Source organism: Rhincodon typus, chromosome 32 (assembly GCF_021869965.1).
Source record: "Rhincodon typus isolate 14 chromosome 32, sRhiTyp1.1, whole genome shotgun sequence".
NCBI classification, from domain to species: Eukaryota; Metazoa; Chordata; class Chondrichthyes; order Orectolobiformes; family Rhincodontidae; genus Rhincodon; species Rhincodon typus.
This window is the reverse complement of record NC_063363.1, coordinates 29,350,156-29,422,244: the sequence shown is the minus strand read 5'-3', so window position 1 is coordinate 29,422,244 and position 72,089 is coordinate 29,350,156. Positions and strand designations below refer to the sequence as shown.

General features: G+C 40.3%; 2 protein-coding genes and 1 pseudogene across 5 annotated transcripts in view; 1 reads left to right on the top strand and 2 right to left on the bottom strand.

The window, feature by feature from the left end:
- The window catches only part of pde9ab (phosphodiesterase 9ab), a 48,753-nt gene extending 47,345 nt beyond the window's left edge, over positions 1-1,408 (top strand). Inside the window, exon 17 of the mRNA XM_048615516.1 lies at positions 678-1,408. The gene's annotated coding sequence lies outside the window, so the exon portion shown is untranslated. The remainder of the gene's footprint in view (positions 1-677) is intronic.
- A 36,319-nt stretch (positions 1,409-37,727) lies between these two features.
- On the bottom strand, positions 37,728-54,858 carry tmem218 (transmembrane protein 218). Of its 4 annotated transcripts, none has more exons than XM_048615689.1 (4): positions 54,805-54,858; positions 49,971-50,091; positions 47,929-48,034; positions 37,728-38,616 (listed from the first exon to the last, which is right to left on the bottom strand). In XM_048615689.1, the coding sequence occupies exons 2-4, from the start codon at positions 50,078-50,080 to the stop codon at positions 38,485-38,487; spliced, it is 348 nt and encodes a 115-aa protein (XP_048471646.1). In that variant the 5' UTR covers positions 50,081-50,091; positions 54,805-54,858; the 3' UTR covers positions 37,728-38,484. The 4 variants fall into 4 exon arrangements, with proteins under 4 accessions (XP_048471646.1, XP_048471647.1, XP_048471645.1 ...); XM_048615690.1 differs by having other exon boundaries at positions 54,787-54,833; XM_048615688.1 differs by having other exon boundaries at positions 54,730-54,831.
- Positions 54,859-69,795: 14,937 nt separating this feature from the next.
- LOC109936437 overlaps positions 69,796-72,089 on the bottom strand; it is a 21,179-nt pseudogene continuing 18,885 nt past the window's right edge.

Sequence of the window (72,089 nt, the reverse complement as noted above, 5' to 3'; positions counted from 1 at the left end):
ACACTGTGTTATCTCAGACTCCAGCATTGGCAGTTCTTACTATCTGTGAGTGAGATAATCCTCAGACAGTTTGTTATTAAGAACTATTCAATTAGTTTCATTCTCATGCTCCTTTCTCATAACATTATACATTGTCCCTTTTCCTGTATATACTGAATTCCCTTTTGGAAGTTAGTACAGATACCTAAGGCTCATGAGTTTCAATACAGTAAGGACATGCATTCCCAAATAATGGCTCAGTTACCAAATATGCTAGTGGTGTCAGTCTGAGTCATGCAGCTGGAATTTCCTGATATAATTCTCTGATATGTTGTCCAGTTACTTAACCTTAAGCCAGTTGTCCTCTGTGCCTCTGTGCTTGCAAGAGAAATAAATCATTGAGTTCCTTATCGTGTGTGTCCTGCAAGACATATTGACTTTCTACAGATGTGGATCATCTGAAGAATGCCCCCAAGGTTGAGTAGCCCGTTGCACTTGCTGTACAGGATCTCATGTGTAAAATGAATATCAGGTAAACCTCCAGGGTTGGACAGTGCTCAAGGAACTATACTCCAGCAAAAATTCACGATTCTTCCCATGGGAGGATGAAGTGGGGGTCAAAATAGTGGAAGTACCAAGCGGCTTACTTGTATCCAAAGAAAGGTATTGGTTGATTTAAAAATATATTTTCATTACAGGATTACAAACTACACTTACAGCTCTGGGTCTTACAACCGACTTGAAGAAAATGTTGGATAATGATATAACAACTATCAAATTGAGTGAATTCACGTCAATTTATCCTTTAACTTCAGCGAATAGACAAAGATAAACCATAGAATCACAGTTAAATCCAAGCAAAACATGAAGCATAAATCAACATTTTCCCACTGAATATTTTGGAAATTGGTTGAATCAGATTAGGACATTTTTGTTTTGAAAAAGTTTTGCAATATAGGGAAAAACAAAAATCAGTCAGTCTCAGAATTTAGGGAGTTTATACTAATTTGACAAGAAGAATTCATCGTTTTTAATTAGAAGCCATAGGAAAAGTTGTATTTGCCTCTGAAGTGGATTCTCCAATGTCCGGGGAACATTGGTATTCAGAACTGTAATAAGTAAACTTCCTTCCCCCCTACCATTCCGTCACCCTAATAAACACGATCGCAATTAACCAAAACTCTGGAACATTCTTGCATTGTGCCAAGAGACATTCATTGTCATAGAATCCCTACAGTGTAGAAACAGGCCAGACGGCCCATCAAGTCTGCACCAACCCTCCAAAGAGCATCCCATCCAGACCCACTCTCCACCATATCCCTGTATTAACCATAGCTAATCCCCCTAGCTTACACATCTTTGGACACTATGGGCAATTTAGCACAGCCAATCAATTTAACCTGCACATCCTTGGACCATGGGAGGAAACCTGAGCACTCAGAGGAAACCCACGTAGACACAGGGAGAATGTGCAAACTCCACACAGGCAGTTGCCCAGAGAGAGGAATTGAACCTATGTCCCTGGTAACGTGAAGCAGCAGTGCTAACCACTGAGCCATCATGTGACCCAATTGTGGTAAAGCTGCTCAATGTCCCCACAGTGTTGTCTTTCCTGTTCCTGAGACTGACAGGATAACTAGATTAACTACAAACAGAGTAAATGAGATATTTTCCGAACCAGCTACATTTGAAAAGTCATTTTATAAAATCAACAGTTTAACAACTAAAAATCACAACCAATAATACACCACCTAAAGCAATAGTTTACTCACTGATATGTCTTACTGTTTGTAGATTTATCGGCACATCAAAATAGATGTAATTAATTTTGCAAGACTAGTTTGGTTTCAATTTAAATGTGATTGTCATGTATTTACAGGAACATTACATCAAATAAGGTATCATTCAATAAAATTGTGGATGTTGTAAATCAAAAAAGTGTCTTGTGCTGAACACTGCTCTCATTATTGCTCATACTGCAAACCATTTGAAATTACTGCAGAAATGGTAATCAGCTGATCAGTTTGAAACTTGTTTTTTTATTTAAACTGAGAGCTTTATTAAGTTAATTATACAAGTTAAGTAGTTTTTGTTATGATCTTTGTGAAGACTGATAATGTTCAAGAAGAAATGTGAAACTCTGGTTAACAGCTGAAAAAGCAGCAATAAGGTTTTTTTAAAAACCTTTAGTGTAACAAATGATTTAAACTCTATTGATTAAATACTTTTTTGGTAAGTAACATATACTCTAAACTGAAGAGAGGAATATTCTCATAATTATCACGTCACATTTTCCACAGAATTACAGTTGTTATAATTAACATTCTGTAGTTTTCCCCCGGTTTCCTAATGAGTTCTCATATACCTGCTTTACTGAGTGGTAACTTTTCTTAAGCATCTCAAGATCCTTTCCTCAGTTCATAATAAGTTTCTTAAATCAACCACTGGCTGTAAATTTGTTCTGGTGCCTCTTCTTCCCTCTGGCCATGACAGAAAAATATCTTCCTGAATCTGTGATGGCTTTAGGTTCTTTGCCTAGAGAGGATTCCCTTCTCGTATCCAGGTGTGGTAGCTTACAAACCCTAGCAGCCTATTCTCTCTACTGCCTATACAGAGCTATTTCTGTATATCTGCAATACTCATTGGTTTATAGGGAAGCTCAAAATGGCTTCCGCTGTCCCTTTTCCTGAATGTGCAATGCATTGCTCTTACATACATGTAGAAATGCTAATTAGCTACCTCCTTTCATCTTAGAAGTAAATGAATCCCTCCCAACACAACTTATAGTCCAATATCAATCGCATCTTTGTAGGCATTTGGAAGACTCAGAGTCTACTCCTTGCGCAGTCAGATATTTTCTAATCAATCTGTTCAGAGATGTTACTACACACTATTGGAGCTGGTGGGGTCCTGAACTTGGGCCTCCCGGCTCAGAAGTAGGGACACTACAGTGTGCCACAAGAACCATCGTTGCACATTCATATATTTTCTAATCAACCTGTTCAGAAATGTTGTGACACACCTCTGGATCAGGTGGGATTTGAACCCAGGTCTCCTTGCGCAAAGGTAGGGACACTACCTTTATGCCACAAGAGCCCATTGGACATTCAGAATCTCCAAGCATAAATATTTTGCACCTGCTTCTCAGTAAAACAATCTAGAATTTCCTTTGATCTCTAACAATCAACCCACCCAGGTTTACTGTCTGGCAGAATACACATGACATCCTTCATTTACGCGTGTGTGTGTGTGTGTGGAGGAGTGGGCTCTTGGACATGACTACAGTGTCCTCTCTCTATCACCCCTGCTCCATTATTAAGAAATTCACTGCTTACGGGATTACAAATGTCACTTTAGTGAGGCATCATCCACGGAAACAAGCCCCTCATAAGCACGAGCATCTTCAGGAAAGATGGCAAATAAAGGGTGCATTGAATGAGAATGATTTGGTGATGGGGAGAACAAAATTCTTGATTTATCTTTTGCTGCATCAGAGGAAACCCTGTGTTAATATCTGCACAGGAATAATGGCATGGCTCCAAAAGAGCAGAACTGCTTCTAGCACTTAGTCTTGCCTGATAAAACCAATCTCTAATCTGGGGTTATTAAGAGAACAGAAGATCGGGCACCATGTCTAATATTCTGAACTGCACCATAATCCACTAGGCTGTTTAATGAGTAGAATTTTATAATCTTGCAGTTCTTTCTTTATTTCTCCTGTGATCTTTTACCACATTAAAAAACAACAATGTTTTATTGTCAACAGAGCCTTTGGAATCCTTCTTCAGACAGAAGGACCTAGGTCACAATCCCCTTGTTTCCAGGGTAATACACAGTAGCTGCTGAGATTGTTCCCTGTTACCAGGGAGACAGGAACATTGTATCCTAGCAACAGCCAAACCAGAATTTCAGACTTAAATCACACTGTGGGAAATTGCAGAACAGCTACCCAAAGGAATGAAGACCCAACCTTTAAAAATTCCAGACAACAAGGTGCAGGGCTGTATGAACACAGCAGGCCAAGCAGCATCATAGGAGCAGAGAGGCTGACGTTTCGGGCCTAGACCCTTCATCAGAAAAAAAAATTCCAAATCCTTTTTTGCTGTGTTTAAGGGCTGGTCCAGTGCGGGTTCATTCCCCCTTTCTATTGCAGCCCTGTGGATTCTTGCTGATCAGAAATTAGCAAATAGGTTTTGAAAGAAACAGCATTTTGTTTGTTGAGACCTTGTTAAAAGTTTGCCATAATCAATTTCTGAACAGACAGGGAATTAGTAGCACAGCCATAAACAGAAAAGCATATTGAAGCGCAAGTAGGACCTGTTGTAAATTAAGTTTAAAAAATAGAAAAATTTCAGAGCACCCTCACAGTAGTGGAAGAACTAGATGCTGTCAAAACAAAAAAAAACTGCGCTCCCCTGTTTATTGATATTTATAGGCCACAATTCAAAGACAACTTTTGGTTTTAGACTGTGGACTTAAAGATACAGCTTTAAGTCACAGCACTGTGGAAGAACATGTTGCAGTTTTAAAAATGATGTTGTCTTATTCAGGCAGTGGGGGAGAATGCTACACACCTCAGGTAGGTGCTCAGGGCAGTTTTGTCCAATAACGGACTTTTTGTTGGTTTTTCAGTAACATCCTAGTAAATCTTTTCTGAACTCTCTCCGATTTAATAATATCCTTCCTGTAACAGGGCGACCAGAACCATACACAATACTCCAAAAGTGGCCTCACCAACGTCCTGTACAGCCACAACATGATGTCACAATTTCCATACTCAATTGTCTGAGCAAAGAAGGCAAGTGTACCAAATGTCTTCTTAACCACCCTGTCTACTTGTGACGCCACTTTCAAAGAACTATGTACCTGAACCGTTAGATCTCCCTGCTCAATAGCACCAACTAAGACCCTACCATTAACTGAATAAGTCCTGCCCTTGTTTGTTTTACCAAAATGCAATACCTCGCATTTATCCAAATTAAACGCTGTCTGCCACTCCTCAGCCCATTGGCCAATTGATCAGGATTCCTTTGTAATCGTAAATAACCTCCTTCACTGTTGACTGTACCACCAATTTTGGTGTCATCCACAAACTTGCTAACGATGCATCCTAAATTCTCATCCATATCCTTTATATAAAATTACAACAAAAGTGGACCCAGCACCAATCCCTGTGGAACACCACTGGTCACAGGCCTCCAGTCCAAAAAACAACCCTCCTCTACAATCCTCTGTCTTTTACCATAAAGTAAATTTTTATCCAGTTGCCAAGCTCTACCTGAATCCCATGTGATCTAACATTACTGATTAGTCTACAATGCAGAACTTTGTCAAAGGCTTTACTAAAGTCCATGTAGACAACGTCTACTGCTCTGCCCTCATCAATCTTTCTCGTTACATCCTCAAAATATTCAATCATGTTTGCCAGGCACAATTTCCCATGCACAAAGCCATGCTTATTCCTAATTAGTTGTTGCCTCTCCAAATGCATGTAAATCTAATTACTAGAGGGATATGGGCCAGACGCAGGTAAGTGGGACTAGTCTCAGTTTGGGAAACTTGGTCAGTCTGGACGAGTTGGACCAAAGAGACAGTTGCCATGCTGTATGACTCTATGAATCTCCAACCAGGACCAGTTGTGAGTTCATGAGCATTCAACATAGTAACAGTTTCTTGATTGGTGCCTGGGCAAACGACCTCAACTTTGTGTTTGGCAAAAACGTTCAATCTGTGAAGGGGAAAACATTTCTTTCTCTTTTTCCCGTGGAGAAGTAAAAGAAATCCCAAGCAGCTGGCTTCTTTCTCTGAAAACCCTTTTCTTGAAATAAGAGAAAAAAACTTTCAGAGACTCTGAAAGGGTAAATCCTCAAGTGGTGAATAATAGGTTGGCAGTTGATGTACCCTACACCTTCTATCCTCATCAAAGTGTTGGAATGAACTGGAAGGGAACTAAAGGAAAACAGCTCATCATCAGCCATAATCTGGACAGGGTCCAGAACCTCACTTCAGACATTTTTGTTCCTTCCCAAGCCATAATATTTGCTTCTTGCTTTGTCTCTTTGTATGTGTTTGTGATTGTTTTTAAGAAGGTATAGAGTTATAGAGAGTTATAAATTGGTCATTCATGTTCTGCCATCATTTAAATTTTTCTGTTTGCAATAATTAGCTATTTTCTTGCTGAATATGAGAAATCTGGTTTATTTTAACCTGAGTTTGGCAATTCAGGTAAATTGGCGACTCTGGATAGTTTGATTAAATCTTTTCACATTTGTAACACCGCCAGGAATAGTGGGACTTGGTTTCCAGTGCACCACCCACAGTTCTAACACATGCAACAATCTTGTGGTTTCCCTGTCCACCAATCTCTTTACTCCCTTCTTCTTCAACCACCTATTTAACCTATTCTTAAGTTTTGATTTGGTCTCTGTCTCAATATCTCATACTTTCTGCAAGTTCACGAACCTCCAGGTAAAAGTCAAATTCCCCTGCTTCATGTCAAATTTCTTGCAGATAAGCTTCTACAGTAATTTGAAACAATTTCTACCTATCCCATTCTTTCATAATTTAAAACACTTTTATCAAATCACTCCATAATCCCTTTGATTCTAAGTAATAGGCTAAATTTTGACATCTTTCTTTGTATTTCTTCTTAGAAGACAGCAAACACAATTATTAGATTAGATCTTGATGGAGTTCAAAGTCTTCAGGTTATAGAGTGGATAATAATTTGGTTAGTAAATTAGTTGTCAGATTATCTTATAATTTTTTACGATGGGCAATATTTTGTTAAAATAATTGAATAAATCATATTTTTTCAAATGGTGAGATTCTACTTAATTTGAAGGGAGAAGCTAAAAGTCAATTGATAACTTTTTTGGAAAGTTATGCTTGGAAGAAAATTTCTTGTTATCAATCTATTTTGATAACAAAAAAATTGCAATCTGTTCTCTCATCCTTTTTATCCTTTCATAACATTAACAAGGCAGGCACCTCTTTTGTGTTTCAATTTGCATTAATACTTCTAAAGGAACAAGGCACGTTGAGGCATGGAAACATTTGATTTTGTTTAGACAGGGGCTGTGTGCTCACTTGTGATACCTTTTTAACAAACTGAAAGGATTCATGTGTAGCTGGAGGGTTTCTGGGATAAAACAATACTTTCTAGGTTATTAGTACATTTCGCAGGAGGATCGACGATCTGTTCATTTTCTGTTTGAGATAATTAGTTTGTTTGCAGCTCCAGGAATACAAAAGAAGCAATATTACAAATGTCTGTGACAACCTTTCCTGGCAACTGTTAATTGGCCCTAAGAAACCATTTGCAACCACTGTTTTAATGAATTATAAACAAACGCATGGATACTAGCCCCTCTGAACAAAGAGAAACATTTTACTTTAGACTTTTTTTATCACAGTATAAATATCCATAATTCTTTTACACTAGTTACAGGCAGTAACAAAGAATGTGTTAGGAGGGTGACACAGTGGTCAGCACTGCTGCCTCAAAGCAGCAGAGACCCAGGTTTGATTCCAGCCTCAGGCAATTGTCTGTGTGGAGTTTGCGCATTGTCCCTGTGTCTGTGTGGGTTACCACCAGGTGCTCTGGTTTCCACCCACAGTCCAAAAATGTGCAGGTTGAGTGGATTGGCCATGCTAAATTGCCCCATAGTGTCCAGGAATGGGTGGATTAGCCATGGGAAATGCAGGATTACATGGAGGGATGCTCTTCAGAGGATAATTGTGGATTTCATGGACCGAATGGTCTGCTCACATGCTGTAGGAATTCTAATGTAACACAGTGTGGAGCTGAAGGAACACAGCAGGCCAGGCAGCATCAGAGGAACAGGAAAGCTGATGTTTCGGGTTGGGACCCTTCTTCATCCCAACTTGAAACGTCAACTTTCCTGCTCCTCTGATGCTGCCCGGCCTGCTGTGTTCCTTCAACTCCACACTGTGTTATCTCAGACTTCAGCATTGGCAGTTCTTACTATCTCTGAGGGATTCTAATGTGCTTGTTTTACAGAAAAAGAATTTCAATTATAGTCCTGATCTGGAATTATGATTATAAAATCGCAATACGGTCTAAAAAACATTATATATTATAAAATTAAAATACACTTATTAAAAGCCTCTCATCTTCTGTTAGAGATAGTAAGAACTGCAGATGCTAGAGTCAGAGACAACAAAGTGTGGAGCTGGACGAACACAGCAGGCCAGGCAGCATTAGAGGAGAAGGAAAGTTGACATTTTGGGTTGGGACCCTTCTTCAGAAATGGGGAGGGGGAAGGGAGCTCAGAAATAAATAGAGGAGGGGTGCGGGTGGAGAAGGTAGTTGAGTGGTGATAGTTGAGTGCAGGTTAGGGAGTGGTGGGGATTGGTCAGTGAGGTGGGACGGGTGGATAGGTGGGAGAAAAGATGGACAGGTTGTGTCAGGTCAAGGAGGCAGGGATGAGAGGGAGGGTTGGTCATGGGATGAGGCCGGGAGTGGGATGATTTTGAAACTGGTAAAATCCACGTTTAGGCCATTGGGCTGTAGGCTCCCGAGGCAGAATATGAGGTGCTGCTCCTCCAGTTTGCGGGTGGCGTCATTGTGACACTGGAGGAGGCCCAGGATGGACATGTCACCCAGGGAGTGGGAGGGGGAGTTAAAATGGTTCGCGACTGGAAGGTGTTGTCATTTGTCGTGAACAGAATACAGATGCTCTATAAAATACTCTCCGAGCCACTGCTTGGTCTCACCGATGTAGAGGAGACCAAATCGGGAGTAGCAGATGCAGTAGACCATGTTGACGGATGTACAGGTGAACCCCTGTCTAATGTGAAAGGTTTGTTTGGTGCCTTGGATGGAGGTGAGGGGGGAGGTGTAGGGGCAGGTGCAGCACTTCCTGCGGTTGCAGGGAAAGGTGCCGGGGGTGGTGGGGCTGGTGGGGAGTTTGGAGCGGATAAGGGAGTTGTGGAGAGAGCAGTCACTACGAAAGGCAGACAGGGGTGGGGAGGGAAATATATCTTTGGTTGTGGGGTTGGATTCAGAAGATTGAGGGGGGATCTTATAGAAACATATAAAATTATGAAGGGAATAGATAAGATAGAAGTAGAGAGGATGTTTCCACTGGCAGGTGAAGCCAGGACAAGAGGGCATAGCCTCAAGATTAGAGGGAGCAGAGTTAGGACTGAATTGAGAAGGAACTTCTTCACCCAGAGGGTTGTTAATCTATGGAATTCCTTGCCCAGTGAAGTAGTTGAAGCTACTTCAGTAAATGTTTTTAAAGATAAGGTAGATATGTTTTTGAACAATAAAGGAATTAAGGGATACAGTGAGAACGTGGGTAAGTGGATCTGAGTCCACAAAAAGATCAACCATGATCTTATTGAATAGCGGAGCAGGCTTGAAGAGCCGGACGGCCTACTCCTGCTCCTAGTTATTATGTTCTTATGGATTGTAGGTGACAGAAGTGGTGGAGAATGATACGTTGGATGTGGAAGTTGGTGGGGTGATATGTGAGGACACAGGAGATTCTGGCTTTATTTTAGTTGGGGGGAGGGTATGTGAGGGCAGAGGTGCGGAAAATGCAAGAGATGTGGTTGAGGGTATTTTTGATCACTAAAGGGTTTTAAGTTATGGTCCTTGAAATAGGAGGACATCTGGGATGTTCGGGAGCGTAATGCCCCACCTTGGGAGCAGACGTGGTGGAGGTGGAGGATTTGGGAGCAAGGGATCGCATTCTTGCAGGAAGGTGGGTGAGAGGAGGTGTAGTCTAGGTAGCTGTGGGAGTCAATGGGTTTGAAATAGATGTCGGTATAGAGGTGGTTATCAGAGATGGAGATGGAGAAGTCCAAGAAGGAGAGGGAGGTATCGGAGATGGTCCTGGTGAATTTGAGGTTGGGGTCAAAGGTGTTAGTAAAGTTGATGAACTGTTCAAGCTCCTCGTAGCAGCACAAGGCAGCACTGACACAGTCATCATTGTAGCGGAGGAAGAGGTGGGGTACAGTGCTAGTGTAGCAGCGGAAGAGGGATTGTTGCACGTATCCTACGAAGAGGCAGGCACAGCTTGGGCCCATGCGGGTGCCCATGGCCACCCCCTTAGTCTGTAGGAAGTGGGAGGAGTTAAAGGAGAAGTTGTTAAGGGTAAGGACAAGTTTGGTTAAGCAGATGCAGTAGACCACGTTGACGGATGTGCTAATCCAAAGTGTGTTACAAGTCATTGCACTATGAGGGTGTTGTTGCAATTTTAGGAAACAGAGCACTAATTTTCAAATAGATAGATAGCACGAACTGTAGATGCTGGAGTCAGAGATAACAAAGTGTGGAGCTGGAGGAACACATCAGGCCAGACAGCGTCAGAGGAGCAGGAAAGCTGACGTTTCAGGTCAGGACCCTTCTTCTTCTTCTGAAGATCAAGGGCCCCAACCTGAAACGTTCATCTTTTCTGTTCCTGTGATACTGCTGGCCTGCTGTGTTCCTCCAGCTCCACACTTTGTTATCACTAATTTTCAATTGACAAGATTCAACTATCAGAAATATGGTAATAAATGATCAAATAGGCAGTTTTACTAGTACTGCCTCAGGGAAAATGTTGTCAGGAAACCAGTCTATTTATGTAATGCAATAGGATCTTCTCTAACCACTTGAGAAGGCAGATAGGGCTTCATTTCAACATTCCAACAACATCTATTCATGTAATAAAATGTCAGAAGACTTGTGACAGAAATGAAAATAAAATATGATACTGAACCACTGAAGGAGATATTAGGTCAGAAAACCAAAAAATGTGATAAAACCGTTGATTTTTTAAGGAGCATCTTAGAGGATGAGAGACAAGCAATGAGACGGAGAAATATTGGAAGAGAATTCCAGAGCTGAAATCCTAGGCAGCCGAAGGCAGGGTAATTAGGCACCAATACACCATCATTAAAGAAGAAAAAAACAACGTTGAGGATTGTGGCATTGGAGGAGATTACAGATAATGGGGATGTGTGTGAGGTCATGAGGACTTTTAGAACAAGGATAAGAATTTTAGATGAAGGTATGATAAACCAGAAACTATAGTGTGGCAAAGACAGGAATGATGGATGAACAAAACCTAATGTGAGCTAGGATATGGACTGCAGAGTTTTGAGAGATCTCAGGTGTGATCTTCTTGAGTTGTTTTCCTTGACACAGAATTACTGCTCTCATTCTGGATTGGTAGGTAGTGTAGGTTCAATTTACTTGAAAATCTCCAACAAGTTTACTTAACAAACTGATTACTTGCAGTTATACTCTAGTATATTGGAATCCTTATGCTGACTGGTCATGTGGTATCATCCTGGTCATCAGCATATTTGACTCTTAATGCAGTAACACAACAGATGTGTGACCAAAGTGCACTAGAATAGCCAAGAAGTAATAAAAACATGACTGATGGTTTCATCAATAAATGGGCAGAGGTAAGTGTGAAGTTAGCCGCTGTCTCAGAGGTGGTCTTAGAGATAGTGCCTTATCTGGTTTGAATCTCATCCTGGAGACAAGTATGGTACCATTGTAGCATTCCCTAGGTAATGCAGAGGAGAGTCTTCCAGGATAATATGCTGAAATCTCTGAAATAAGGTTTGGATCCAATGAACTTGTGACTCAGATCAGAAAGCAACTGAGGAGCCGTGGCTGCTAAGTGGTAACTAATCACTTGCTCAGACGCTGAATTAATTGCTCAAATACTCTCCCAGAAATATTAATTTGCTTCCTTTCTATTAACCCACTTAGCCAGTAATCAATGCACTAATAATCACATTTTTGCCCAATAGTTCAATCCCTTTCCAATATCTCAGTCAACCAATCAATCTTTCATCCACCAAGCATCATTCCTTGCCCGATTTCATCACCAAGCAACACAATCTATCAGGCGCTCACCCACCAATTACTTATTTAATCACCTACTTAACCACTTGCAGTATGACTCACCCATGATGCTTATCAACCACAGAATTACTTAATCAAGCAAATGTTTGCAATAATCATCTTGCTTGATTTTTCTCCTTTGTAAACTTTCTCTCCTTCCCTCATCTGTAAGTGCTGACTGCTTGCTCAAGTATAGATCATAGGTACTGCCCATCTCCATTAACTGGGCACCATTCAGGTCTTGACCTTACTTTGTATTCAAACCTTAATGGCAAGTGTTGGCAGGCTATTGGACTACTGAGGAATCACAACCGAGCAAAGTGCTGTCATCACCAACACCCACATGGATACAGTTTACAGGAGCCACTGATTTCCAATTTGGCACTGAAATCTCTTCCAACTCAGAGGTGCTGAGAGAGGCATGATGCGCTAATTGTTCCCTCTATTCCATTCATGTTGTAATATTTCCTTTAAGGTTGCAAGAAACATGCATGCTATAACCCCAATCATGTTGTTTTAAAATTACTGGCATCCGGGAGCAATTTGCCTATTTTCCACAGTAATATCAGTAAAACACTTAATGATGTGCATGGAACATTACTGGGACATCTGTGGTGAATTACAGAGTTATAGTTTCACTGGTCTTTTTCCGTGGTACTTCATTCATAATGTGAAATGTCTTTGTGGGTCTAATAACGCAGCAAAAATAATGGAATCGGAAATAAAATAATGGAAGTGTTACTCCGTACACTATCCAGAGCTTAATTTGGCTGGGAGTGGGAGGTTTTTGCTAATGTTGACATCGGAGTGGGTTAGATACTGAGATTTGTCATTCATCTGCTGTATGAATAAGATCAGACCCTAGATGACTGACAGATTCAATAAGTTTTCTAATATTAAAAAAAACCTTTGCTTGGAAACGTGCTTTTGCATTACTTGTTAGATTCATGTTTCAAACTTTGCCTTTGAATTTAAATGCTCTGTAAATGTATTTTACAAATTGCCTTTCAGCTTTGGGACTGGCCTCCAGCATAGTGAAGTTTTTTTTTTAAATGTGTTTTACTTCCATGGTCAGTAATGGCATCAAATTTTCCATTTAACAATTGCAATCTAGAGCACTGCATTGAATGGGCTGAACCATTCTGGATGGTGAAGTCATGGTTTTGTGAGACTCCCTCGTCCAGCCGGTCGGAAAATCTGATTACATAGTTCAAATTACTATCGGGTAATTAAAGTAAACCATGCTGTGCGCGTTGATGATGAGACAGCAACCTCCCTTTGGCTGGGAGTTGCACATCTCTCTATAGAGTTTAGGGAAAATGGTAGCTTGAATTTGTCACAGACCAGTCCAGTAGTAAGTTCAGTGCTTCTATGCCAAGGCACTCATTTTGAAGTTACATATTGGGTCTTTTATAGCAGGCAAAAAAATACTATCCACTTAACTACCATCATTAAATGCTTGTTAATCTGTGTGTTATACCTCAGCAGCTTCTCTCTATTCAAACACAAGGACAGCCTGACTGATAACATCTGCCCCTTTGCTGCAGGCACTTACTTAAAAGTCCAGCTGTCTTGGACAGAATATATCTCTAATACAGTACATTTAACCATAGTCTAGAGTTTAATTTAAACTGTGTTTATTGTTCCCTTCCTCTGACATCTTCTTTTACTGCACAATAAAAAGAACCCAACTGACTTAAGAGAAAGCTGAATAATAATAGTTGTTAAATTAGCGAGAGTTCACTTGACTGATTCCTGGTGTGGGGGAGGGGAGGGTTATCTTTTGAAGAAAGGTTGGACAGGTTGGGCCTGTAACCATTGGGTCTTAGAAGAATGAGAGGTGATCTTATTGAAATGTAGAAAATCTTGAGGAGACTTAACAGAGTAGATGCTGAAAGGATGTTTTCTCTTATGGGAGGGACTAGAATTAGGGAATGTAGTTTAAAAAAAATGAGGCATTTCCCATTTATGACAGAGATGAGGAAAATGTTTTCTTTTCTCAGAGAGTCAGGGGTCTTGGGAACACTCTTCCCCTGAAAGCGGTGGAGGCAATGTCATTGAATATTTTCAAGGCAGAAGTGGATGGATTCCTGACTAAAAAGGGAGTTAATGGTTATCAGGGTAGTCAGAATGTAGAGCTGTGGCGACAATCAGACCAGCTATGCCCTTGCTGAATGGCAGAGCAGGAAGTGCCAAATAGCCTTTTCCTCCCCCTACTTTGTATGTTTATATGAACAGTTGTATGAATCCTGCAATAATTTGGCAAATCCTTTCCTTTTGTTTTAAGTATGCCTCATTGGCCTAAATCTGACCTGTAGCATATCTCAGTATGGGAAGAAATATTGGATACTTGTTATTGGAGGCAATAATCACTGGTGATTTTGTTTTACATATAAACTAGAAACATCAACTGGCGGCGGTAGCCTGGATGAAGTGTCCATAGGACACATTCAAGATAATTTCATTATTTATTGATCTCATTACAGCCTCAGTTAAAACATAGAGAAAACAATTGAATTCCAGAGGTGAAGTGAGAGTGACAGCCCTCGACATCAAAGCCACATTCAGCCAAGTGTGGCATCAAGGAGCCCGAGCAAAACTGGAATCAATGGATATCAGGGGACAAACTTGTCACTGGTTAAAGTCTTACCTGGCACATAGGATGATGGTTGTGGTTGTTGGAGGTCAGTCTTCCCAGCGCCAGAACATCTCTGCAGGAGTTCATCAAGGTAGTGTCCTAGGTCCAACCATCTTCAGCTTCTTCATCAATGATCTTCCCTCTATCATAAGGTCAGAAGTGGAGACATTCGCAAGTTATTGCACAATATTCAGCACCACTTCAACTCCTCTGATACTGAAGCAGTCCATGTTCAAAGATCTGGACAATATCCAGGCTTGGGCTGATAAGTGGCAAGTAATGTTCACATCACACAGGTGCCGGGCAATGACCATCTCCAATAAGAGACAATCTAATCACTGCCTGTGACATTCTATGGTGTTACGATCACTGAATTCCCCAATATAAACATTCCTCTGGTTACCATTGACCAGGAACACAATTAGACTCATCACGTAATAACAGTGGCTACAAGAACAGGTCAGAGGTTAGGAATACTGTGGTGAGTAACTCACCTCCTGACTCCCAAAGCCTGTCCACCATCTACAAGGCACAAGTCAGGAGTGTGATGGAATACTCCCCACTTGGTGCAGCCCCAGCAACACTCTAGAAGCTTGACACCATCCAGGATAAAGTAGGCTTCTTCACTGGAACCACATCCACAAGCATTCATTCCCTCCACCAATGATGTTCAGTAGCAGCAGTGTGTACAATCTACAAGATGCACTGCAGAAATTCACAAAAATCTTCAGCATCTTCCAAACCCCTGGCCACTTCCATCTAAGACAAGGGCAGCAGATACATGGGAATACCACTAGCAATAAGTTCCCCTCCAACCCACTTACCATCCTGACTTGTGAATATATTGTCGTTCCTTCACTGTCACTGTCTCAAAATCCTAGAATTCCCTCCATAAGGGCATTGTGGTTCAATCTACATCACATGGACTGTAGCGGTTCAAGAAGGCAGCTCACCACCACCTGCCAGCAATGTACATGTCCCATGAGTGAATAAAAAATGTGCAAAACCTGGTTGCGATGTGAGCTGTGAAGAGGTTTCAAGTGGATTAATACAGGCTGAGTGAGTGGGCAAGAATATGGCAGATGGAATATGATGTGAGGTTTTTATTTATTTAATTGATATGGGTGTCACTGGCTAGGCCAGCATTTACTACCTCTCCCTTGTTAACCAGAGAGCATGTTACTGAATTCACATATAGGCCACACCAAGTAAGGATAACAGACTTCCTTCCCTAAACTGCATTAGTGAACCACAGGATTACTTACACCATTAAACTAGCTTTTAATTCCATTTTATTTTAGTTTTAACTATCTGAAATAATGGGATTCAAACTCCCAGCCTCAGCATTTACCTTGTGGTTCTGAATTCCTAGACCAGTGACATTACCACTACGTCAATACCTCCCTCCCCTCCTTGATGTTAGCTTTTATCGTAAAAGGATTTAAGTAGAGGAGGATAGAAATCTGCTTCAATAATACAGGACCCTGGTGAGACCACCCCTGGAGTGTTGCATGCAGTTCTAGTCCCGTTGCCTAAGGAAGGATATATCTGCCATGGAGAGAGAGCAGTGAAGGTTCACCAGATTCCTGGGATTGAGGGACTGTCTTATGAGGAGAGATTGAGGAGTCTGAGTTGGTATTCCCTGGAGTTCAGAAAGTTGAGAGACAATCTGAAAACAACTTACAAAATTCTTAAAAGGGATAGATGTCAGAAGAATCTCTCCCCTGACAGTGGGGACCTAGGACCAAGAACACAGTCTCGGAATAAAAGGCAAACCATTTAGGACTGAGGTGAGAATGAATTTATTCACTGAAGGTGGTGAATCTTTGGAATTGTCTACTCCTAGGGGCTGTGTCCACTTTGGCAGGAAGAATGAAAAAGCAAACAGTTACTTAAATACAAAACAACTGCAGAGTTCCAAGGCGCAGAAGGATAAAGTATTCTAGTACATGAGTCACAAAAAACTAGTATGTAGGTACATCAAGTAATCACTAAGTTTAATTGAATGCTATCCTTTGTTACAGAAGGGATTGCACATAAAAGTAAGGATGTTATGCTTCATTTAAACAGGGCATTGGTGAGACAGATAGATGCCAGGGATACAGCAAGTCTTCAGTACTATTCAGCTCAGTGTCTCCAACTGTTTCTTGATATGATGAGGAGTGGCTGAAGACTGGCATCTGTGCTGGTGGAGACCCCTGGAGGAGGCCAAGATGGGTCATCCACTTGGTGCTTCTGGTTGAAGATTGCTGCAAGATTGCTTCAGCCTTATCTTCTGCAATGATGTGCTGTCCACCAGTTTTCTTCACAGATGCTGCCACACCTGCTGAGCATTTCCAGCAACTTCTGTTTTTGTTCCATGTTGATGGAGCATCCTTCTCCAACTAATTGTTTATTGTCCACCACCACTCACAACTGATGTGGCAGGACTGCACAGCTTAGTTTTGACCCATTCATAGTAGAGTTGCTGAGGTCTGTCTATCATTTGCTGCTAAGCTCTATGGTGCACATAAGTCCTGCACTGTAGTTTCACGAGGTTGACACAGTATCTTTCACAATACCTTATATTTATCTAGGTTACCCTTAATATTACATTGAATGTCACATTATATGGTGTTTCTCAAACATCTCAAAGTCACAACATACAATTAATTAGCTTGAAATGTAGTGAGAATTGTTGTGTAGGCTTTTCATTTGGCTTTATTGGATAATTCATTGCTGTACTGACCTTTTCTGAAAAGTGACTCTGAAGGTACAGCTAGGGCACTTTATAACTCTAGCAGTTTATTCTAGTTTACAACCCCGTAGTTGCATGAGGGGTGGTCCTACAATCAAGTTATTTATGCAATAATAACAACAGCATGGATTACTGGAAATTATTTACGCTTATACTGCATCTTTCATGACCTCAGCATGTCTCAGTTATAGCCAATGAGGTACTTTTGAAATGTAGCAATGGGGTAATGTAGAGAAAGCCAGCCGCCAGTGGAAATATGTCACAGAGCAAGAGGATGTAGCAAAACTGGCTCATGTGACCGACTACGCTGTTAAATAGAAACTTTTACTTTCTAAGTGTTTTGGAGGAATGGAAATAAAAAGCAAAGCAAATTGACCTGGAGAGTGGAGGTGTGGGGGAAAGCTCCAAAGGTGCAGCGTGTTGCACTGAAATGTCATTCTCTGACAGCAGAGTTGGTGGAATGACAAGTGGGTAGAATTTGATCATTAATTGCACACATCCATCAAAGATAAACCATTTACAGCAAAAGCAGATTTCCTAAGGTGCTCTGCTAAACAATGGTGTGGTATTTCTAATAAGAAGAGATTTCCATTATCAAATAATAAATCAGAACAAACATATACCTGGAAACCTCTCGAAATATCTCCACGGAGGCCAGTATCCTGTCACCAAGTCACCCTTCTTTTTTTTTTAATTCATTCACAGGATGAGGGCGTCTCTGGCTAGGCAGCATTTATTGCCCATCCCTAATTGCTCAGAGGGCAGTTTAGAGTCAGCCACTTTGCTGAGAGTCTGGAGTCACATATAGGCCAGACCAGGTAAGGATGGCAGTTTCCTTCCCTAAAGAACATTAGTGAACAAAATGAGTGTTTCTGACAGTCAACAATGGATTCACTCACGGTCATCATTAAATTCTTAATTCCAGATATTTATTGAATTCAAATTCCACCATCAAACCTGGATCCCCAGAATATTATCTGGGTCTCTGGATTAACAGTCCAGCGATAATACCACTGGGCCATTGCCTCCCTCTGTGTACATCTGGAAGGTCCTTGACACTCATCCAGCTCCCTCAGAGCCAACTCTCAGAGCGAACAGACCTTCAACACACTTGCTTATGTCTGTCAGCCCGGGCTCTCTGCTTGGACCAGATTACCAGCCCCAATCAGGGAGCTCATATTCTATGAGGTCCACCTGTCTGACCTTATTACAATCATTAAAGCCCTCCCTTCTGAGTTCGAGGACATAGGCCAGTTCTTTTTCCAGTAGCACCTCCTGGGGCATTTTGGCAATGGGCCAGGTTCCTCCGACTCTGCCTTGGATATGGGCAGTGTGTAGCACACAGTAGCTTGCCTTTTGCACTCAGGGGGTCTCAGTAGAACTTCATTCTTTTCTTCAGGTGGTAAAGGCATCAAGGTGGCAACATCCGCTGTGTGCATCTTAGATTCTGAGGTTTCTTCAACGCTTGATGGAGAGGGGGACCCCACAGGTTCTGCCAGCCTTTCTGACTGTTCTGAGGGGCTGGGTACATTTTGCTCCCGCACTGTTTGTGAGTTTGCAGCTTTCATATGGTCCATGTGCTTGTCCAAGACTGTTGCACCTACCTGAACTTTGTATGTCACTGGACTTGACCTCATATCAACAATGCCTCCTACCCATGCAGGGCCATTCTCGTGGTTTCTGCACCAAACCTCATCCCCTGAAGTAAACTGTCTCTCACACTTAGCAGAGTCTTGGGTCCAGTGTTCCTGGTGCCATTTCACCCTGCCACCCCAGATATGGGAAGATCAGATTTAAACTGGTGTGGAGTCTTCTCCCCGTTAGCAACTCTGCTGGAGCTATCCCTGTAATTGCATGACAGGTGGTCCTATAATCAAATAGTAACTGGGACAGTTTGGTATCTAGTGAAGCTAGATTCCCTGCTGGTAAACAATAGCCCATTATCTGTGACCAACATTTCTGGGAGTCTATGTATTGCAAAAGATGCGTGCAGTTTTTCTATCGTTGTCCCCGTGTTTGATTAATGAACTGTATGCACGTTCAACCATATTGAGCGGGCATCCACAATGACTAAGAACATTGAGTCCATGAAAGGACTTGCATAATGGGTGGCACGGCGGCTCAGTGGTTAGCACTGCTGCTTCACAATGCCAGGGACCCCAGGTTCAATTCCAGCCTCAGGCAACTGTCTGTATGGAGTTTGCACATTCTCCCCGTGCCTGCGTGGGTTTCCTCTGGGTGCTCTGGTTTACTCTCACAGTCCAAAGATGTGCAGGTTAGGTGAATTGGCCATGTTAAATTGCCCATAATGTCTAGGATGGGAGATGCAGGAATAGGGTAAGGAGTGGGTCTGGGTGTGATGCTTGCTCCTCAGAAGGTCAGTGTGAACTCAATGAGCTTTCACACTGTAAGGATTCATGATTCCATAATTAACATGTAACTGAGTTCAGGGTTTACCTGGCCATTCCCATGAATGTGGGGGAACTGCTGGCAATAATGTTTGCCCTTGTTGGCACTCTGGGCACTGCCAACACAGCTATGTCTGCATCCAATCTTGGCCACCAGACATAATGTCTTGCCAATATCTCAATTTTAGAAACCCCTGGGTGACCCTGGTGGAGTTCAGCCAGTATCTGGTGGTGACCTTTGTTCGGGACAATCACTCTCGCTCCCTATAATAATACACTGTTCCCTGCTGTGACCTGATCTCTCTGCGTCCAAAAATGTTTCACCTCTGGTTGTGACAGCTCTTTGGTTTCCCCCATCACCACCAACTACCTCAGTTTTACCAGGACTGGATATTTCTGCCTCCAAAGTCTGATACTATCAACTGTGACTGAAAGTGTGTCCAGAAATAAACCATTATGGACTCATCCAGTGGTGGTACCACTGGTAGTGTATCTGCCAGCGGAAGGCAGTTCAATGCATCTGCATGCAGCTTCCATGACAGTGTTCCAACTTGTAATTTTACGCACTGAGTGTGAGATCCCACTGCTGAATTCAGCCTGAAGCTACGGGCAACATTGCCTTTTAGTAGACCTAGCAAGGGTTCGTGGTCCATTATTATTACAAACTTATGTCCGTAAAGGCATTGATGAAACTTCCTGACTCCAAATATGACTGCCAAACCTTCTTTCTCTATCTGGATGTACTTATGCTCTTCATTAACCAAAGTCCTGGATGCAGATGCTATTGGGGATTCTTCTCCACTATGCCATCTTTGAGCTAACACTACCCTGATGCCATATGGGGAGGTATGGCATGTCAATACCAGATCTCACTTGGGATCATAGTATGCCAATGCCTTAGAGGGTGATAGCTGCATCATCACTTCCCAGAAGGCTATGGCTTGGCCATGCAGCTATTTCCAAGTTTGACCCTTTTCTAGGAGTTGATGCAAAGGTGCCAGAATGAAGGCCAGCTTATGTATGAACTTTCCATATTAGTTCACCAGCCCAAGGAAAGACCTGAGCTCCGGTACATCCCTGGGAGTCATGGCACCTTTGATTGCCTTCATTTTATCTTTCAACAGTCTTGTCGACTCTGTAGCCCAAGTAGGTCACTTGGGATGCTTGGAACATGCATTTTTCCCTGTCCGTCTTCTCTCCCACCTATCTGCTCCTCCCACCTCACTGACCAATCCCCACCACTGCCTATCTGCATTCACTTATCACCATCCCACCTACCTTCCCAGCCCCACCCCTCCTCTCTCTATTTATTTCAGTGCTCCCTTCCCCCTCCCCCATTTCTGAGGAAGGGCCCCGACCCGAAACATCAACTTTCCTGCTCCTCTGATGCTGCCTGGCCTCCTGTGCTCCTCCAGCTTCACACTGTATTATCTTAGTACAAACCCTTATAGGTTTCAATTGGAGCATACCTCCAGGAGTCCTCATCTACCTACAACTGCAAGTACGTATTGCTCATGTCCAGCTTTGTGAAGGACAGCTGCCCTGTGAGTTTTGCTTATAAATCCTCGATGTGAGGGATTGGATATTTATCCAGCTGCGAAAAGCACTTTACCATTTGTTTAAGATCCCTGCAAAGGCAAACTGACCCATCAGGCTTCACAATCGGTACGACTGGTGCCACCCATTTCGCAAACTGGACTGGTTTAATGATTCCTTCACTTTCTGGCCTTCTGATTTCTGCCTCACCTTTCCAAGATGTGCACGCTCCTGGATACCGGCCTATGAGTTCTCTTACTTAATTTCGATTTAATGGGACTCTTTTGCTGTCTCGAGTCCACATACCAGCTGCAACCACAATAACGTACTGGAACGGATCCTGAAGAAAATTTTAACCATTTGGCCAAAGCTTGGCTGTGGGCTTTCTGCTTAGGATATGTCCTGAGTGAGGCTATGCAATTGCCTTCACTCAAGTGGTGTTCCCCAAGCTCATTCTGACAGGCGAGGGTGACTGCTTCCATCAACATAGCCTGCAACTCATATGCTCTACTTGGCACATTTCCCATTGATAAAGCCAGTAGCAGTGCCTGTTTGAAGTCCAGTTGGGCTTCAGCTAGTAGGTGTTTCTGCATGGTTACATCATTAATCATACAACCCAGAGGATCTCTCAGTGTCTCATTAAGGGTTAAACCAAAGTCACATGTCTCTGCTGGTTGTTTTGACCTGGTCAAAAATCCTAATATGGATTCCCCTGGTTGTTGAATTGCTAAGCTAAACCTATAGCGTCTATGAATTAGAGGAGGCTTGGAGTTGTAATGTTCCTTAACTAAATCCATCAACTCTTCTAAGTTTTTAGTATCTGGTGCCTCAGGGAGAGATAGACTCGTAATAACCAAAAAGGCTACAGATCCACAGGCTGTCAGCAGAATTACATGTTGCTTTTCATCTGCCCCAACGTCATTTGCTTAAAAAAAAAACACATTCTTTACACATACTGGGTTTAGTCTTTGATGGCAGGATTGAAGGGGTCAAGCTTCCTAAATAATGGCATGATGCTAGAAATGCTTACCTCAACTCAAAGATGACTGTTGCGAGCGAATTTCTTCAGGAGCGTGCTTTGCTCTGTCGCCACTGAAATAGCTACACAGAGGCCTGTATCTGCTTACTAAATCACCCTTTATTTACAGGTGGAAAGTCCTTGACACTGATCTAGCTCACTCAGAGCAAACTCTGAGTGTCAGGATGTCTGACACTCCTGTTTATATCTGTCAGCCAGGGCTCCCTGATTGGATCAGATTAACAGCCCCAATCGGGGAACTCATATTCTATGAGGTCTACCTGGCTAATCTTGTTGCAATCACTACACCTCCCCACAATTTAGTGGCAATCTTTGAGTTGCATGCACCTTATGTAACATGTTGCATTCCCTATTAAAGAACAAAAATGATTTTGAACAAATCTGAGAAAGAAGATTAGCATTTGCTACTCCTCAGCTTAATCCAGGACACAATAGGATATTTTTCTGTATGTCAGACTGCCAATGTTGTAAGTGCAGTTGCTTGTCTTGAAGTTTATAAAACTGGGAAAGAGAGACAGGATGGCTTGCAAAAACAATCTTGGCCTTTAGTTCAATTTTATCCAAATTACAATGCCAGATTTTTAGCTTTAGTGCCTTTAATCCAGAAAATTATCCAAAATACTTCCTTTGTATTCATTAACAGGACGAGGTAGCATTTGTTGCCCATTCCTAATTGCCCAGAGGGCAGTTCTTAATTCTAGATATTTATTAAATTCAAATTCCATCATTTGCCATGGTGGGATTCAAACCCAGGTCCCCAGAACATTGTCTAGGTCTCTAGATTAACAGTCCAGCGATAACACCACTAGGCCATTACCTCCCCACTTCACAGAAGGCAAAAGTGAATAGAGAACATGAGTGGGGAGTTACTAAAGTTGCTGAAGACAGGCCTGAATAGGAAGATTCTGAGACAGTAATTAAAAACTGGAAGTGAGGAAGTTGAGTGGTGCGTGTGGGAATGGATTTTCAGGAAGTAAAGTTTAGGTATCTAAAGCTCTGTCATTGATTCTGGAAAAAAAGAGAATGGGAGGTGATTGGGAAGCCAGCATTAGAGAGACAAAGGAGATTAACAGGGGAAGTCACAGAGGTGGGCTGTCAAGTGATCCTTAAAAAAAAAATAAAAGCGTTTAAAATTTTGCTCGTGGGGATTGGTAAACCAACACCTTATGAGAGTTAAAATGATGAGCAAGTAGTAAAAGACAAGGCAAATGAGGTTTCTCAGGGAGGAACTTCACTTGTGATCCAATGATTAAGGTGCTGGAGGCATCATTTATCTCCAGTGCCTCTTCCATTTTATCACTTCTAGAATGTTCACTGGCCTTGCACTGTTGCAGGCCCTCCTCTAACTTTCTGTGTACTCCTTCTCTATAAAGTGGGTAGGTTAGCCCTAAGAGTACTTTCTGCTTCTTAAAGAAAGGGATACAGTGTAATTGAGAACCAGGCAGATATAAAAATAATTTAGATGGCACGTGTTTTAGGAAAATGGTTATAGGCATTCTTAGCAGGTTTGCTAAGACTGGGTGCAGGTCAAGCAGATCAATTGAAACATTATTAGCAGTTATGAAAGGATGGTCAAAAATGGTATGGAGTGAAAAGTTTGTTTCTGTCGCACTTTCTGTCATTTTCAATTTGAAATTTTTTCCCTGTGGCTGTAAGTCATCGATGGACCATACATGGAAAATATGAAGAGCATTACTACACAACTGAGGTATTCAAGAGTGGGAAATGCTTTGTGGATTTGAGTTCAATTTTCATGCACTTTATGCAATTTTGAATTTCAGATGTTTTTAAATGTACTTTTACAAATGTTATGAATAGTATATATTTTTGGAAGAAAAAGTAAAATTAGAAACAGGGTAGATCCAAAAAAGATTTTGAGGTCCATGTGAATAGTTCATTAAAATGCTGCTGAATTGCTACCCAAAGTAATCAAACAGCATAATGGAATGCTGGCCTTTATATCTAGAAGACTGGAATACAAGGGGGTAGAAGTCATGCTACATTTCTACAAGGCCCTGGCTAGAAAACAACTGCAATATTGTGAACAGGCCTGGGCGCCACATGGTTGGAAAGCTATATTAGCCTGGAAAAAGTGGCAATGTAAATTTACTAGGATGATACCAGGACATCAAGGGTTAAATTACAGGGCACGATGACACAAATCATACCTCAAGGCACTGGAGCAGTACCACCAATGCTGCCTACAAAACATCCTGTGGATCGACTGGGAAGACAGATACACCAATATCAGTGATCTCAACCAGGCCAACACTGAGGCACTGACCACACTTGATTGGATGCGATGGGCAGGGCACATTGTCCACATGAACGACACGAGACTTCCCAAACAGTTGCTCTGCTCCCAGCTTTGAAACAGCAGGCCATACCCAGGTGGACTGAGGAAGCGCTTCAGTGATACCCTCAAGACCTCATTGGCAAAGTGCGGCATTTCCACACCAGGGAATCACTGGCCCAAGACCGTCCAAAATGGAGGAGGAACTCCCAGGAAGGCATTGAACACCTTGAGACCTGCTGTCAGAAAAAGGCGGATAGAAGAACATAGAACATAGAACAGTATAGCACAGTACAGGCCCTTCGGCCCACGATGTCGTACCGACATATTATCCTACTAAAATCAAACTACACTGCATACCCTACATTATACTATCATCCACGTGCCTATCCAAGAGTTGCTTAAATGTCTCTAATGTATCTGACAAATGCCAGATGAAAACAGCGGAAGAATTGCACTGCCACAGCAATACTCTATTAACACCTTCCCGTGATACCATCTGCCCCAAGTGTGACAAAGCCTGTGGTAGCTGTATTGGTCTGTACAGCCATCTGCAGACTCACCCTGAGATTGGAAGAGAGTCATCCTCATCTGTGAGGCACTGCCAATGATGATGATGATGATGATTAATTTAAAAGGTTCAGTCATGATTTGTTTTCAAGACAATAAGGGAAACTGATAGAGTAGAAGGAGTAAAATAATTTCTACAATGGGTGGTGATGGTGTGACCGGGCTGGTAATCTCAAGGTCCAGCCTAATGCTTTGGGGACATGGGTTCAAACCCCACCATGGCAGAAGATGAAATGCACTAATAGTAATTCAATTCATAAGAATTTGGAAATAAAATTAACTGAATGGTGACTATATAACCATTGTCAATTGCTCTAAAACCCATCTGGTTAACAAGTATCTGTCAGGGAAAGAGACCAGCTTTCTTCACCTGGTCTGGCCTATCTGTGACTCATATCTGGAGTACAGTGTACAGTATTGGTCTCCTTATTTAGGAAGGGATATAAATGCATTAGAAGCAGTTCAGAGAATGTTCAAGAGATTAAAACCTGGAACAATGGACTTCAGTAAGGCCTTCGACAAGTTTCCTCATGGTAAACTGGCTAGCAAAGTTAGATCACATGGAATACAGGGAGAACTAGCCATTTGGATACGGAACTGGCTCGAAGGTAGAAGATAGAGGGTGTTTAGTGGAGAGTTGTTTTCAGACTGGAGGCCTGTGACCAGCTGTGTGTCACAAGGATTGGTGCTGGGTCCACTGCTTTTGTCATTTACACAAATGGTTTGGATGTGAACATAGCAGGTATGAACATAGAATAGAACATAGAACAGTACAGTACAGCACAGTACAGGCCCTTCAGCCCACGATGTTGTGCCGACCTATTATCCTACGAAGATCAATCTACCCTGTATACCCTACATTTTAATATCCTCCATGTGCCTATCCAAGAGTCGCTTAAAACTCTCTAAAGTATCTGACTCCACTACCACTGCTGGCAGCACATTCCACACGACCATCATTCTCTGTGTGAAGAACCTACCTCTGACATCTCCCCTATACTTTCCTCCAATCACCTTAACATTATGCCCCCTTGTAATAGTCATTTCCGCCCTGGGAAAAAGTCTCTGACTATCCACTCTATCTATGCTTCTCATCATCGATGGTTGGTCAGTTTGCAGAGACACCAAAATTGGAGGTGTAGTGGAGCGCAAACGTTACCACAGAGTACGGCAGGACCTTGACCAGATGGGCCAATGGGTTGAGGAGTGGCAGATGGAGATTAATTTAGATAAATGTGAGGTCCTGCATCTTGGAAAGGCAAATCAGGGCAGGACTTATACACTTAATGGTAAGTTCCTGGGGAATGTTGCTGAACAAAGAGACCTTGGAGTGCAGGTTCATAGTTCCTTGAAATTTGAGTCGCAGGTAGACAGGATGGTGAAGAAAGCGTTTGGTATGCTTGCCTTTATTGGTCAGTGCATTGAGTCTAGGAGTCAGGAGGTCATGTTGTGGCTGTATAGGACATTGGTTAGGCCACTTTTGGAATACTGCATTCAGCTTTGGTCTTCCTGCCAAAGGAAATGTGTTGTGAAACTTGAAAGGGTTCAGAAAAGATTTGCAAGGATGTTACCTGGGTTGGAGGGTTTTTTCCTATAGGGAGAGGCTAAATAGGTTGGGGCTATTTTCCCTGGAGAGTCGGAGGCTGAAGGGTAACCTTGTAGAGGTTTATAAAATCCTGAGGGGCATGAATAGGGTGAATAGCTAAAGTCTTTTCCCCAGGGTGGTGGACTCCAAAACTAGAGGGCATAGGTTTAAGGTGAGGGGGAAAGATTTAAAACAGACCTTAGGGGCAACTTTTTCATGCAGAGATGGTACGTGTATGGAATGAGCTGCCAGAAGAAGTGGTAGAGGATGGTGCAATTACAACATTTAAGGGACATCTGGATGGGTATATGAATAGGAGAGGTTTAGTGGGATAGGGGCTAAATGCTGACAAATGGGACTAGATTAATTTAGGATATCTGGTTGGCATGGACACGTTGGACCGAAGGGTCTGTTTCCCTGCAGCATATCTCTACGACTCTAAGAGGTTTGCTTTGTGAGGAACAGTTGCATAAGCCAGGCTTGAATCTGCTGGAACTCAGAAGGGTAAGAAGGTGATTTGGGAGAATTTAAAACTGGGGGTCACGTTTAAAAGTAACTGGTTGCCAATTGAGACAGAGAGAGAGAGAGATGAAGGGAATTTTTTTCTCTCTCTCACAGACAGCCCTGAGTCATTGAAAGTCTCTTCTTCAAAAGACAGTGAAAGCAGGGTCTTCTTGTTCATTTGTTCATGGGATGTAATTGCCCTGGGCTAGCCAGCATTAATTGCCCATCCCTAATTACCTTGGAGAAGGTGTGGTGAGCTGCCACCTTGAACCACTGCAATCTTTGGATTGTAGGAATATCAACAGTGCCTTTAGAAAGTGAGATCTAGGATTGTCACCCAGAAGTAGTGAAGGAATAGTGATATAGCTCCAAGGAAGGATGGGTAGGACTTAAAGAGGTGGTGTTGTCTCCATGCATCTGCAGCTCTTGTCCTGGTTGTGGGTTTAAAAAGTGCTGTTGAAGGCGTTTTGGTGAGTTACTGCAGTGTGTTTTGTAGATGGTACACACTGCTACCACGGTGTATTGGTGGTGGAGGGAGTGAATGTTGCAAATGGTGAATTGAGTGCCAATCAAGCATACTCCTTTGTCCTGGATGGTGTCAAGCTGCACACATCTAGGCAACCGAAAAATATTTCATCACAAACCTGACTGTGCCTTGTGGACGGTACATAGGGATTTGAGGATACAGGAGGTGAGATACATGCCACAGAATCCCTACCCTCTGACTTGTTCTTGTAGCCGCAAAGTGTATATGGATTGTCAAGTTTGATTTCTGAACATTTTTAAGGGAGACATAGATAAAACTCTTATTGAATGGCAAAGCAGGGCCAAGTGGTCTAACACTGCTTCAAATTCCTATGTTCATAAGTACCAACTAAAGAGGCTGATGACACAATCACCACACCATCCAGCCTCCTAAGAGCAGAACTGTGATTACTCCTGAATCACAGAAGGTTTTCTTGATGCATTGTTATAACTTGAGATGACTGACCTTTGCTTCGGGGCTATTGCCAAGTTTTAATGATGAGATTTTAAATGAAAGTTCACATGTATAAATATAGGAAAGTTGCAAAGTATGATACAAAGTAACCTAGATTTTCCTACATTTGATTTATTGCTTCTCCTGCATTACAAGGGAAAGAGGAGTTGTTGATTCCGTTCTGGCACTGGGGACACTTCTGAAGCAGCTAATTGTTCATTTCAACAGTATCCATTCATGAACTGTGATGAAAGTTCACGTGACTACCATTTGGAAATTTGGGTTCTAACGTCAAAGAAGCTTTAAGTTTTATTTCTATTTCTATATTATGTGTATTAAGAAAGGGAGACATGGTTCTGGGTTCACTTTTGTGTCCTGTAAGTTTGCCAGGAGTTTTGTTTCCATGCATCTAAATTGAGACATTTAAAACCATTCAGGTGCATTAGAATCAAAGGCAAAAGAAGAAAAAGAAATACTGCTGCTGCCTAGCAACAACATGTCCTATGTCTACTTATGAAGGATCAGAACCTTGAAGCACTTATGGAGATATCAAACTTTTAATTGTATCATGTATTTTTTTAGAGTAGGATTGCTACAGCCAAAAAGATGACTGCAGATGTAAAGTCAGTGACTATCTGTCTGGCAGAGTCCTTTGTTTGGTCCATGGAATATTGTACCTGGCCAGAATCAGAGACTCTCCAAATAGCCTAGGAACTTTGGCATAACAAGAGGCTGACTACCTACCTCTCCCCCCCATTTAGCCAGAAGCTGTCTCCTGGAAACGTGTTTGTATTTTATGCTTCCAGAGATATACAAGAAAAGTTGTTTTAAAAGAAAGCAACCACTGGCTAACGATGTGTTAGTGGGCTGCAGTTCTAGTGTGTAGACCAGTGTGTTGTGACAGTCACAACTTGGGAACAGCCATTAAACCCCTCTGCACTACAGGTAAAGAAAGAAAATAATGTGCTCTTTCACTTTGACTGCTACCGACTAGCCACTATCAAAAGGAATCAGGACAAAAGAGATTTAATGAACTTGCAAATCGAAGAATCTCAAAATCAATTGCTCAATCATCAATGCAAATGCTACCAGCCCTATCCAATGAAATAGCCGCAACATGCTATTATCTACGCTTCATGACCAACTCAGACTGATCTGAGTGTTTTTTCTAACTTCTACCTTTGTTTGGATTTCCTTCTTATTCCTAATCTCTGTAAAAGTGTGCTGTGTTGTTGTTTCTTCACATGTTTAGTAACTAATAAACTCACTCTTTGGTTAACTCAAGAAACCCTCATTAAATTGGGTCCTTTGAACATAACTTCATTTGGTCTGGGAGAAAGGTCTTCTCAAGGGATGGGATTCTTTTTGAACTAACCTTGTTGCAACAAACCTAGGAGACAGGTGAGTAAAGGAGCACCAGTTCATTCCACATCAGCTGGGAGATTAACAATTTGGAGAACCTTTCCTGCAAACTGATTGTAACATATAACACAGCAAGTCAGAAAGCTGGAACCATCCAGAAGGTGTACAGTTTCAGTCAGAGTGAAAAGGTGCTTATGTCTTGCAGTCACAAAAGAGTCAGGGATGGGAAAGAAAACCATGAGCGGTTTAGAAGAAAACTCAAGGAATAGTAAACTGCTGGAAGCTGAAGGTATGTAAAACACTTGTGTTTGTTCTGAAAATGTAGAAGTCAGTGCAAAGAAAACTCCAGAATTCAATTACAGCTGTGTCAGCTGAACAAGGGAGTTGAAAGTGGAGACAAGGTGACTATGCACTGAGTTTGAGTACCTGTAAAGTTGTTGTGAGGGTATTAGTGTTGAAACTTTATTTCAGATGTTTGTAACAGGACTGTCTGAAATCATTCTTGCAGAGTGGAAAATAGTTAGTGTTTCTTTCCTTTATGTGTAATGAACCTTGATGTTCTTTTATTAAAAGTACATTGGCAGCCTCGTGCAAATATGCTCAGTGATGGACCACTGATGTAAACAAATGGCGAGGAATAAATCCTTGTGATCCAACTTTTCCAGCATAACAATCATACAAAGCTAATTCCCCCAATGAGAGAGTAATTAACTTGAATGTGTGCCTGAAAATTCTGCAGAGGTTGTCCTAAACTCTTGGTTGACAATCAGCAGAATTCCCCTCCAACCCTGTAACGCAGCATTATGACTAAAAGCAACTTGGTTGCTTCATCATGGACATTACTTAATCCAAAAAGAAACTTTTTGTTTGGCAGAGCAGACTTGAGTGGTGAAGTAGCCTACCCTCGCTCCTAATTTGCATTGTATCTGGGCCTCTGATAGCAAGTGGCGATGGTCGGGGGGACAACGTCAGTTTCTCTTGCTGGGAGCTATGTCGTTGGTAAACTGGGAGATAGAGGCCATGGGCAATGGACAAGAAATAAGGAACAGAAAGTTAGGTCCTGTGAGTATAAAGCCTCAGATGGTGATTAGAGAACCAGGAAAGGGCTAGCAGTCAACTGGTAGCACTCAAGACCTAGGTGGGGGGAGCGGGGAGCAGGGAGCAGGGAGCAGGGAGTAGCTGAGTTCCAGACGAGTTAGACAACGCTGAAGAACCAGTGCCATGGACGATGCAGACTGAGGTAGCTACAAGGCGGGGAAATGGCGGTGGATTGATCTAAAAGCTACAGGAGACCTAGGTGGACCATCTGGCCAACACGATTGCATTTGAGACTCCACAAGGAGAGAACTGTCCCCTTTTGTGTCTTGGGGTAAGGTAATTGGTGTTAGGTGCTCATGAGAAGTTAGCAGTGGGAACTTCTCCAACTAAATTTATTACGTGGTTGATTAGAGATCAAAAGTTAAAGCTCTATAATATCCTGATGGATCTGCAACATGCAGCTAATGTACCTCGTAAATAAATAATTGTTCTAAGCTACACTTTTCCCTTAATGATTATAGATTTGCTACCAGTGGAATGCAGAATCCCTCTCTACAACCTTCTGCATTGCATGTGTTGAATCACATGCTACAGGATGTTTGCACATATGTTTGTATGAAGCAGGGGAGTATGTATTAGGAGTTTCAAGAAAAGGTGGTATCTTAAACCATTCTTATTAACACTGATGAAAGTGAAGGAGGAGCAAGGAGTGGTGTGAGTAAACAAGTAGAAATCATTGGGACTGGAAGGAGAGGCATTGCAGAAGAGTAAAAATGATGTACACTGACATTTCCTGACTAAGTCAAGCCATTGAGGTGTTGTTTGTATTGCATCCATGACCTTGGCAACAACACCCTGCTGTTTATTCCCTTGACCGCATCCACCTAGACCTTTCCTGGCAGCTGGTTTTTTCTTCCCAATACATTGTTCTCTGCCATCACAGTGCCCAGCAGTTGCTCAGTGGGAAGCATCAGGAAGCTGGGAGTTTCAGTTTGTGGAAGGCAGGGGGAGGATGCTTAATTTTTAAATTTTAGTATTTTAAAAGTTACAATTTCTATGTCCATATACTCCTATCTTTCGAGCTTTCTCAACCAGCTCAACTTAGACTTGAAGCAGTCACCAAGAAATCTTGTCATGTTCGTGGGTGGGTGGAATGTCCCTTTTGATGCTATTGAATACGCTGAAGCTTTGCTTAAATGATGTTCAGCTTGTTAAAGTCATCTAGACTTCAACATTGCACGATGGAGTTCCAAAGTTATATGGACTCGAAAACATTCACTCTGTTTTTCATACCACAGATTTGGTCAGACCTGTTGAGATTTCCAGCACTTTCAATTTTCATTTCAGATTTCCAGCAAGTCCACTATTTTCCTTTAATAATACCAATTGCTTTGTAGCTGGGCTGTATTAGAGAACACTGAGAATGTGGAAAAGAAGTGGGCCAAGAGGGTACCTTTATGGTACAGTGGAAATTGCCAGTCAGAGACAGAAATAGAAGCTATTTTTGATGTACTGACTACACTTGTACATTCAGTGATGAAGCCATGTAAGGCTGGGTCTACAAAGATGGGTTATGGAAGAGAGGTCCTGCAATGAACTGTGAGGAATGCCACACAGAAGTCACACTCACACAAGATATTAATATTGATTTTTACAAGAGTCATAGAGGTATACAGCATGGAATTAGACCCTTTTGTGCAACTCGTTCACACTGACCAGGTTTTGTAAACTAAACTAGTCTCATTTGCCTGCATTTGGCCCATATCCCTCTAAACCTTTCCTATTCATGTGGCTGTCCAAATGTATTTTTAATGTTGTAACTGTACCTGCATCTACCACTTCCTCTGGCAGTTCATTCCACATATGAACCACGTATGTGCTCATTGCTGGAAAAAAGGAAAGTAGATTTCACAGAGTAAACACTGAATGCTAGCTCATGGTTGCTGATTTCTGAATTGAGTGATTAAATCAGGATCAGCAGGGAAACTGCTAATGAGCCAGAGCTGGTCTAGATAGCTTCAACTGAGGTACTCAAAGACAGAGATAGGTTACAAAAAGGAAGGCAGAGTCTTAGGAAATGGCTTAGTGTCCAAATTTACTGGTGAAGGACTAAGACCTAAAAAGGACAAGAAACGATTTTAAATTAGCACCTGTTTTACTAAGTAAGTTTGTCAGAGCAGCTCCACAGTCTAATAAACAAATACTTGATGGGCAGCTGAGGTAAAAATAGGAATCTTTATGAATATAATGAGATTTTGCATAAAATTCCAATTTTATTTCCACAACAGTCTGCAAAGTTTATTTACTTGGAAGTTACAAGGCTTTAACATAATTAGTGTAATGAAGTCTAATTAAACCACAGAATGAGCTCTGAGATGGTAAGATTGAGATAATTAGTTTTCCTTTATGAGTGAATGGTTTACAAAAGTTAATAATTAGCTGGAAAGAGCAGGTAATCTCATCTACACACATTCACAACTCACTCAGAAATTTCAATTACATAATTACAGCCATTGTTCAGTACAGCGTAAGAAATTCAATTGGCCCACTTTCTAAAGAACCAACATGTTCCCAGAAAGACATTCCTTTATAGCATGCGCTTCATTGCTTCAGAATGTCTCACAAAGTACTTTTCAGCCAATGAAGTACTTTTGTAGATAGTTTCTCACAAATCTGCTCAGACATATTATTACATATCTCTGGAGCAGATGGGACTTGAAACTGGGCCTTCTGGCTCAAGCAAATGGAGTTATGGCACAGTAATAGTGTCCTTAACTCTGGAGCAGACAGCCTAAACTCAAATCCCACCCACTCCAGAGTATCTGGTTACACTGATTAAAAACCCTTATAAGGCATATGTGATAGTAGGGTACCAACTGGGAAGGGGAAAGGATACCAGGTGGTAGGATGTTATAACATCTTAAGACTTTTTCCCACTTCTGAAGGCCTGGATACTGCTAAACCAAAACTGCTCTTCTGCTGGCATAGATTTTTTCTTCTGATCTCTCTCTAGGTTGTCAAAACTTAATTTAATAAACACTCCTGCAACAATGTCACCAGGTAGTGTGCTTGGGCATTTACCTTAAAAAGGACCTGAAGGGCAACTTTTTCACACAGGTCTTTCTTATATGGAATGAGCTGCTAGAGGAAGTGGTAGATGCAGGTACAGTACAAATTGATTTCTTTAAACAGCTGTTTTGATTCATGCTTGAAAGAATGAGTTTCTGACCCTTAAAAGAAAAGGGACTTCACAGAACTGAAAACCAAAAATACACTGACCTCTACTGTAGAATCCAAGGTCCCAAATAATAATATATCATTAACCTTCATCGTTATCATGAAGTTTCAGCCAAGACTCTAGAGTGGTACATGAATCCATAACATACTGACTCAGCAGTCTGGGTGGTACAAGTGAGGCATGTCTGACACCTTTGAATGCTGACAGCAACCCTGCATTCACTTAGAGGATGGCTAAGAGTTAGCATAAGGAGCCAAGAATCCAGCCAGTAAGATGACCACCCAATGTGGCATTAAGCTTTTTGTGCAGGCAATCTTTCAGGTTTAAAAATATAAAACAGAATCAGGAAACATACCTGGGAACATGTTGGTTCTTTAGTAAGTGGGGGAATTGAATTTCTTACACTGTACCGAACAATGGCTGTAATTATGTCATGCTGTTTCTCAAGCCTGTGCTGTCATGGTAGGTTTATGGCTGACATTCAACCTCAATTTTAATTTATCACCCTATCCCTATATCCATAATACCATGTCATTTATTTCCAGTGAAACAGACAAGAGGTCATTTAATAGAAACTTTAAAAGAAATATAATTTTATATATATATATATATATATATATAAAAAACAGTGAATCAGGATAATTTATTTTCATTGGAGAATCAATAATGAAGGATTATAAATTTTATACTCACTGATAATGAGGAAAATATTAAAAGAAATTTCTATGTGTGTAAATTAGAACATAGAAAATCATATCACAAGTACTTTGAAACAGATTATTGCATCTTTTAAGGGGATGTATACATAAATATATAAATATACAACAGAGCTAAATACAGGGCCATGGGACACATCAGGATAGTAGGAATCAATTTCAATTGCTCTAGGAATGAATGATACAAAGAAAGTTGGCTGAATGGTGTCAGAAATGTTTCAACAGATCAGAGTTATACAGCATGGAAACAGGCCCTTTGGTCCAACTTGTCCATGCCGACCAGGTTTCTCAAACTAAACTGATGCCAGTTGCCTGCATTTGCTCCATATCCCTCTAAACCTTTCCTATTCATGTACCTGTCCAAATGACTTTTAAATGTTGTAACTGTGCCTGCTTCCACCACTTCCTCTGGCAGTTCATTCTACATACAAACCATCCTCTGTGTGAAAAAGTTATCCCTTTTAATTCTTTCTCTTCTCACCTTAAAATTGTGCTCTCTAGTTTTGAACTCCCCTACTCTAGGGAAAAGACCTTTGCTACTCACCTTATCTATGCTCCTCATTACGTTATAGGCCTCTATAAGGAATGACTTGCCTTGAAACAGTATGTTACGTGAGCCAATCTGTGAAAATAGCACTTAATGGACAGTTAATTGGGGTTTGGCTGAGGGGAAAGATTTTGGTCAGGATACCAGAACTTTGTTTACCTTTCCAAAAAATAAAAGGATTGTGATGTGCCTAATGCCCAAGCAAATAGGAAGACAGTTTAAATATTATCTGAAGGACAGCATTTCATTTTCAACAACGCTTGTATCATCAAGACAGTGGCAATGTCATTGGACTGGTCTGGCTAGTTTGCGATGCAGAGCGACACTAATAGTGTGGGTTTAATTCTGGCTGAAGTTACCATGAAGACTCTCCTTTTTAACCTTGCCCCTTGCCTGAGGTATGGTGTCCCTCAGGTTAATCGATCACTGGTCATCTCTCTCTAATGAGATTGTAGCCCCATGGTCCTCTGGGAGTATGGCAACCTTGCCTTTGTCATCCAGAAACTTAGCCAAATGTTCGAAGGACATGGGTTTTTGTCCCACAATGGCAAATAGTGAAATTTGAAACAAATTAATTGTCTGTAACTAACAAAAATCTGGCCTAATGATGATCAGATAACTGCGGTCGACTGCTACAAGGGAGGGAAATCCACCATCTCATTGGTATGGCTTACATGAGACTTCAGACCCACAGCAATGTGGCTGACTCTCAACTAACTTCTGGGCAACAAATGTTTCTTTAGCCAGTGACACCCACATCCCAAGAACATAACATTTTTCAATGGACCATTGGTCTAGACCTTGTGTTTATCCTATAGTTGCAATCTTCTGACTAAGAAACGAAGGACTTATTAGCTCAATGGAGGTAACTCTGAGAAACAGGAGGCCATTCATTCAGTCCCTCAAGCCTCTTCTGCCATTCAGACCTTTTGAAAATCTGTTCTTCAACTCCATTTACCCACTCTTCCATTCAGTAGCTTTGTAGGGCAGTAGATGGGGAGCTTTCACTGCGTGATATCGCAGTTTGCAATATTTTCATAACATCTGGGAGACAAGGCCTATTGTAACAAAACATACATCTTACACCTAGCCTGGTCTCGTTCAGTTGTTTGAATTGTTCGACTTTTCCATTCTCTGTTGCAGCTCCTGACAGCATAGTAGTCATGTTGGAAATCAATCATAAGGGAAAAATACATTATTATATATGGCAAGATAAATCAGTTAGGTACAAATTATTTGCTTATGCTTAAAAGTGGCAAACTACCATTATACAGAGGTGACACAGAACATGTATGATTGCAAATTTTATGCAAGGCCATCCTAACTAGATATTCTTCCTTCCTTCTCTTCATCTTTAATACACTCATGGTCCATTTAGTTCTGAGACATTTTCTACATCTTATTTATAATGTTGCAATTTACCATATTGGTCATTCTTAATTGTAACAGCAGGTGGCATTGTGGCACCACCAGGCTCCAGATTCTTTCATCAAGAATATTAGTTCAGGAGCAATGGCGCTACGAAAAGGAGCATGTCTCTCCTCACAATGAAATACTAGGTAAAGATAATAGCACCACAGTCCCAGAGAACTATACCCCTGCCCTCTCATTAGAGAGAGATGACTGGAGTTGAGATTATCCTAAGGATCATCTATTTAAGTCAAGAGTCTCAGGCTGGAATCTTAACACAAAGTTTTATTTTATTAATTAAAAGGCAGTAGAATATATAACCATGCCTGTATTCTCCAGCATTTGGACTTTTAAAAAAAAACTGTATTTACAGAGCAAGATTTTTATTCAAAAGAAATTAGGTACAAAATAAAAGTTTCCGAAATATAAAAAAAACCAATTGCATAATATAAATACAAAATCTGCTTGATCCATTGGTAATTGTTGGTCCGTTATAACTTTAAACACTTCTGCCACATTCCGCCTCCAACATCATAAATTCTCATTTGGGCTAACAAGATTAATTCTTATTTTTTCCGTCTCACTTCTTATTTGTTTTTCAATTGGTTGGCAGCATCTTAGTGAATTTCTAATGCCTCAATATCTTGGATCCTGAGTGGAGCCCACGACTGCATATAGTACTCAATCTTATTGAAGATTCACTGGTGAGGTCTCCAAGGAGAATGAGATCTGACTGTGAGAACTCAGGCTGAAACAATGTCTGGACATGGTGTCTCACAGGTTCTGCTATTTGTAAGCAATAACTCACCCTTTATTTGAGATGCATATTTGGAATCTGGATTTTCCATAAACTGACAATGAAGGAATCCCTCACAGAGTCATACAGCACAAAAACAGACCCTTCAGTCCAACCAGTCCATGCCGAACATAACCCCAAACTAAATGAGTCCCACCTGCCTGCTCCTGGCCCATATCCCTCCAAACCTTCCTTATTCATGTACTTATCCAAATGCTTTTTAAACGGTGTAACTGTACCCACATACACCACTTCCTCAGGAAGTTCATTCCACATGTGAACGACCCTCTATGTAAACAAATTTTCTTGTTATTTTTAAATCTCTCTCGTCTCATTTTAAAATGTGCCCCCTGGTCTTGAAATCTCCTTCCCTAGAGAAAATACACCTACCATTAACCCTGTCTGTACCCTTCATTATTATAAACCTCTGTAAAGTCGCCTCTCAACCTCCTATGCCTCAATGAAAAAAAAGCCCCAGCCTATCCAGCCTTTCTTTATAACTCAAACCTTCCGTATTCAGCAACCTCCTGGTAAATCTCTTTTGAACCCTCTCCACCTTAATAATATCCTTCCTCACCCCTTGCTTAAATGGAGAATTATTCTCCTTTTCTCAGTGGTCTCTCCTTCTCTCTGCTAAACCACAGACTGCTCAGTAATGGTAGCCTTTTTCTCCAAGTGATCTGCTCTTCATGCACTGGTAGCAACAGTCTGCTGACCTACAGGGTGATGGTAAAACTGAATTGTTGTATCGTTCCCCAACTCACTGACACAAGGCTGATGCGCCTTATTCAGTATTGTTAATTTCTATGATTTTGAGAATTACTTTCTGTATATTGATGCTCCAGTCTCTCTCCAAACTGCTGCTTCATCAAGGACTGCGGCTATTCAAAAAAATCAGCTTACCAACACTTTCACCCGAGCAATTAGGATGGGAAATAAATGCTGGCTCAACCAGCGACACTCACATTCCATGAATTGATAAAAGGAAGGTTAGTTTTGACTCCTTTCCCAGATCCCAGGAAAATAAATGCAATCAGTGATTCATGGGATTTTTCTTTTAAAGTGGAAAGTTTAACTCATTCCTATGTTATTACAGGTTGACCATTCCCTCCCAAATATTACAACAGTTACACCTCATGCTTCTTTCACAAAAACACACCTTTAAGAATGTTTTAACAAGTAGCTATTGCTTTAACACATACAGATATAAAATACAGGGGTTCCAGATCACTTCTCAGTTCCGAAGGAACTTCGCTTCCACGTGCTCCACAATATAATGGGGAAAGAGTAGAATCAAGCCTGTCAGGAGCGTCACAATTAGTATACACAACAGACAATAGCGGCCAATGAAGAAACTGTCATAAATCTGAAAGAGAAACAAAAGAGGCATCATATGGGTCAGACCTGGTCCCATCTTTGCTTACTTTTATGAGGGAGAAAAGTGTAGGAATCTGCTTCCAGATTTAAAACTTCAGCTTGACCACAAACAAGTGCAAAGAGCCAGTGGAAATAACCTCGATGATCCGGAGATAAAAATAATGCCCTTACTTCTGGCTGCCATCGGGTGATCACCCCTGTCCTTAATAGCATTAACCAGGGAGAAGTTAGTTCCGGAGGTAATTTTAACCCATAAAGGAGTGAACACTAGTTAGTGATAAAAGGAAAACAATTAAAATAACCTGGCTTACAACAAAAACAGAAGTTGCTGGAAAAGCTCAGTAGGTCTGGCAGTATCTGTGAAGAAAAAAATCAGAGTTAACGTTTCGGGTCCGGTGACCCTTCCTCAGTTCTTCTTCATTTTTTCTTCACAGATGCTGCCAGACCTGCTGAACTTTTCCAGCAATTTCTGTTTTTATTCCTGATTTACAGCATCCGCAGTTCTTTTGGTTTTTATTAAAATAACCTGGGTTATTTAATTAGGAATCTGCAACATTCCATCGTAATATTGTGGAATAACGTTGTGAAATTTCTCTTGACAGCACGCCAAAATTATGGATTGTTTCTGGTACAATGTTTTATTTCCAAGGTCGGACCATTGTAAACAGAAACTTTTGAGAAAAACAGATTACAAGCCACTTGAATTGAATAGAGGCTTTAAAAAAACACAGAAAACAAATAACTTGTACACACAAAGAGATTATATATATTTCACTAATTTTCCAGAAAAAAGACAATAGTTTTGACACGAAAGAAATCGGATTTGACATGTCTGAAGCTTTAGCTTGTCAAATGCAGCTACACTGCACGGACAGTAGGTAACGAAACAGAAGGCATCATTAGGCCCTGCTCTCTCCAGCCAATAATCTGTCTTTGTGACTGGGTAAAGTGCAAAAATGAGTTCCCTATATTATACCAATGATATTCTGTAACCAATTACCAAGAGGTTCTCAGGATGACTTTTACTGTCAATATTCTTTGCTAACTGTGGTGAAGAACACACGTGTTACCATGTTACTGAGCAAATCAACAGCTTGGTGTGCAATGACTCACTAGCTCTGAACCTGGACTCTACCCATATGGGTTGCATAGAATCAACCCATCTTACTACCAGGTCAGCAATGCTGTAGAAGAGAAGGTGAGCGACAGTATCCTGAGCAAGACAGGGAAAATCATCCTGGGTTCTGATTGTTATCTGGCAATGTCCGTTGAGGACTGTCCAAATTTGAATGTGGCACGTAAAGAAAGGATTCTGATCAGCTGTGATGCCGTTCATGATCAACAAGCTGGACAAGGCCAAATGTGTAGGCCCATGTAACGGCAGAGGATAAGCGCTGCCTGTGGAATAGCATCTCAATATGTGCATTTTCAAAGGTTGAAAGAAAATTGGAGACTTTCTGAAAATTCCTGGCACCTGGGGAAGACGAACACAACACTTCCAACAAGTGGAACCAATTATGGAAATCAGCTACAGGGAGGATAAGATGACCGGGCACTTTAAGTGATGCTCTCATTTTGATATAATGAAATTAATGGCTGGGTCTAGATACATATTAAATCAGCACTTTGTTGACAAATTATTTAATTAAATTTCAAAAAACCAGAACTTCTTAATTGTACATCAAATCTAAGGAATATTGAAACAGTCAGACATGGTGACGGTGTGGAAGATACATTTTCTGATGGGCATTGTATCCACAAATCCAAGTTGCAACAACAAAGCATTTTGGCTTTTTTTCAAAACCAGAGGTAATCCTAGCAAACAGGTAGACACTACAATGAAGAACACAGATAAAATCTTGGTCCAAACATATCAAATCAACCTCAGAAAATAGAACAACAACTAGGCTATAAGTTTTCCTTTCTCATTCTGCAGTTGTTATTTTGAATAATGATAACTTCAAAAACTGGACTAACTTCATTGAGAGTAGCTGCAAAATTAAAACAAATCCTAAACATACATGGTGTGTGTGTCTGACCAAAGACAATTTAAACTATTTGATGTGATTTGTTATGTTGCTTTGTTGTTATTTTGGATTATGGAGGTGGGGGAGAATAAGGAAGCCACTCACCCTTTTATATATTTGGAAGCTCTGGCATGTACATTGCTGGGCTCCTTTGCTTCATAAAAGGGTTCCAGGATGCAATGATTTCTCAAAAATCATCCAACTAACAGGGCTTCAAGTCTTTTCTGCTGATCAATAGGTTCACCTTCCAGACCCATTTCCATATTCTATCATTACCAAGCAGGGGGAAAACCCCTTCAAAATCTTTGGCCTGATGGATGCTTTATAATGTAAAGTGACACCAAACAGCAGGGGTTTAATTCACATACCAGTTGAGGTCATCATGAACAACCCATCCTCTCAAACTCACCCCTTCTGGTGACCCTCGGGTTAAACTCCCCATCAGCTGTCTCTCTCTAACACGAGAAGAGTCTTGTGGGACTACAGCAACTCTCAAAGTATTCTATGTTTCATGATACCATTAAACTCCACAGAATGTTGGCCCATTCTATTCAATCTCTCTCCTCTTCTCTTTCCAGGAATCAATCTAGTCAATACTTGTTGCACTCTTTTGGTAAGTATATCCTCGCTTAGGCACAAAGACAAATACTGTAAAGTGTACTTCAGGCAGTATCTGACCTTGCCCCATACAATCACTCCCTTATTCTTGTACTCCTGCTGTCTTCTAACAGTGGCCGACACACTATTTGCTTTCCTAAATGTTTACTGTACCTGAATGTTAAATATATGTTTTTTGTGCAAAGGCAGCTAAATTTCTCTGAATATCAATATTAAATAGTTTCTCAACATTTAAAATATAACCAATTTTTCTGTTCTTCCCAACCAAGAGTGTCACATTTCCCCACTTTATCGACCATCTTTTTGTCCACTCACCCACCATAATGCCTCATGTGCAAGGTAGTACTAACAGAACCTGCAGATAACTTTGAGTTTGAGCAACAACTGGGAAAGGCTTTCCAGCTTGGTGGTTGAGGCCAGGATATTAAAATGGAAGGGCTCAAAGCATTTGTGTTCTAGAACGATGAGATCAACTGGGTGGTTGGGCTTTTTATAAACAAACATACTGTAACAAAATCCGGTGGCATCACCATTGCTATGCTGCAAGTTGACCCGTGTGACATAAATTAACTAAACTAGACAGAATCTTAAATGGAATCATCCATGTCCCAATGCCTACATTATTTTGATCAAGATTGAGATGACAGGACAACATAAACATTTACATGTGACTCTCCAAAAAAGAAAATTCATGTTTTTTTTTGCAATTCTATTCTGCTGAACACTTAGAATTCCCAGATAATGTTAGCATGCAAATCTGCAACTTTACGTGTGGTCTAAAATATTAATTAGTTTTGACAGCAGAAAAGGCAGAGAGAGAACGGCAGAGAAAGAATGCTAACGAATGCTAATCATAGCCCCTGCAGGTGGTTTTGCCTCTGTGCTCTTGTGAAGCAATACAAGGAGCTCGGTACTCTAAGACGATATTGAGGAAAAATAAACTCCACCTCAGCAGCAGAACTAATCTCCTGTGGACTAGACAGGTGCTCGTTTAACACACCTCATTCTTTAATGAGCCAATTAGTGGTGCCTGGTACTGTGAGCAGTACAGAGAGCTTGGGCTATGTAATATTAATAGCTCATTGGCTCGTGAGCAGAGGTCTTGCCCTGTGCCCTGCTAATTGGTACCACGGTACTGCTACTATTTGATCATAGGTGAAAGTTAGCTGAAGCACATGGCAACACAGTTCTGCTTTAATGTCCAGGTTTATGAATTCTCTCATCTGATCAGCTGGAGATGGTGTTCCAGTCAGTCAGTAAACTGATGAGGTGAAATTATTTGCATTTTTTGGGCTTTCATTATTAAAATATTGTGTATTTTTCTACAATACGCTGTACCCAACACTGTTATAAATACCAAAGACGAGCTTGCAACATGCCAAACCAGTACGTTCAGCCATTCTAGAAAAATGGCTACAGGCAATCCCAGGTGCTTTTGTATATCTTTACATTAAGAGACCATCAGAAGCATGCGAGATGGTGGTTTTCTAAGTCCCTTCTGAGGCTGTGATACTGCTGGTGATGTGTGGAAACAGAAGTGAATACTGCTGAATGCAGTGACTATGGAATGGACAGAAAAGTTAAAGTCACTATCATCACTTGAAAACATGGATACTGCTGTTCTCAGTTACTATCTGGGCTCTTAATTCTACTTTGCAGTGTAACTAAGATTGGCTCAGAGTGCTCCAGAATCAATGTATACTGTATGGCAGAAATTCATGAAGCAAAAAGCAGTTCTGCCAAACAAATGGGAAATATATATGGTGTATATAATTTGTACAGAATAATGGAGAGAGAAGGAGAAATAGAGTCAGATAACAGATGGACAGAAAGTCCTCTCTCCCTGGGAAGCTGCTTTTGTTTGTTTTTAATTACTACATTATGATGCTGAATATAAAGTTATTGTTGTAATGAAAGCTCCTCAAACATGATTACTTTGATGGTATTTGCTACAAACAAACCATAAGCGAAATTATTCTCGTGTTACATACCTCTGGTACATAAACATTTTAAGAAATTCCTTTGCATCTCCTATGCTTTCAATCATGGTCCAACAAGTATTTTTAAAGTCGACTGCTTCAGCTTCCTCTGAAAAAGCCCTCAGGATCTGTGGTACAATTGTTGACTCATTTCTCAGACTATGCATCAGCCCAGGGATTCTTCCAGACTATCACGTTCCCAGTCCACATTAACAATCTTATCTACTCATCATTAAACACAATACTTTGCGTTGATTCTACCCTTCATTTTTCAGCTTCTTTCAAACTACACACACAAGGCACAGACCTCATTTCTCATTCAGTGCATTTGCTATACCATTAGATTCTGATCACTTTTGAGTTTTGCAATGGATTAATGGAAATTGTGACCCTTTCAAATCTTTGAAAGTCTCAAAACTACCATCTCTTGCCCTCTTATTCATTTTTATAGTTGAAATTCTTCTCTATTCTGACCTCAGGTGCAACTCCTCATCCTTGCCAAATTCATATTTTTGAGGGATATTTCTATATAAGTTCAATGCTCCTCAAATTGTGGGATGTGAGCCTCTTTTGGAGATGTAGAAACAGTGGATGGGATTACAAACTCCTCCTCCAAAACTATACTAAAGCCCACACTGCAGCCCACCCCACACGTACCTGCCTCCTCTCTCTATGCACAGCAGAGACAGATGCACCTAGAAACTGGGTAGTGTAGCTTCATGAACATCTTGTGGAGGCTGCAAACCCTGAATAAGAAGCTACCAGTCCCATGTTTCTACTATGCAGGGCAAAAGCTGCAGAGCTGCTTCTGGTGACTGGCCTTGGTTAACAGCCGCCATCTGTAGCGCAGCAATTTGCAACTATTATGGGTCAGGAAGGGACCTTTCCTGGTCTTCTATCACAGGAGAATATAGAGAGCTTGACTATAATCTAAGTAATAACAGGAAATTTGAGCATTTTAAAACATACTTATCATGATTATATGTTGAACTATAATATGCAAACTTTAATAATTATAAGCTGTATGTTACTGTTATTTTTATTGGTCTCCAGAGTCACATTAATTTCCAACTAGAAGAGTTTGGAAAGTGCTGTGTTAATTATTTATAATCACATTTTCAAACAGAAATCCTTTTACTAGGATTGCAAGATAATCATTGTCACATCGTCGGATTTCAGGTTTTTTGTGGATTTAGAGGTATGAATGTCCTGTTACTGTACACTTATTAAAGATGTTTTCAGTATTTATTATTTTCTTTTTGGCAGCTGACATGGTCTTAACTAATTTAGTTTTGGAGGCATGTGGGTCCTTGGAAATGTCAATATTTTTAGGAGGTGCCCCAGAGAAAATTTTGAAAGCCACTGACCATAAACCTTAAGTCCATTCAAAACTCAGACAATGTTTCCTTTTCCAGGTGATGTTAATGATATCTCTCTTACACACTTAAAATCAGTTAAGAGCAAAAATTTCTCACCTGATAGGTGAGGCTTTCTTTCATACCAGCCTCTCCTTCTTGTAGCTTGCTTCTGTGGCCATTGCTCATCACCATCTCACCACAATCTCAAGGTATGCCCAGCAATACAGCAAGAAGGTCAAAGACCTGCTCCTCTCTGCCAGCATAAGTGCCACCATCTTCTCTCCATAATCTCACTATTTCTGCTGCTGTACCCACTTCCCACCAAGGCTTATGCTCTATGACTTGCAGTACTGTCTTCAACCTCTTCCCTCACTTGCTTTCACCCATCTCAACTCCAACACCACTGACCCTGCATGTCCTCTGTGCTGCCTACTCAGTTATTCAGAACACCACCCACCTGCACCCACAGTAAAAGCTGTGCCACGCACTTTCATCTTCTGTAATACCAACCTCTCTCATTCCATGAGGAAAACAGATCAGAATGGGACAGAAAGAATCAAGGCAGGTGGTGGGCTGTTTGTCATCTGGCTCCTCACCCTTTATACGGACAGAATTCAGACTGAAAACACACTGAATAAGTCCTGGACAGTATTTGAGGCTGCCGTTGACTTACTGTTCTGGTATAAGCTCAGTGAAGGCTATCTCCCTTGATATGACTGAGAATGCTGACAAACTATGACAAGCTCGCTGGCCTTGTGTCTGTGCTAAACGGTGTGAGAAGACAGCAGTAATAATAACCCTGGCTTCTCTGGCTGAGGGTTCAAAGCAAGCCAGTGGAAGGTAGGGATGCCGTGAGCATCCATTGTGTAGGTGAACAGCCCAAAAAAACAAGCCTGGTCCAATGTTTGAACTAGATATGTGACACTAAATCCATTGGGTCTTTGCAGCAGCATTACAACTTAGGCAAGAGTGACAGGCTTTGACATCATGGCTGCATTCAACCAAGTGTAGCATCAAGGAGTCCTAGCAAAACTAGAATGAATGGGAATCTGGGAGCAAACTTTCCACTAGTCATTCCTGGTACATAGGAAGATAATTGTGGTTGCTGGAGATCAGTCGTCTCTGCTCCAGAACATCTTTGCAGGAGTTTTAGGCCCAACTATCTTCAGCTGCTTCATCAATGACCTTCCCTCCATCATAAGGTCAGAAGTGAGGATGTTTGCTGATAATTGCACTATGTTCAGCACGATTCGTGACTTCTCAAATACTGAAACAGTCCATATTCATCAAATGCAACAATATCTGGACAATATCCAGGCTTGGGTTAACAAGTGGCAAATAACATTCACATCACACAAATGCCAGGCAGTGGCCATCTCCAATAAGAGACAATCTAATTAGCGTCCCATGACATTCAATGTTACCATCACTGAATCCCCCATTATCAACATCCTCAGGGGTACCATTGACCAGAAACTCAACTGTACTCACCATATAAATACAGTGATTATAAGAGAAGGTCAGAGGCTAGGAATTCTCTGGTGAGTAACTTGTTTCCTGACTCCCCAAAGCCTGTTCACCATTTACAAAGCGCAAGTCAGGAATGTGATGGAATGTTCCCCATATGCCTGATGGGTACAGATCCAACAACAGTCAAGAAGCTTGACACCATCTAGGACAAAGTAACCTCTTGATTGGCATCACATCCATAAGCATCCACTCCCTCCACCACCGATGCTGAGTAGCAGTAGTGTGTACTATCTACAAGATGCACTGCAAAAATTCACCAAAGATCTGTTGACAGCACCTTCCAAACCCACAACCACTTCCATCTAGAAGGTCAAGGGCAGCAGATATAAGGGAACACCATCCCTTGCTAGTTCCCCTCCAAACCTTTCACCCTCCTGACTTACTGTCACTGAGTCAAAACTCTGGAATTCCCTCGGAAACGGCATCGTGGATCAATTTTCACACATGAACTGCAGCGATTCAAGAAGGCAGCTCACCACCACCTTCTCAAGGGCAACGCGAATGGGCAATAAATGCTGGCCAGCCAGTAACGTCCACATCCCCCAAGTGAATTAAAAAGATGGTTGCCAGAGCATCCCAAGGTACAGTACTGAAATGCAGAAGCATCCTGTAAGTGGATCGGAGATGTGCCATGAGGGTTCTTAGAGGCTGGCACATGGCAGATGTCATGAGGTTATTCACAGCAAGCAATGAACTAAATCTTCCAGGTGCCTACTCTGGTTTCCTTGTTGGGTTTTCTCAACATTTAGCTAGATTGGCAAATTTGAGAAGATGGGAGGCTGAAAATCAATGCGGTCAGCTGTGCTGTTAACAAGGCATTTAACAAGTGCTACTCCCCATCAACTGCCATCTTGCAATTACCTAGTCAGAATCTTGCCATGTGATTTGTGAAAAACATGAATCATGGCTTGAATTGCTCCAAACATCGAGATAGGCATTGCTACACAATTTTGCCACACTATTCGCTATATGCCACATTGCTCAGACCCCTTAAAGATTCCACCCATTGTTGTTGTTCTTCTGCCATTCCAGGCCTCACTTACAATGAAATCAAGATTTATGGTATTCGATCCTTCTGTAACTTATTCCTGTGCAGAATTTTAAACTCTGGAAATTCATATCGATCAGCACCTATCCATCTTCCTACATTCTAAATACTTTTAAAAGGAATGTGCGTTATCACCTAACCACAACTTCTTAAACAGCCTCTTCCTCTCTTTTACTTTCTTGGCTTTTTTTTCCTGCAGCATAGGTTTTGATCTGGATTTCTCAATTTCAAAAAAGGAAAAACATCAGGGAAGATCAAGATTACACAAAGGTAAGAGATCGGTTTACAATAAAATTCTGATCCTAATCTGTGACTCTAATATGCTGACATAATTTATAAGTTGAAGAGTACAGGTCACAGCAACTCAAGCGACGTCAATAAGTGAGCTTTGATGCTATGACCAGAGGAACATGTAGGAGCCCAGAAGCTCTCACTGTAATTACATGGATACAGCGAGGGAGTGATATAGGGAAGGGAATCATTTACTGCTGGGGTTTAAGTTTGCTTTTAGTTTAAACCTTTGACTTGTTCTTTTGGGAGTTTTGGCTGGATTTATGCTGCAAGTACAGTACTTCATCCTTCACTGAAATCAATATGTTGTGCACTGCATGTGTGAAAAAGGGGACTGCCTGAGGGTTGATCAGGATCTGTTGCCTGCACACGGTTCATTGTTTTTAATAAAAGCTCACAGACAGGTTATGAAAGGCAATTTAAAGCAACAAATATAAACTCTGTTCTTACCACATCTTCAGTCACTGACTCGGGTGTTTCTTTGGCTCGGGGAAAGAAGATGAGGATCAAGGTGATCATCAATGCAAGGAAGAAAACCAATATAATCGAAAGCCAGCTGGATAAAATAACACAGAAGATAGTCCCAATGAATCTGTAGTATGCAACGGATGATACTTTATTGTGCTGGCTATCAACCAAGGGGCCCAATGAAGGGATCAGAGCACCAAAATTGATGAGCTGAAGATCAATTTAAATCAAAGAAAACTGGTACCACATTGATGTTACACTGGCTCCAGTTAGTCAATTGTAGTTTATGTTGATCAGATCAAGCTTTCCTTCTTCAATTTTTCACGTTTAACAAAACTTTTGCTTTTCAGATGTTTCTCTGGTTTGCTCTCTGCACTCCATTAACTAGGTACACCCTCACTGAAACTGTGTGAACAGCCCAATCTCAGTTCTGCTACACATGTTCTTTCCACAACCCTGACTTGACCATTCTGCTCTTGCTGTGCTCCTTCTTAAGTAACTCAATCCTAAACTGTTCTTTGAGTTTTTTTAAAATCAGTGACTGAGTTATTCAAACCATTAATCATTAGCAACATGCAATTAACTGGAAATACAGATGGAATTAATTGCATTTTATTTGCAAATATATATGAGGAATGGACACCATCCTTGGGGATGTAATCTCAACACAATTTGCATGGTAGACACATGTACCCTTGATACCTTCACGCATACCTTCATCAAATAGTATAATGAAAATTAGTCAATGCATGTTTTTGATCACTGAGTGATTTTCTTCTTGACTACTGAACAGTAGGTATTTGTTTAGTAATTGAAAGGAGAAGCAAATCTACATATATTGTTCAAGTCTATTAAAGTGTTTTAGTTATGGAGAAACTATTTTTGTCAGTAGATAGCATAATCTAAAAATAACCAGATTTTTAAGGAGTGAAATTAAGAAACACTTCTACATCAAAGGGTGGCAGATGCTTGAAACCTCTTTCATAAATGGCAATTGATGCTAGATAAAATATTAATTCTAAAACCCTGACTGAGAAGATTCTTGTTAATCAAAGAATAAAGGGATATGGATAAAGGCGATTTTATGGAGTCTTGGTGTAGATTAGCCAAAATCTCAGAACGGTGGAATGGCTAAATAGCCTACTTTGGTTTCTACATTTTCTACTAAGATTATTTCAAGGAGCCAAAAATCTGATGCCATTCCCATACCTGTAACTAATTAGCAACTTCCACTGGACAACGCTGCCATGAACCATTCCCTTCCTCTATCTGTGCTCATTGCTCCATTATCTATTTCTTTCTAGCTCTCTGTTCTCCTTGATGTAACCTGACATATTCATTCCCACTCTCTATGCTCCTTAATCAATGATTTGATCCATTCATCCTCACTGTGTTTGTGTTACCTATGCAGCAGTCCTGACACGTTCTTTGTAGTAATATACAAGTAGAGGTGTAAAAGCCAAATGAAGAGGAAAGAGACAACCATAACTGAGAGAATAAGTGAATATAGATACATAGTGAATAATAGTGAATACATAAGTGAATAAAGAAACACAGATTAGGAAATAAAAGCAGAAGATAAAAGCAAAGAAAATAAAAGATAACATCTAAAATAGTGGATCCATTGATATATAGTTTGATAACCACTGACGGGACTTTTCAAATCAGGCTGCCAACTAAAAGTCACATCTGTTGCAGGTTTATTATTGTTTTAAGGGATAACTTTCTTTCTGTAAAAATTAACATGGCCTTTGCATAAATCCACCTTTAGAATATAAACAGTTTGGTCTAAAAACTATACAAAACTCAGTGTTTGTATTATGGCTTTAGTTTTTGATGAAAAAAACTGTAGTCAGGCACATAAATGGAGACAACCAGAGGCTGGGCAAAGCCTGATGCAATTATATTGATTTCATGCTAATCTCCAAAATAATAAAGGTGTAATATTAAAACAGAGACAGAATCTCAAATGTACTCAATTTTACATTTAAATAGTAGACTGAAACAACAAATAAGGGCCTCACCTGATCACACCTCCTGAACGAGACAGCAGCATGCATATCAGCAATGATAAAACCCATACAACAGCCAGAATAAAAACTCCTGCCCCTACTCCCATTACAACACCAGCCATTGTGGCGGTTACTGTAAGTAAGAATAAGACAGTGTTAGTCCCTGAAAGAACTTGAAAACATTCGTAGATAAATGATTGGAGTACAGCCTCACCATCATTGTTATGCATGTGATTCTTTTCAGTTCACTTATAGATATTTTCCAATCACACTCTGAATTAATTATTTTACTCCCTTAAGCTTCTTTATGCTACACATCATTTATTGGCTAATGTAGCTGGAGCACACAAGCTTAGATATTGAGTAGTGTGCAAAATGATTCAGGAATCTCCCCTCAATCTCTGATCTTCTTGAAGGGGAAAACCTGTCTAGACTCCACAACACAATCTGTCTTTATCCCGGATGGTCCAAGCAAACATGTTGCCCTGGAAGGAAATCGACCTAGAATATTACCTCATCACACTGACAGGAAGGAACTTGGTTATAATTTTCTTTTAGAGAATAAATCTCACTCCTTACAAATCAAAGGAGAAATATTCAGCTGTACACTGCTGCATAGAGAGGACATCAGATATGGAGAACAGCAACTTTGAAAGCACTAGCACTTTAACAGATTCAGGCCTTGGGCAGTAATCTTTAGAAATTAATGTTCCATATATTTTTTAAAATGTGTGTCCTTTTCAAGGCAATAAAAAAATGCATCACATCTGGATTGACCCTCTATTCCACCCCATTCACTGCCATTAGCAGGTTACAAGATCCAAAGCATGTCCCAAACCTGTGAAGCATTTGAAGAGCTGTATTTGGAAGAATTGAAGCAATGTTCAAAATAACTATTTGGTAACCTCAGCCCATCAAGGGACAAGATAAATTATGAATTGCTTTCCATAACATCATGCAGAAGTGACTGATGCATTTTGAAGTAATTTTTCAGTCCATGAGTCTGTAAACAATGGTAAAGATTTACCAACCAGAAAGGCTAAGACTTAGCAAGAATTTTCAAATTGTCAAGACAGATCATATTTCCCTTTTAATTCTTCCTCTCTGCATTTAGTCTCGATCTTACTATACCTACATTATTTTTTACCTTCTCCAACACTTGAACAAGTATGTGTATCCAGATCCAGCTATCCTCTCATCGTAAGAAATAAACACTGTGTGTAGAAAGTGGTAATGAATTGACTGTCCATTACACACCCAAGCTGATTTTCCTACACTATGGGAGCACAGCCCACTACCATCTCTGATACTCTCCCAGATGACCACTCCTGGACCTTGTGGTCTTTGACACCACTATCTGTATGTGGCTTGTTTGAGGTTGTTATCTGTGCTTTATCACGGGCCTATCTAGTGATCAGTGGTAGTGGATAGACTACCACAGAATATCTACTTAGACGGCACTGTTCTTGGATAACAAGTAGGCTTACTGCATGATAGCAATAAGTAAAAATTGGTCAAGAATATTACTGGGATCTTAAGGACAGATACATCTGCTCTCTCTGAGAGCTTGCGTAGGTCTCATCTCCACCCACAAATTGTACGTAACATCAGTCGAATGGGTGGAACCAATGTAACAAAAACATTAACCTCTTTAGAACCATTACCTTATCCAACATCTCCCATTCCAAATTTTTGTTTTTCATGGTAAACTCCATTACACAATGTGTAAAACTATATTACATTTATCAATACACTGTAGGTTCCACCACATCTAGGGAGCCCAGTGAAAGTTTCCCCAAGATCAGCTGGTTGACAACTGTTTGTTTCTGGATCAGTTGTTCTCTGGGAGGTAGTGAAACTCCTTCGACTCTCCTAAGAAAGCTGAAGATGTGATATGTTTGCTGGCTGAAAGTGAAGTTTCTTGGTTGTGAACAATTTACACATTTTCAACTTTCTTCTGTCCATTTTAGTGTATTGTAATTTGTAGATTTCTATGCTTCTGACAGTTATTCCACTACACCATGTGAACTCTGATTGGTAGAGACGTTGCCATGCAGAATGCACCCGTTAAACAATGTTCAATAACTACTAAGCTTTTTTAAATTCTGACCGAGAAGGTTGACTTTGATTGTTCGGCAAAGCCTTGACCAATGAACCAAAGAATACTTGTCACCTATTAAGATGAAACGGGCATAATGTGTGTACATGTTTTTTGTCTGCAAAGACTATGGTATGTAGGCTGTATGTAGGCCCAAGGATTAGTCATTATGTCAAACCGCAAGACCCTTTGGATGTTCAGAACTGGCAAGATATTGACTATATTCAATCACTCTAGCTTGCAAAACTCAAAACACTGTGTCCAACATTAAATGTGATTCAGCAATTGAACTACTGCTAAATAATCAAGTGTGCTAAGAATTATGCTGACAGCCAATTTAAGATTTATCAGTTGGGCTCAAGGCAATGCATGCGTGTGCTGGAAGCTAAACGTATCAAAACACAGGACTTTAAAAAAAAATCAGAGTTCACTTGCCAACTAATCATCACTCTCTTCTCATATATTATAAATAAGGGTTGCTCCCCTTTGCAATACTATTCTTGTGAATGGTATGCTGAGGGCAAAACAATAAGCTTTGAAGAAATATCTCTCTATTCAGAAGAAGGGTCCAGGCCCGAAACGTCAGCCTTCCTGCTCGGCTTGCTGTGTTCATCCAGCTCTACACCTTGTTATCTCTCTTCTTTGAATCCCAGATTGTTGGGATCACCAACTTCCTCTCTAATGCTTCAGTTATATTTTCTAAAGGCCCTTGCGTATACAATCTCCTCACCTTCTGCAACGGTGTGACTGTGAGCTACTTCTGCATTTAATGTTTGATTTTGAAGCAATCCTGTATCTTAAGAACTGTCATCTCCAATGAAATTTAGTCTTGTGTTCTGCATGCTCCTTCTCAGCCTTTGAATAGCTGGAAATATTTTTACATCTTTATCTATTTTTTTCCCCTCAAGGTACTGATTAATCTTATTAATGTAGATAAATTTTAAATCGGTGTTAGTTCAATATTCTATAATTCTGTTCTTTAAACTTGCATTCACCAATGCAGTTTTAAATTAAATGGACCTTGCTGAACTCCCCATCACAGCAATGTTACAGTATTTTCTTTTACATCCCAGTCTTTTTACTGCTATTCCTATAATAATGTATTAATTACTTATTAAGACTTTAAATTGTATTATTCACTCTTCTGTAATAAATGACTGGTTTTTAAAATCCATTTCTTTGTAATACTACATCTCTGTACTACTTACTGGGTTTTCCCACTTCTTTCAGAGTATTCCCACCCCTTTTAATAATCAAAATGACAGCTACCTACTTTTTTGATGACATTCTAACTTTCTGCAGCTAAGACTGATTTTTTAGTTTTCAGGTGAAATGGACATTTTCTTTCCTTTTCACAGTTTAAGACACCAAGCATCATCTTCCGCACATTTTTAATGTATGTTTTCCTGCTGCATTCTTTTAAAATATTCCAGGTGACATTGAAATGTAATTACTTAATTTATGTTGATTTAAAATCTTTAATTGTTCCTGACCTTTCTTCTTCTGTTACACCTTTGACTAGATTTATCTAAGTATATTTTGATTCCAGATTCTGATGCCTTCTCAGTTCTGAGACTTGGTTTAAATTTCTTTTCTGGCTCTTTTGCTGTTCCTTGCAACTACACCTTGTGGAGTCTAATGTCAATCATGGTTAGATACACGTTCTTTTTTTGGAAAAAGAAACTTTTAACACCACACACTTCTTCCAACTAAAAGCTATCCCCATTCTCCCTCAGAAAATTCCTTCTCTTTCATCTCCGATTGTCGGATATTTTGAGTTTTCTTTGTCTCATCCTCTTTAGGATCAATTACAAGCTCCTGTTCTGAGAAAGGGTCACCGGACCGGAAACGTCAACTCTGTTTTTTCCTTCACAGATGCTGCCAGATCTGCTGAGCTTTTCCAGCAACTTTGTTTTTGTTCCGGATTTACAGCGTCCGCAGTTCTTTCGGTTTTTACAAGCTCCTTCACCCGTCCAAGACAAATTGCGGTGTCAGTGCTGTTTGTTACTCCGCTTCTAGTCCGGATGTTATTTTTCATTTACTATACTTCAGATAGTCTTCCTTTCCCTCTGCTTCCAGTACTTCTTTGTCTCAAAAGTTGTTTCTCCAGATATGAATTACATGTTCACCAGTACTAAGAAGTCTTCGCACTCCGCTTCATGCGAAAAACTCCCAAATTTCTTACGCCCAGTTTCTCAATTGCTGAATCTGTTCTGATGGAGACAAGGACCATCCCACAGCATCGGAGATGCTTATTTATTAAATAAGCATGACCCTGGAAATGTCCTATTGTTACTGCGTATTTTGTTGACTGCCTCCTCACCTCTATATAAGAACCTCTAGTGCACACCTTCCAGCAGAACAAACTTTTTTTTATGGAAGTGCACAGCCAACTTACAGAAGAGTTATGATGTTAAAGCTTATTAAATATGGGCTGCTTCGCAGATGTGCGCGCGTAAAGTATGCAGGGCACGCTGCCTTCCAAGAGTGCTTTGCCATTTTGATTCCATCACCAAACACGTCTTCCCCCTCTCTAAAGAGTGCAATCCCTCTGGGAAACCTTCCAACACCCCTCTCTACCTGCTGGGCTATTGTCTGATCCAACTAGAGAATATATAACACCCATCTCTTCACCTCGACCCAAACTCTTTCAAAAAATGGCTAGCTCCATACGTGCGGTTTCTGGTCTGAAAAGACCAGCTCCAATATTAACATTAATCTGCCATTTACCGATACCCAATACTCTACCCGAATGACGATGAATCTCAGACCTACATATTCGAGCCTAGCAACTCGCAGCAGCAGCACCTCGCAACATCCACCGCGCCTATTGGCCCAGATAGTACCTCAACCAATAGGAGGCTGCGATACATTTAGGTTAAAATGCCCTGGTAACTGTATACGTCTGAGTGCAACAAGAGAGAGAATACAGATTTAACATAGTGATCTAATATAGAATTAATCTACAGAGTTCATCTTGTGATCTAATATAGAAAATTAATATACAGAGAGTTAATGAAGTAATTTGAGAGTTCATATACAGAGTTAATATAGTGATCTGATTTAGAAAGTTAAATACAGTCAATAAAATGATCTGATATAGTTACTGTACAGACCATGAATATGGTGACCTGATATAGAGTTAATATACCAGAATTATTAGAATGATCTGATATAAGGAGTTAATTTACAGACAGTTGATAGTGATTTATTGTAAAGAGTTAATATAAAGCCAATATAGAGATCTGATATAATTAAGATAGTTGCTGTCACAATCTGGTATAGTTAATATACGAAGAGTTCATACTATGATCTGATATAGAGAGTTAATATACAGCCAGCTAATAGTCATCTAACTTGCAGTGAATATAGAGTTTATAAACAGTAAATCAACATATAGTAAATATACAATGATCTAATATAGGGAATTAATGTGCAGAGAATGAATGTAGTAATCTAAATATAGAGAGCTAATATACAGTTAATATGTAGTCATCTAAAATAGTAAATATAAGAGTGAATATATAGTCATCTAATATACAGAATTAATATAAAGATAGGTAATATACAGTGATCTAACATATAGTTAATATACAGCATTAATGTATAATCATCTTATTTAGAGTTACACAGAATTAATATACAGTCATCTAAACAGTATAGAATTAATGTACAGAAAATTAGTGTGCAGTGATCTAAAATAGAATCTTAATATACAAAAAGTAAATATGCAGTGATCTATTGATGGTGATCTCTCACTGATTTAATATGCAGTTAATGTATAGAGTGATCTAATATCCAGAGTTAATATACAGGGACTTAATATAAAGACTTAATTTACAGAGAGTTGATACACAGAACAACCTTATGTACAGTGTTAAATGCTGTTGTCTAATATACTTTATTAATAAACAGGGATCTAATATACAGAGTTCATATCTATATTAATATGCATAGTTAATATACAGGATGATCTAATATGGAGTTAATGTACCGTGACATAACACACGGTTAATGTACAGTGCTGTAATATACAGTTTTTGTACAGAGTCGATATACAGTGAGTTAATATACAGAAGGATCTAATATCCAGATTTTATATATGGACAATCAATGGAAAAGACCTCAATTTACAGTTATCTAATGTAAAGAGTTAATATACAGTGAGTTATTATATAGAGACTTGATATACAGACTTAATATACAAACAGTTAATATAGAGAGTCAGCTAATATTATGATGACAGGTCAGAATCCCAAAATATTATATACATGTTTTACTTAATACCAACGTTTAAAATAAATAACTGCTACAGAAAAAGAGTAACTCCATATGTAAATTCAGTGACTGGCAAAGTCCTGTGTGAAGCCAGGGGAATGTCATAAACTACAAAGAGTCAGGGAATCAGGAAGAGAATTAACAAGAAATTAACAAGGGACAAATTCAGAAATTGCTAAAAAAAAACCCGGCAGGTCTGACAGCATCTGTGGAGAGAAAGCATAGTTAACGTTTCAGATTCAGTGACACTTCTTCACAACATCTTCAGAGAGATGATGAGAGGGCTGACTAACTTCCTCTCAGCAGAAATCCACTTCTTGCAGACACATCTGTTTTACCCTTGAGAAATATCTAAAGGAAGAGTTCATAAAATTCATGCAACACTAATCTGCATATGTTGTTGTCTGAACATCTTAATGTGTAGGTGAGAGAGCTGTGAAGGCTACAGATTTGACAACAATCATTTTTAAACACCCCTGCACTGCAGGTAAAACAAGAGGGTAAGACTGTCTCTCATTCTGACCAGTTCAAGAGGAACCAGTCAAAGGAATTTCAACTGACCTACAAAACAAAGAATCTTGAGATCGATTGCTCAACTGCCAAAGTTGACGTTATCCATGCAGCGGCTTATCTGCTCTTCATGAACAATTCAGAGATTGATCCATATTTCACGATGATGTTGTGACCGAAAAAGTGAGTGAATAAAGAAAGGGAGACTCTTCATTCCTCACCCAGGAGCTTAACAATTTGGGTATCCCATCTTGGACTGTAACAAATTGGGGAACCTGACGTCAGGTCAGGTTGCAACGTTAATATTCAGAGTTAACATATAGGAGTGTTAATATACAGGGACTTAATATACAAAGTTAATATGCAAAGAGTTGATATCCACAGTGATTTAATATACAAAGTTGACATACAGAGAGTTAATACAGATCAAACATACAGGGCTAATCAAAAAGAGACAATATTCAGTGTTAATATATAGATTAATTCACAACAATACACAGAGTTAATGTACAGAGTAATCTGATTTACAGAGTGAACATACAGTGACCTAATGTAGAGTTAATATATAGTTACCTATACCTAAAGTGGTTATTAACATCCCAGCTCCCCCTGCCCCACCCCTCCAAAAGCGTGACCCTCAGCCTAAACTTAGCACAATTCATGGTCTTCTGAGGACCATGGTCACTTTTCATTTTACTGAAGTGATCTAATATATAAGGTAATCTAACGTTTGGTCATTATCTCTTTACTATTTGTGGGATTGTACTGAATGCAAATTATCTTCCATTTTTCTTATGTTACAACCCTTCACAAGTACGTAATTGGTTGTAAACTACTTTGGCATATCTCAACTATATGAAAAGTGTAATTCATGAAGCACTATATTAACAAAAGAAAGTCTTTTATTTACAAAGCACTTTTCATACCACCAGAAATTTCATTGCATTTTACAGTCAATGAAATGTGTTTTGAAATATATTTTAAGTTGTAATGGAGGAAACTTCATAGCCAATTTGCACACAGCAAACCACTACAACAGCAACGTGATTGAAATAACTCCATGAAGGCCAGTTTCCTATCACCAAGTCACCCTTTATTTACACGTGCATAGTACATGACACTGACCCAGCTAGCTCAGTGCAAGCTCTCAGAATGAACAGAATATCTGACACTTCTGTTTAATTCTGTAAGCAAGACTCCCTGATTAGCCCAGGCTAGCAGCCCCAATCAGGGAACTCATATTCTATGATGCTGATATCTGACTGATACCTGGCTGATATCACTCCAGTCACTACGGTAATAATGACCAGATGATCTGTTTTTGTGACTTTGATTGTGGGATTAATGTAGGCCAAAACACCAGGATTAGATTCCCTGCTCTCCTCAAGACTGCCATGGAATATTTGACATCCACTGAAACAGGGGCCTTGTTTTAACATCTCATCTTACAGACAGCCTCTCTGATAATTCAGCACTCCCTCTAAACTACATTGGACTGTTACCATTGGTGCTTCACTCTTAGAGTGGGACTTAAACTCAAATCCCCGTACCTTAGAAGTGTGAGTGTTACCAATGGAGCCACAGCTGAAAGGTCAGTGCAAATTCTTTCTTTAGAGAATTGGCAACCAGACAGTTACTGGTAGAACCATACAATATTTAAATTGATTTGCCTTACTGTAATTTTAATGTAATTTTTAGTTTTCAAACATGGAACCTGACCTTCCTCTGAGTTTGGGGGCCGAGTCTTCACCGGGAACCATTAAAACTGACATGGACACATGTATGACTTCACATGCCATTTCATCCTTTCATTTTTTTTGTATTTTTCACAGCTATTGGGCTCATAGTGCATTTTCCAAGCACTAGAGGAATGTGTGAGGACTGTAGGTATTGTAGTGAGGTGCTTCGAAGGCCTGACTTGAACCTCCATCACAGCAGACAAGTCCCAATATTGTTTAAAGGCCCCCTAAAATTTGCTTCTCATTTCAGACACTCTCCATGCACCCTCTGCCAGCACATGGCTCTTAGATCCCCCTTATACACGAGCATGTGTCCTCCAGCCCTCTCTGATTCCTTATTGCACCCTCATACCCTCCATGTCAAAGTCACTCACCTATTATGCACCATGTGCATTCCTCTGAAGCCATATCAATGGGAATTATTTTAAAATGATAGGAAGACAATGAAATACTCCCTCAGTGGTGGGCTGCAGAGCTGGCATGGATTATGCACTAAAATCTCTGGTATCATAGGCTTCTGACTCAGAGATATGTGTGCTACCTGTGACCATTTATTATTTAAGGACTGCTGAGACTAACCAGGGTGGGCAGGCTTAGTGTAGTATACTTCACTGGTCTAGGTGGCTGTATCTAACAGTCATACAGTGCTCATTTTTGCAAGTAGTATTTGGATTTGCAATATGGAGAGAACTCTGTCAACAATAACATTCAGATAATCTGCCATATATTGTACTGGTTCAGACCCAAAATTTATTTTACTACTAAGCGGAAAATTGTTTAGTTGACTGAACTAATTCAGTTACTTTATGTTAACTGTGAATTCTAGAAACAAAGGCGACGTCTTCTGATCTTTGGCAACCTAGTGAACACATGATGGACATGTTACCAAGAAATAGGAATTAGATCTTAACTTTATGACTCTGTATGTGTAAACAACTCATCCCATATACAAATACAGATTTAATAATAACAAATAGATCAGAAAAATATATAAATCAGTTACTTTAGTGCCTCTGACTTGATCACTTGGGAAGTGGGAGGACAGCAGGACCCCTAACGCATCCACCTAATCACACTGCCCCAACTCCTGAACATGTACAGGGGCTTAACTAAATTACAACCTGAGAGTCTCCCTTTTCTGTTTATTACCAGATGTTATTTTTAACTAATGTCTGTTATTAAGAGACTCAAGAACAGTAGAGGAATTTCACATGAACAAATTAATGCTTGTCTGTTGTTGTTGCTAATGATTCCAGGCTCCCAGCATGTTAACCATGAGGAAGGGCTGTTTGGTGTTTGAGTTTTGATCAGGCTGTTTTGTTTCAATGATATTGACTCAAGTGGATTCTTTCTGAAGCAGTTTAAACAAATAGATGTTATGATAGTTGAACCATCCTACAGCAATTCAGGTATTCCTGCCAGTCTCTGAGTTGGAAACTGAGCTCTGGGACACATGTAGCAGTGATCCATGTTTGTCCTGTCTGCTAGCATTGTTATAAAAGAATGTTTCATAAAAGAATTCAGCTCACAATATAGGATACCTGGGTTAAGGTTTTAATTTGGAGAAATTTTCATTGTTAGATAATAATATTTTCCCCACAATAATTTTCATGTTTAAAATAGCAGTAACCCTCTCAGGACAATCACGTTGGAATTAAAAGCCAAAATTACCATGGGCTCAAACTGATGTCTCCTACATAAAATGTTGGAAATCAAACCTTTTAGAGGTAAGGACCCAGAGAACCTTCTCAAATAAAATGTTGTATCTTCAGAACTCACCCTATTTCAGTGAATTCCAAATTCACTACTCTGACATGCTGTGCTCTCAGTGCTTAAGCTCTTTCCACTGCAATAAAAGTGATGGATTGTTGAATATATCCATAGGTAAGTTATAACAAGCTCACGTCCCATTGCACTTAAAGACTGCCTCCTTGTCATCATTTATGTAATAGGTCTGTAACAGGGTTTTCATCTTTTTGATTGCTGTGCCATTTTTTGAAAGCTATTGACTTTCATCTGTTAATTTTCTAGGCTGGCATATATGGAGGAGCTAACAACAGCTCGACCACCTATCTCAGGAGGATGTCTAAACCATTGTGCTGCTGTGTGCTACATTATGTTCAGTAGCTCAAAGCCAACAAAAAACAACTCCTTAAGTTTGTGGAGGGAATGCCTGCAGGCAAAGTGAACTTGCAATATCCCAGCTCCAAGTTGTAGGAATCAGACTGGGCCAGAGTTTGATAAGGTAAGAAATTAGGAGTTGATGCATCTCCTGTTATGATATTTTGTATTGACCAGCAATTTGTAGGGAGGAGGAGATATGGTGTGAGTTGTGAATCAGCACCAGTTTCTGTATGATTTGAACTGCTCCCCCATTAGTCCTCACAAAAACAGAACCTTGCTATTCGTCTCCCTGTGAATTTCAAGAGTTTATCCTATTTATACAGTTAAAATAAATTAAGCTTACGGTGAACTGTTAGGGGATGATAGCTAATTATACAAGGACCCTTAAAGATAATATTTATTTTTCTGCAACATTAGTTAATCCTTCCAGTCCAGAAAGGGAACAACTGAAACTGTGGAGCCTCATTTGTGTAGATAGTAAGCTGTAAATAATAAAAGAGCTTTTCAAAACATAAAACCATGTTTTTTCCTGCCTTTCCTTTCCGCCTCACTTTTCACTCCTCTTAATCAATCTTTCACTCTCTTTGTTTCTATTTCTGTGCTAAATTTGATTCAAACCCTATCTCCTTCTCCATCATTCATTTGTTTCCTCCTCAGTTCTCAGATCTCATTGGTTAGAGAGTTAGATTGTTGATTCCATTGTTCATCAAAGTCACAGATGTCCTTTTGACCTTAACTTGCCCTTAACAGCTTGTGCTCCCAGCAATTTGTGACGCAAAAGTTTTTGAGCTGAAGTGTAACTAAAAAAAATTAATGAATGCTGCAGTAAATTCAGATTCCATAAATTCTGCCAAGATTTGAATCAAAGCATTGGGCTAATATTATCACCAGATTTATGATTTTCGTTTCGGAGCAGATTTGTTCAGAGTAGGATTTTGCTGGATGGATCCTGCATTTACATTGTACTTTTCATACGCTCGCGCCATCACAAAAGATTTTCCACCTAATGAACCACTTTTAGAATGTAGTCATATCTGTAATTTAGGGAAAAGTGTCAATATTCTACAGACCGCAATAATAAAAATGGCCACATAAGCTGCACCTTTAGGGTCAAATGCTGCCCTGGGAATGCCTATGTTCATTTGATACTGTTGTTAGGGTCTCAATTTAACGTCTCATCTTAAAGATTGCACCTCTAATAACGTAACACACTTTTCATAAATTATCCTAGATTGAATACTCAACTCTCTGGGCTGGAGTTTCATCTTTGAAACATAAATTAGGAGCTGTCGGCTGGCCTGTCACTAAATGAAGGCAACTATCAAGTGAGCTTCAATGTTTTTAGGTTGAGAGACTTTGTTGACACAGCTGTGAAGGGGACTTTTACCTTTGCTTCTTAGTTAGTTTTAGAACCTTTCAATATCGTTATCTTTCTTTGAACTGATTTTCCATTACCAGGTTGTTCATTTTTGCAAGTTTGAAAGGTGATAAGAAGAACAAAGCTTTTATTTTCCCATGAGAGAATAAATGGCTGTGTTTGATGACAATTTTATGAGCTTGGAAGAGGGGCACTTTTTAAAGTAACTTTGGAAACCTGTTTGTTTATTGCACCAGTTTCATAGATGTTTCAAAGCGTTGCCAGTGTTATAACAGGACTCACTGATGGTGTACTTTATAGACAGTAGGAGAATGTTTCAAAGGCTAAGCAGCTGCAAGGACATTAAACTAATGTGAAAATCAAGAAATAGCTCCCCAACACATGTTGAACATGTCTATAAAATCTCATGACAACCTTCCCTTCTGTAAGAAGAACAACTCCAGCTTTTCCACTCTAATTTTGTAACTGAAATCCCTTATCACCAGAACCAATCCAAACTGCCACAGAGTGAGGAGAGGTTACAGGACATTTATTCACACCAAGGACTTAGACTAGTTTGACTTAAGGTCTGTTTCTATGCTGTAATGACTCTGACTTTGAGTGCGTGTGATGCTTTTCCACAGGCAATAGTTGTGGCAGAGCCACATTGTATTTGTAAGGGAAAAAAATGAAGCAGAGGAAGATACAAGATGATCAAGAGATAGCAAGCCGATGAAGTTACTTTTAGATTATTAACAGGCTCTGCAATGACTAAAAAGGCTAAATTCTTTTCACCTGTGCTGTTAACTTTTGTAATTCTGAGCATTTGGTTTGTAAATCATCAAACAAACAAAAAGGTTTTCAAAAACTTTTTTTAATATACAATCAAGATTCATCTTGATCATTCAAATTGATAAATAGTTCACATGGCATAAAATGGAGCTAGGAAATCCTAGGGTTTACTCCCAATCAGTGTTGAATTAGTTGATATCAATGAAGATTCTAGCAGTAAATATTGGACATTGTGGCTTCTTGGACATGTAGAGAACAGTCAGCCAGAGTTTCTGTTCCTCGCTGCAACCAATGACCTTTACCCAAGGGTTAAAGCTGAGTCCGTATGACTGTTAAGTGAGGACATGTCACTGCACAAAGATATGTGTCACGACTTACTGCGGTACCATGCTGGAAAGCAGGTCCTGCTATTTCTGGATTAATCACATAAGTTGAAAATTTTAAAATAGGTACACAAAATTCCCCACTTTACCTGATTATCAGACACAAGTTGATAGAAAACACTGTCTAGGTTTCTGTACTTCATATGAATTATTGTGTATTACAAGTAATTTAGACATTAGCCATATGTAAACAGTTATAAACTGTCAGCATATAACACTACAAATTAAAACTCTAATCCCTTTTAAATACATCTAATCCCCTTACCTCTACCACCCTTCTTCCCCGCTCCCCCCTCCCGACTCACACACACACACACACACACACTGACAAACAGACAGAGAAGAAAGGCTGGGCAGACAAAAACTGGGAAGATGATTCAGTTGCTGCTATTCATGGTTTGCAGAGATGGTCCTTATGGTTCTTATTTTGGTCAGAATGTGATTTTCAGTCATCTGTTTCCACTGATTTCCAAGAAACACAAGGTGGATGGTTTGCTCATAAAAGATCTCTGATTTATCATTTATCATTTAAGCATCACAGCTTAGAACAAATGCTGAAGGAAAGATAAGTTCGTTTTTTTTCAGATTTAAAGTTGGCTTTGACTGCAGAGAACAGAGAGACGGTTCCTGAACTGGTAGAGATCAATAGGTTCCCTCTCTATGTTATATTCCCAGCCGCAAACTGTTCAGTTACCTGAGAACCAATTGCATGGTTGTTGGCAGACAAATGGCTTTTGTCATTGATGACTGATCACTAGTCCATAGACCAATCAACTTCTTGTTGACACCCAGCTGCATCTGTATGTAACCACTAGGCTCAATGCTCTACAATGCAAACTCCAGTCCCTGCTTGTTCAATCAGCTGTTTAAACAATGTTTGCCATGAGTGCCAGGTTATTTGTTTTTCAAAACATATAGCAATCTTTTAAAACACTAAGTTCTTCCTCATTTTCTTCCATGCTTCTAAAAAAAGCACAAAAATAAAAAGATACTCTTTATATGTGATTTAGGAGAATTATCAGTTATTATGGAATTGTAGTTCAACACATGGGATAGAAAGAAGAAATTAGAAGGAAGAAATAGAATAATGACGACATTTCTTTCTTCTGTCTCAGTTTATGCAGGGTTAACTGTGATTGTATGTGGCGGAAGAGCAATTGCAATTATCCGAAGAATTCCTGAGGAAGAGAGGGGAGAAATTAACCAGAATCTCTGCTCATGTAGCTGCAGTATTCAGAGATTTGAGATTTCCTCAAAGGTCAGCCGCAAGGACGCTTTAAAACCTTTAGTTGGCTGTGACCGAATGGACAGATCTCTGAGACCTGATCACTGCTGCAAAGAAAGCCTGTGAAAACAAAAACCTGCAGTCGAAATACTTCCCACCATCTGCAACCTAAAATCCCCTTCCTGCACTCCCCCACTTACACAAAACCTCCTTCCTATCGCTTTATCCACCCCCACACCACTCTCACTCTGGGATCATGGCAATTTTAAAGCTTAAAAATGAGAACACGTTTGGAATACGGCTTACTGTAATATTAGGGCAACAATGAATTTCAACAAGTTGAATTGAACAAATAAAATCCTTGCTTAGAAGGTGATTGGTTTTAAAAAAGGGGGAGTCTGAAGGAGCCAATACAACCAGCAGATTCAAGATGGGCCAAATAGTTAGAGATATAAAAATACCTGAAAATAAAGCAATACCTAAAATAACTGAAGCCAGTTCTAATCTTGACGTAGAAGGATCAAAAGTCAAAGGTATGGTCCCATATAAGACTGAATTTTACTTTAATTCTTAACAAGCTGAACCAGTAACATTAAAAGATTTTTTCCAGCCCTGACACACCAACTCAACACTTTCATTACTCGATGACTTTTGCAGCTTGTAAATACCATCAGTCATAAACAGAATTCCCCCTGTTTTTTCTGGTTTGTTATCTTAATGTATTTAAGCTCTACATGATAGGTAGTAAGCAATTGGGCTGTTAGTCATTTCTTCTAAGTAGTAAGTTCTCAAAGTCAGTCAAGATACCTAGAAGTGGAGGCACCGAATGCAGTCAAGACTGTTTCCCCCACATGGGAGGGACAGAGAAGGACTTGAAGACAAAACACATTCTAAGTGGAATTTCTGTCTACTAGCAAGAGAGGATTGTTGCGCATTTCTTCATCCATAAATCCTAAACCGTTTCCCAAGAAAAAAGAAAAATATTGATCCCATAGAGAAGTAGAGCCGACAAATGGGCATTAGTATATATGTAGTATAGATAGAAATCATTTGCTCCCAACACAGCTCCCACATCAATACATTAAAAGTGTGTTTGATAAATGGAGGACAATCTTAAATCTTTACTCAATAGATATTTTGCTGAAGGTTCAATGAACATTGTGAATTACCTACATTCAGTAATTAATATTCTCCTAACCTTCAAGCAAATATGCTCTGAAAGCATAGACTTTGAATATAGTTCATAGTTTGCAGCAGATCTACTGGGTTTTTAGCAAAATGCCAATTAGATATCCACTCCAGTAACGCTGGCTTAAATGTCCCAAAGTAACTCCATTGCAAATGGCTCTTATGACTCTTTACTTTGGCCAGAAGGCCATTCTGGGACCAGAATGGAAGCTTCCAGGTTTTGAGTGAACTTTCCATGAGTAGGTGGCTCAATATTGGCTCTCAATATGATTCAAAGCCAACACTTCCACCCACAGCCTCATCCTCGGCTTGCCAAATCTCCAATAATAAGATATTACTTAGGTGTTTTCTAATCAACCTCTTCTAATCAATCTCCTCACATCTGGAGCAGGTCAGACTTGACCCCAGGCCCACTGGCTTGAAAGTAAGGACACTTCCAGTACACTATAATGGCCCATACTGGAGTTGCCTAAATGGGGGATGCACCATATGATCAAGTCAATGTCCTAACTTTCCCCGGGGAACTGTGACGCTCCCCCCCCCACCCAAGTTCTGGATTGGGAACACAGAGGTGACTGTGCCAGGAAGTCAGACAGATGATCTCCCTTCGGATGTGACCAATTCAGAAGGTGCCTCTGGGAGCCCCTTATAAAGGGGAGGGAGGGGGAGCTGTTTGAAAGCTGAGAGTTCAGTTCAGCATGACCCATGGGTATGGGGTGACTAACGCAGCGTTGGTGCTGCCTGAGCAGTTTACATGAAGAGACTACAATGATAGCCCCATTGCTTGAGGATATCTGAATGCTATGTCTGCTGCCACCTTCTTAAAAAAAAACTCAGTCTGTGACTTAGACATCTTGTCTTTAATTGCTGGGCTTCTGAAAGAGTGTTGCGAGTGGGGAGAAGGAGGGGTGAGCTGTTAGAAAAATTGCACTTCACTTCCACGAGTGGATTTTAATTGCTTCTCCCCAACAACTCGTGGAATGCCCTCTCACTTGGCTTTCTGCTGCTGCCAAGTGGGTGACAGTCACTATATTGAGAAAACAGTGCAGAGACAAGAATATGTCCCAGAGCAATAGCATTTCCTTCCCCTACACCAAAGACACCACTCCTGGTCTAGAAAATAGAACCACAGGGATTTCAAAAAAAGAATTTGCAGAAATATCTGAACAGGATTTAATTTCTGCCTTTGTATAACATTGAACAGTATATGAAAGTACAAATGATTGGTTTTTTCATCACGGTCTTCTTTGTGAAACTGGTCCTGACATTAGCTTGGTCACTATCTCACATGTCTTGATGGTAAAAAAGAAGAATGCACAGAGAAAGATGAGCTGGATAACTGTCTAGTTGGCTTCAGGATTGGAAATCATAGAAATAAGCAAAATGTTAACATATGAAATTGAAACGCAGGTAAAAGTCAGCTCAGCATTTGAACCTGCTTCACAACAGCTGCAACATCTTGGTGAAACACTTCCCATCTTGCCTCCTACCGAATTCCCAATTCCCAAACTCTAATTCCCTCATCTCTCCACACTGGCCACAGCCATGTAGCCTGTTAGAAGAAACTTACAATTATACAGCACCTTATATGACTTTAGGATATTCTAAAGTGTATTGAACCTGCGATGGTACGCTTATGAATTGTTGTAATCCAGGGAAATGTAACAATCAAAGCCTCACGGAAGTGACAATGATAAAAAAAATTAAATGTTGGTTAAGATTGAAATGAGCAAAGATGCTGCAAGATACAGTGAAAGATGGTGTCCTGTGTTGGGGATAGCCAGTCTGATTCAGTAATAGAACAGTGGAGATGGTGGATCTATATTCAGGAATTGTGCTTAACTTCTCTGGTGTTCTCTCTGCCTTTCAGATGTATAATTCTTAGTGTAGTTCCTCAAACGGTTAGCATCTGGAAAGTCAACTGAAACTAGTTTTGGATTTGTGAAATGTGAGGCAATAATTGAACGATAACACAAACTGGATGAGTACTATTAATGTTACCTCCTATGCTTTCATCCTACCATCAAGAAACTTCTAAGATACTACATGTTGGGGCCCTATTGTGGCACAGTCGTAGTGTTCCCTACCTTTGGTCCATGAGACCTGGGTTCAAGTCCCACCTGCTCTTGATTGATTCATTGTTGTCACATGTACTGAGATACAGTGAAAAATGTTGTTTTGTGTGCTATTCAGGCAGATCATACCATATAAAGTGCATTATGGAAGCAGAACAGAGTGCCGAATAAAGTGTTACAGGTGCAGAGAGAGAGAGAGATCAGAATTAACATGTGTGAGGTCCATTCAAAAGTCTGAAAACAGTGGGGAAGAAGCTATTCTTGAATCTACTCAGATGTGTGTTGAAACTTTGATATCTTCTGGCTAATGGAAGAGGTTGGAAGAGAGTTTAACGGGGTGTGTGTGGTCTTTGATTGTGTTAGTTGCTTTCCCGAGGCAATGAGAAGTATAGATGGAGTTAATGGATGGAAGGCTGGTTTGCATGATAGACTGGGCTCAAAGTGTGTAATGACATCTCTGAGCAGGTAGATTAGGAAAAAAAAATAGGTTAATCAAAACAAAAACAAACTACATGTTCCAGTGACCCAAGAGCAGTTTGAATATTTTGGTGCCCTTGTGCACGAGAGCCAATTTTGGAAAAAACAATGTATTTTGTCGATATGTGATTTAGAAATTAATCCAGTAGGGTTTCATTTTTTCGATAACTATTAGCTAGCTATTCTGTGACTTCAGTAATGAACAGTGTACCTCTTGGAACATAGGAGCCAGAGTAGGCCTTTCAGCCCCTCAAGCCTGCTCCTTCATTCTAAATCGTGGCTGATCATCTTTCATATTGCCCTATATTCTTCTAAACTCCAGAGAATACAAGCCTCTTCAAAGGACAGTCCCACCATTCCAAGGAATCATAATGGTGAACTTCTGCTGCATTACCCATATATGTGCAAGTATATCCTTCCTCAGGCCAGCGGACCAGATCTGTAACATAATATTCCAGGTGCAGTTTCACCATGTTCTATACAATTGAAACAAAACTTCTTTGCTGTGTTTTCTGATCCACTTGCAATATACTTACTCCTCATCACACGTGGATTCACTACCCACAGATTTATATACTTGTGAGGTTGGCCCGAAATCTGACTACTTTTTACCTAATTGACAAGTCCTGATGGATCACATGGTCCGTTGTGGTAATTAGGAAGTTTCTATTATAGTGCTGTACCATGTTTTTGTGTTATTTGTGGGAGATCCATGCCCCTATTCTTTGTGGATAACCCAGTTCCCTTTGGACATCAACACTTTCTAGTTGTAAAAATACTCTGCACTGTCTTTCCTTTTGTCACAGTGTATAACCTCACAGTTAATTACATTATATTTCATTCGCCATGTTCTTGGCACTCACTCAGCCTGTCTAATTCCACTTGAAGCCTCTTTGCATCACATCTCATATTCCCACCTATCATTTGCATAGTTTGATTGCTAGCTGCTAAATAATTGCCTATATTTCCCTAGCTCAACCTCAAGGTCTGGATACTTCATATAAGGTCAAGAAGAAGGCCTTTTTATTTATTCACAGAACGTGTGCATTATTGGCTAGGTCAGCATGTATTGCCTGTCCCTAATTGTCCAAACAGGAGTTAAGAGTCAACCACCCTGCTGTGAGTTTGGAGTCACATGTAGATCAGACCAGGTAAGGATGGCAGCATCCTTCCCTATAAATCATTAGTGAACCAGAAGGGTTTTTCCTGGGTCCCCAGAACCTGATTTGTGTCTCTGGATAAATAGTCTAGTGATAATACCATATGTATATCCTTCCTTTTCTGCCACCAGGGAGAAACTGAAATTAGAAAGCAAGGAAGACATATAGGGGCTGCTATTTCATTTTTTAATGAGTGGAATGCAGTGGAACCTGAGATAGGACAGTGAAGCATGTGTAAGATCTCTGATGGGCCTTACAGATGCACACTGGATTCCTCGGGAGGAAGAACTATCAATGAACTATTACGCTTTCTTATATTTTCCCAAGATTATTTTGATGCAATAGTTAATATTAACACAGAAAGACAACATGCATTTTTATTGTTTTTAAAATTTTATTGACTTATTTATACAGTCCCTCATGAAGCCAAGTTAGATGATGCCAATCTTATTAGCAACATCCAATGCATCGTAGCCTTGGGTTGATCAGACATATGCTGGCTTTTCACTATCAGGTCTCATAAGAGTGTTGACTTTATTTCTTGACAGCCTGTTTGATCTGGTGTTTGTTAGCCTTGATGTCAACAACAAAAACCAAAATATTATTGTCTTCAATTTTCTTCATAGCAGGCTCAGTGGTCAGAGGGAACTTAATGATAAAATAATGGTCCAACTTCATCCTCTTCTGAGCACTTTTTCTCATATACTTGGGTTGCTTTCTCAGTCTGAATGTCTTTTGGTCTCTTGAAGGTAAGTGTCATCCTAATTTCCTTCTGCCAGTTACTATGAACTCCATTCAAGGTGGCTGTCTTTGCTTTCAAGGCCTTGGATTTAGCCACACTTTTGGCAGAAACAGTTTCCTTCTTTGCCATCTTAGAAAAGAGATTGCATTTATATTTGGCTTTTTCAAAACCTTATTAACTTCTACTGCCCTTGTCCTTCTAGATGAAAGTGGTCGTGGGTTTGGAAGGTGACGTCTAAGGATCGTTGGTGAATTTCTGAGTGCATCTTGTGGATAGCACACAATGCTGCTACTATATGTCAGTGGTGGAGGGAGTGGAATGTTTGTGAATGTATGCCAATCCAGTGAGCTGCTTTGTCCTGGACGGTGTCGAACTTTTTGTTGCTGGAGCTGCACCCATCTAGGCAAGTGGGGAGTATTCCATTACTCTTCTGACTTGAGCCTTGTAGATGATGGACAGGGTTTGGAGAGTCAGAAGTTGAGTTACTTGCTTTATTTTACTAGCCTCTGACCTGCTGTTGTAGCCATTGTATTTATATGGTGAGTCCAGTTGAGTTTCTGGTCAATGGCAACTCCTAGGATGTTAATAGTGGGGGATTCAGTGATGGTAACACCATTGAATGCCAAGGAGCAGTGATTAGGTTGTCTCTAATTGGAGATAGTCATAGCCTGGCTTTTGTCTGGCATGAATGTGAGTGCCACTTGTCAGCCCAAGCCTGTATGTTGTCCAGATCTTGTTGCAATTGATCATGGACTGCTTCAGAATCTGAGGGTCACAAATGGTGATGAACATTGTGCAATCATTGGCAAACATCCCCACTTTTGACCTTATGCTGGACGGAAGGTCATTGATGAAGCAGCTGAAGATGGCTGGGCCTAGAACACTGTGCTGAGGAACTTGTGTGGAGATGTCCATAACTAAAATGTCTGGACTCTTATGACCACAACCATCCTCCTATATGCCAGGTATGACTCCAACCAGGAGAGAGTTTGTCCCCTGATACCCATTGCTTTTAGTTTTGCCAGGGCTTCTTGATGCGCACTTGGTTGAATGCAGCCGTGATGTCAAAGGCTGTCACTCTCACCTCACCTCTGGAATTCAGATCTTTTTGTCCATGTTTGAATCAAAGCTGTAATGTGGTGAGGAGCTAAGTGGCCCTGGCAGAATCCAAACTGGGCATCATTGAGCAAGTTATTGCTGAGCAAGTGCTGTTTGATAGCACTGTTCATGACACCTTCCATCACTTTACTGAAAGTCAAGTGTAGATGAGGCAGTAATTTGCCAGGTTGGATTTATCCTGCTTTTTGTGTGCAGGACATACGTGGGCAACTTTCCATACTGTTGGGTCGAAGCCAGTGTTCTGACTATACTGGAAGAGCTTAGCTTGGTAATGCAAATTCTGGAGCACAAGTCTTCAGTAGTATTGCTCGTGTGTCAGGACCCATGTCTTTTGCTGTATTCAGTGCCTCCAACCATTTCTTGATATCATGCAGAATGAATCAAATTGGTTGAAGCCTGGTACCCGTGATGCTGGGGACCACTGGAAGAGGCTGAGATGGATCATCGACTCGTTACTTCTGGCTGAATATTGCTGTGAATACTTCTGTCTTATCTTTTGCACTGTTGTATTGGGCTCTTCCATCACTGAGGATGGGGATATTTTTGGAGGCTCCTCCTCCAGTGAGTTGCTTACTCATCATCATTCACCATCATTCACGACTGGATGTGGCAGGACTGAAAGCTTAACTCTAATCTGTTGGTTGTGGAATCACGTAGCTCTGTCCATCACTTGCTGCTTATGCTCTTTGGCATGCAAGTAGTCCTGTTTTGAAGCTTCATCAGATTGACACCTCATTTTTAGGTATGCTATGCCCTCCTGAACTCTCCATTGAACCAGAGTTGATTCCCTGGTTTGATGGTAATGGTTGAATGGGGGATATGCCAGGCCATGAGGTTACGGATTGTGCTGGAGTACGATTCTGC

Excerpts from the sequence above, each read along its gene's own strand:
- tmem218 (XM_048615689.1), bottom strand. The coding sequence starts at position 50,080 with ATGGCTGGTGTTGTAATGGGAGTAGGGGCAGGAGTTTTTATTCTGGCT. Across the intron at positions 48,035-49,970 it reads CGTTCAGGAGGTGTGATCAG|CTGGCTTTCGATTATATTGG; the intron begins GTGAGGCCCTTA and ends TATTTTATCCAG. Across the intron at positions 38,617-47,928 it reads AGTCAGTGACTGAAGATGTG|ATTTATGACAGTTTCTTCAT; the intron begins GTAAGAACAGAG and ends TTTCTCTTTCAG.